The sequence below is a fragment of the Centroberyx affinis genome, unplaced genomic scaffold (genome assembly GCF_046629955.1).
Source record: "Centroberyx affinis isolate AG114_WGS23_722 - 3 ecotype Tasmania unplaced genomic scaffold, CSIRO-AGI_Caff_v1 ptg000972l_1, whole genome shotgun sequence".
NCBI classification, from domain to species: domain Eukaryota; kingdom Metazoa; phylum Chordata; class Actinopteri; order Beryciformes; family Berycidae; genus Centroberyx; species Centroberyx affinis.
The window spans coordinates 20,398-85,000 of NW_027279543.1; the positions used below are offsets into that span (position 1 = coordinate 20,398).

Sequence of the window (64,603 nt, forward strand, 5' to 3'; positions counted from 1 at the left end):
CTGTCTATTTCTCTGTCTTTCACTCTCTCCCACTGTCTTTCATCTTTCACCTCTCTCATCCGCCACCTGCCTCTCGAAACCCTCACAATCAAGCCTCTATCTTTCCCTCCGCTGCCCCGTTTCTCCCCTTGCATGCTCTTTCCTCTTCCTCTTCCTCCTCTCCGCTGCTCCCCCACATTGATACTGGTCGTGCCCGGCCGCGCAACTACTTTGCCAGTGCGTCTGATTAAAATGTAGCCCTGGAAGAAATAAAATATGTGAGGAGAATTCCACAGTCCTAGCTCCCAGCTCTGATAGTTGGTAGCCGGCCCTGCTGGTGGGGACGAGATCTGTGGCTTATTTTTCCTTTCCTCGCCTGGCGGTTTCTGGCTCCGGTCGCCATGTTGTGATCCTCTCTGGGTGTTTCTGGATCAAGACGTGGCAGTTCTCGCTGCTGAATTATATAAAATCTCAGCTTGATTTTTAGTTAATTAGCCTGAGTAACGAAGAAGCGGAAGGGAGGGGGGGGATTGATGGCGGGAGGGAGGGAGGGGAGGGGGTAGACTTTCCCTCCTTTAACTTGGTCCAAGTTCGCCCAAAGGAGGCTGTTGGGGAGGGAGTGGAGGTCAGGGCTAAGGAAGGAGAGAAGTGCAGAGAAAACTGAACTCGAGGCTGTGTGGGCAGAGGAGAGCATCAGAAAATCATCTCACACCTTAACTGCCTTCACGTTGGCAAATTTCATTATACTCCTCACGCAGGGCTTCACTGTCAAAATGTATTAGAGGAACTTGGCATGAATTTTACCATCTTACACTTTTAACATTGTTACATATTCTGAATGAGGCAATTATATTGAAGGGCTGTAGCCATCCACAGGTTGTTTTTTGTGTTTTTGGGGGGCATTTTCTTGCCTTTATTGGACAGCTTTACAGTGAAGAGGTACAGGAAAGATGAGGGAGAGAAGGGGATGACATGCGACGAAGGTCCTGAGCCGGATTCCAACCCAGGACTTTGAGGAAGTTACCAACATGTGACCTGAATCTTGGGAGATATTTGAACATAGCAATGGCAGAACCACAATGGCATCATTTTCATTGCAGCTTGCTTTAACAGCTGAGGGAAAAACTATTTTTATATTTTAATATTTAAGACCAAAATTTGCTTATCTGACTCTCTTCAGCAAAGACGTCACTGTTGAATGTAACGTCAACGCTGTTGGATGTAACTCGAATATATGACGCATATTTGAACTCTGGCCTTATAAATAGCTGAAAATGCAGCCCTTGTCACTCATCCTGAGTCACAGCTGGATCACACAAGCCTGTATCCAAAAATTGCTTTCTCTCTGTGTATCCTGGTTGGAATAGCGCAGATGGAAAGCAGTTCCCCAGTAGTCTCAGTTCACTTAGCTCGCCAGATGTCACCCTCCCATCAGCAAAGACTTGGACCAGGCCCCAACCTGCATGTAGCAACATGACCAGTCAATGACAGTGACATAATGTGGCACCTTGAGAAACAGACAGAGAGAGAAAAAGAGATAGAGAGAAAGAGAGAGACTGACAGACAGAGAAACACACAGACAGAAGATGCCTGGGTGAAGAGAGGGCTGAGCTTCTATATGTTGTTCACCTGAGAGGAGTGTGAACAGTATAATGCAGCATAAACAAGGAGGGCAAGAGCAGAACAGAGCAGAGTAATCCCCAAAGCACCAACAGGGGAGTGCTGATCATACTCTTCTTCCTCTCCTTATGACTTTGGGGAGAGAAGTTGGCAACAATATAACCTTCTGCTCTCACTGCATGTCTACTCTAGTGCAATATGCGGTGTGAGTGAATGAATGAAGTACAAGAGGGTGAAAAGCCAACGATTGCTTGAATGAATAATGAATGATTGCTTGATTGCTTGCTTGTTTATTTCCATGTTGTATGATCCAAGTGACCCATCCTGAACACTACAGGATTATAAAACACTCTTTTCTCTTTTTCCCTTTAACCAAAATTCTTCAGTCATAACTTCAAATTGAATTTTTAGATAGTTGTTGCACTTAAGTTGACAACCACAACAGTATTACTGTACTGCGGGATATAATTTGCACTTAAATTGCCAATCTGCAAGATTCTTGTTTGTGTGTGTGTGTGTGTGTGTTTTAATATTGGTGATGTCCTTGGTGCTAAGCGGTCGTTGCTGTGGTGTTTCTGCACTGCACCCAAAGATCACTTGGCAATCAAACCGTATGGTCAATGCGGTGAAGCTACTTCTTCTTCTGTTGATTCCAACAACTGATGTTGCTGCTGCTGGTAACATAAAACGCATCACTTCCTGTGCGCCAGAGGATTTTTCCCTGGAAAGACCTACCAGACACCGGATGTTTAGAGCAGACAAATGTAAAAGCTTTCATGAACCGGGTGTAGGTTAACTTACTTTTGTGTTAGATCAAGCGGCAACAGAAAATACCAAATCAGACATTTATGTCTATGAAAAAGTTGTAGATTATTACTTTAAATTATCTGTGCAATGACTGGTCAGTGGTATTTTCAGTTATCTAAATGTTTGTGGCTCTCTCCTTTCTCTTACCTGCTCCTCTACTTACATCTTCTCTATTCTGCCCTACTCTACTCTACTCTACTCTACTCTACTCTACTCTACTCTACTCTACTCTACTCTACTCTACTCTACTCTACTTTACTCTACTTTACTTTACTCTACTCTACTCTACTCTAAAAACTCAATGTTTTTTTGTAGTTGAGATAAGGAGGCCAGTGTGATCTCATGTCTTGGTCCATCAGACAGCAGAGTATTGAGAGGCCAGAATCTTGTCCTGATGGCCTGTTGAGCCACATAAATCACACACACACACACACACACACACACACACACACACACACACAAGGGCAGAAAGAAAGAGATTGAAAAGATATTTGTGAGAGATTAACTACCCTGTTGCCGTGTAAAACAGAATTGCCAAAAGGTTAATATATATATATATATATATATATATATATAGAATTTAGGATATATATTTATATCCTTGTGCAATACAGTTGTCTGGTATCAAAATCCCCATGTAGACCTTGAATGAGTAAACCCCAGCTTCAAGAGCAGCACTCACCCAGAATTTATGGTGTAGCTTACTAGCTGAACATCATTCTTGTGATTGACTTGAGGACTTAACCTTAGAGTGATATCAAAAACGATGTGTCCATAAATCTTACTCGTACATAATTTTGTGCCTCAAGGTTTACCATATCTTATAAATTCTCATCGAGGAATGCAATTTGTATTTAACTGGTTGTGCCTTTATTTGGAGCTTGCCACATCCCACTAAAGAGAGATTGAAATGAGATTTTTGAATGAATAATGTCTAATCCACTAGGTCAGTCCTTCCCACAACACCCCACCACAAACTCACCCATATCAAATTAGTAATCCACATTCCTTCCCCACCTTTTTGTACATTTCTCAGTCAAACCTTGCTTGTCATTTATTTAAGATACTATCAGAAATTAATACTATCTGATCTAGTTATTGTCTACAGATGACATGGATAGGCTTTGAATTTTGTCCCATGTTCTTACTCAGTCTCATAAAATAGTTTGGTCTGAAATTCCCGGAGATCTTGGACCCTGCTTGACGTTCTTGTAGCCCTCCACCCTCCACCGGTAAATACTGCTGCACCTAAACACCACTCGTGCCTTAATGCACACTACTTCTGTAATCATTTCTATCTTGCTAAGAATTGATTTTCATCTGCGATAACAAATGTTCTTTGTTGAGATATCAACCCACCCTCCCATTTTCATTTACCATGTCTGATGTAGCAAAGATTAGATTCTGTTGCCAAATGGTTTAGTTAATGATTTCATTCTCGTTCTTTATTGCGATATCAACCTCAGTGTCCCTTTTTCATTCACCACATCCGATGTTGTAGAGATTACATTCTGTTGCCAAATGCTTTAGTTAATAATTTTGAATTATGTTTTATAGATCAGAATGAATGTCATGTCAGATAAAGAGATAGCAGACTTTGAAGTCTCCGATTTTTTTCTGCATGTATTCATGTGCAATATAGTGAATTGGTGCTACACTGCTGCTCTGGCTGCAAGAATTGTTTGGAAATTCAGACATTTTTTTCGTTCTATTTTTAGGCAGCTGGTTGAGAGACATAAGTTTACAATGCAGTACATACAATGCAATTATGCAACAGCATGTTTAAGGCATTGAACTGAATTGGATTTTGGAGTTAAGTAGAGCACATGTGAATACCAACGCCAATATGTGAAAACATTATGGTAGTGTGGGCAGAAAAATATCCCATTGGGGAAGATGCTCACCACTTACAATTTTTGCTTTGAGGACATGATGCTAAAATATTTGACTTTAACACATCTGAGAGGGAATATCCTCATTTATAAACGTTTGTGCTGGAATATGTTGGCACTATTTACATGACCATTTACATTAAATATTGTTAGGCTATGCTTATCTAACCCTATGCAAATAAGGAATAACAGCAAACACCTCAAACGCAAAATTCCATCTATACATTCTTGAATATGAAGATTAAATTAAAAGTTTTACACTTTGCTTCAGCTTGTTTGTACAAGTTGATTTTTCTCTTTTTTTTTCTTTTCATTACAAATTTACCATCAGTTTTGGTTAAAAAAGACTCCCTCTTGTTGAGGGAAGATGCCCAACCCAAGCAGGGTTCAGTTGTTGGTGGAGAGTGGGTGAGATGTGACAAGTGACTTCATAAAGATTGTGCAGACACTGGCTTATTTAGAGGTGACAGTTTCATCTGTGAATTGCCAGATGCCAACTTGTAAACTGGCAATACATTCAGTAAGATAAGAATGTTGTTCTTAGTTTAGATGATTTTGAAAAGAAATAAGGCATATATGCCCTTACAGAAAAACCACATGTTATTGTTAGGCTATGCCATGTTTTCCACATGTGGAAAACATGATAAATTAATGTGGTTTTTCTGTAAGGGTGTGAAATATGAAATTGTTATAAGATTTAAAATGCTTTCAAATGGTCCATATGTTGAGATTAAAATATTTTCTGGTACATCATTTCATCTCTGGCTATGTAGTGCAAGGACTAAGGCATTACTGTAGCAACTATTGATGAAATTTGATTGATGTATGATGATTCTCAGAGCTTGTAGGATTCTTAAAGCTTGTAAAAAACATTTAGACTAAACTGAGAAGACATGAAAATAACAGGACTCATTGATTTGGGTAATATTTCCCTTAGGGGCATTTTAGCTCAGGCCAGGGGCATCTTTCCCATCAGCTGCGGCAAACCCCATTTCAAGTGAAAAGCGCTGTTTTTCACAGAATTTTGTTCAGAGAGACATGCTGTTCGTGCTATTTGTGGTATAATACTAAATAAATAAATACTAATCTCAAATCTAATCTACATTTCAGATACAAGATTAAAGTGTGACACTGTATGAGGGAAAAATCCTGGGGGAGCATGTTTGCCTGCCCCGACCTACTCTTGTGTATCACTTAATAAAATAGGTGTTAAAATGTATAATGTGTGAATTTTTCTTGCTCCCCACTGGCCCCGGTTGTTATGGGGTGAGTGGGAGTAGAAAAAGAGGAAATCATTCTATTGTTTTTCTTATTTTCGTTGTCGACGGTACATTGTTTCTGTGTATTGTTATGATCTAAAATACAAAATAAATTAAAGCAGCAAGCCATGTAAAGCTGTGCTTTACAGTGATTTTGAACAGTGATTTTGAACTTCTTGAACAGAAGTGTTGTTAGATATAACACAAAGTGGAGTAAAACACCATTGGACTATTGAAAAAAGAGCACAGATCAATCAATGATAATTAAATCATAATTAAATGTTATTCTTCTGCCAAGCAATACAGTTTTAGTACTGGTATGCGCTCTGATATTTGGTTAAGGTTGTAGTATCTAAATGAAAATGTTATGTGTTCGCAGGTGCATTTATCTGGTATTTTAAAACAACTGTGAATGTGACTCAATCAATCAGAACTGAGGACCGAACTATCTTTCGTTTTATAAAGATAGAGAACAGCCACTCTGGAAATTGATAACACATAGTTTGGATGAGTCATAGATTTATCTGTCTCTTTAACATCAATGGAAGAGGCAAAAGTGGCGCAATAGCAGTGGGAGTCACTGTAGAAAAAACATCCACACTGCATTTTATTTTGCATTAGTACTGCAGAATTTTCCAAATACCATTTTGGGGTGGAGAATCAGTGCAGCGGTGCAACCAGCATGCACACGGTGTGAATTCTGTTTTGGCTACACTAAATGGATTTGTTGAGGAGTTGTAATAATTCTGGCATTAACACCATTCAATTTCAGCTAATTAGGGTAGTCCAGGGGCCTGTGAACAGCTTTACCAAGACCGCAAACACATGTGTAAATAAAGAGTGAGCCGCCGGCTATATTGGCTAGAGGGTCTATTGGCAAAGCTAAGTGAGTGTGTTTAGATTGTAGTGTTTGTGGGTTAACTGTCCCCCTGAGACCCAGCCAGCTCTAATGAGCTCTGATGATCTTAAAAGCTCCGTCCTCCTTCCTGGTCACTGTGGGATGGCAGGAATAGACTGAAGAATCATGCAAGGAAGGCCCCCGTCAGCACTGTGGAAAAGACAATGATGCCTCTGTGAAGACAATACAAGGTGTTAAATTCATGTGTTTGGAGAGAGAGAGAGAGAGAGAGAGAGAGAGAGAGAGAGAGAGTTAGAGAGAGGTGTGGGCCTCAGAACTGGAGATAGCAAGTCTTCTTCCTGTCTCATTACACATCTGGAATGTAGAAATACTTCAAATTATCACCTTTAATACTGTATATCTAAGCTATCACCTCATTATTTAATACAGTTTAATTTCTGAATAGCATTTACAAGTAGTGCAGTAAAGGCAGAATCCCGATTGGTAGAAGTAGGCGCTTCGCTGAAAAGCCTCAGAGAACGAGACACATAATGTCGTCACTGCTGAGGGAGGATGGAGGGATTGGAGGAGGAGGAGGAGGGTGCAAAATTAATAAAACAATAAAAAACAATCTCAATCTCCCCTAAAATTAAAAACATCACAAAATGAAATAAAGATGAGAAATATATATATATGGCGGGTGGGAGTGTTGAACTGAATGCTACCTGTAACCCACAATGCAGTTCCTGATCCCGAGCTTGTTGATCATCCCAGAAGAAAGTTTAGGGATCAAGCGGCTGCCGTCTGTCCAATGGGACGGCTCCGTGTTCGCCTAGGCAACGGGAGACAGGAAGACGTAGAAGGGAAGAGACCATCTCCCATATTTAATCAAATTTTTTGTTATTTTTCTCTGCCTGTAATGCCTTTATTATTGCAGATTGGCTTAGCGGTGAAAGGTATTGATTGTGAGCCAGAGCCCCAACTGGGACTGAAGCGGGGGAAGCAGAGACGGAGGGTGTTGACTGTTACCAGCAGGTGATTTGTCTGTGTTTAAACACAAAAAAAGAAAAGTTTTTTCCCTATATATGTAGATTGTTGTTTTCCTGTGTACTTTACTCAAGCAAGCAGGACACATACAAATCAAAGTCATCTTACTCTGTTCGCCAGCAAACCAGCCTTTTAGCCATAAGAGAGACATGGCATGTAGACAGGAAGTGTAAATGTAAGAGCATCTGTGTGTGTATGTGGGTGAGTGTACCTGCATGTAGCAACATGACCAGTCGATACTAGCGAATTACATGTAATATCACCCAGAAGAGAGCCAGAGAGACAGAGAAGAGAGGAGAGAGAAAGAGAAAGTGATTATTTTATTCTGTTTGATGAGAGAGACATTAAATACAAACGTTGGCATGTTCCATATTGATTTGGCAAATAAGATAATGTTTCCTACAGTGGTTCAATGTTTAATTCAAAGATTAATTTTAAAGCTGTTCTACTGCTCATTTAAGCCCACTTAAGCCCACATATACTATAATATTAAATTATTTTTGTCTCTCCAGCAAACACTGACTGAAAATAATGAATGGGAGAAAGAAAGGAAGAGGGAGAGCGAGCGAGAGACCTAGAGAGATATATGGAGATGATGGGTGAATGATTGTTTGTGTTGGGGCCTTGTTCCTATTCTTAGCCTTGCGGTAGGGAAGCAGGACTAATGATGCTTCCTGACCTTATGCCTGCTACTCAAGGTCAGCCCTCCACTGATGCATTGTGGGCAAGGTGTCCTGGACCGCTCGGGAGGACTGCCAGATTGAGTTTGTTGTTGTTTTCTGTGACTTTGCCCCAGAATGTATCACTGTTCTTCCTGGAAAAAAAAATAACAGATACAATCGCAGAACAAGCTATTTATTCTGGGAACGACCAGTACTTGTTTTGCAAGTTACACATCCAATCTTTAATGGTTTCTTCAAGTTATGCACCGACAAATCACACAAATGCTAAATATGAAACGAAGAAAGAGAGAAAAAGGATGCTGTGGTTTTCACATACACAAGGAGTTTTAATTGAGCTTTTCTACTAGCTTCACTTTTTGCCTAATAGAGTTACGATGTGTTCCTACAAATGTATAGTCTGTTTGACAGTGCCAACACCTAAATATGCAAAGATCGTCCTGTTTTTTGAACTGATGAACCAATAACGTTAGAGGCTTTGTATGCTTGCCACGCGAGTGTGTTTTTCTCCTCGCTGTGCATCTCCGTGTGCATCTATGTTAGAGAGAGAGTGTGAAGAGCGACAGAAAGTACGGAGAGAGATGACGGGAAAAGGAAGTCACCGGCAAAAGAGAAAGAGGAGAGGGGGAAAAAAAACAGGAGCAAGAGTGAGAACCGGTGCAGAGGAAGATACAACTGGGAGGCAGGCTAAGTGTTGACTAGAGGGAGGGAGAGTCAGAGTCTGTCTCTCTAGCTTGGATCATTAATTTGTGTTCTAATTAGCAGGAATGCCACAGTTGGAATGTGACGGCTGCGTGAGGACAAGGAGTGGGCGCCTGTGTGTGTGTGTGTATGTGTGTGTGTGTGTGTGTGTGTGTGTGTGTGTGTGTGTGGGTGTTTGTCTGTCCTGTGTCTGTGACCTGCCCTGGCTCCCAGTCTCCTGGCTTGTTAGAAATGACAGATTGACGCTCTCCTGCACCCCCCCACCCCACTCCCCTACCCAACCCACCCATCTGCTCTGGAAACACGCCAAATCTTTAGACCCATCTTCTGTTTACGGCGTGTGGGCGTTTGTGTGTGTGTGTGTGCGTGTGTGCGTGTGTATGTGTGTGTACGTCTGCATGTCTGCGTTCAGAGTTGTAATTGTAGAACTGGCCGGATGAGTCAGGAGCTCAAGAAAATTCTGATCATATTTTCGTTGCATCCATCATTTTTGTTGTTGTGTATGCCAAGGCCAAGCTTCTTTTGTTATAGCGGTTTCAGCTTTTAACAGCGATGGTCAACATTGTGGCTGTTCCACACAGGACATAATGACATTACTGTTTTGCAATAATCGAGGTTTTGTTTGCTCAAGAATCAAATACTTCAGTTGTGAAAGCACTTTTGTTACATATATACATTAGCAGTCCTTGAATTTGTACTTACAAAAGACTGGTTGCCAGCTGAATGAAACTCTATCAATTCAGTCGAGGATTCTCACTCCTAACTGTCAAAACTGTTTTGTGGAAGAGTTGGAATTTACTTTGTAGGTCACTGTTCATTTCCTGTGTTTTTTTTTTTTTTTACACTCATTGTGGATAAACTGCTGCAGCCAACCTTTTCATCAGCTGTCCCCTGACTTTTAAAGACCCAGACGGTGCAGTGAGCCCAGCCTCCCCAGGGCCTGAAAACATTCATTTAGATAGCGCCAATATCCAATCTTCTAATACATTTCTTCTAGACATATCTTTAAGGAAAAAACTAGGGAGAGAAATGTATGTGTTGATATCCTTTGGTCAGTGGCATCAGATTTATAACGGCTGTGTGTGTGGATGGATATGTGAGTTGTGCGTGTGTGTGTGTGTGTGTGTGTGTTTGATTGTTTGTGCAGGGGTGCTTGCGTGTGTATATGCACTTGAGTGTGTGTGTGTTTGTGTGTTTACTGAAGCTATTCCAGCTAAGCGTATAGCCCTGGGCCAGAGGAGAGCTTCCCTACACAGTAATTGAACCACAGATTCTGCTGGACTATTAGTCACAAGTCTTGGTCTGTCCAGACCCTTTTATGGCTGTTGAATCAAAACAACCCGTATGTATGAGAGTATAGGTTTGTAACACACATGTAGCTATCATAGCTGTCCCACATTTTACTACATTCATCACTGAACTTCACTGAGCTTCCACATGCCTACACTGTGCTGATTTTTGGTTCTACTTTATGAAATTGTCCTGCATTGAAAATAATGCAGGACAGATGCATGATAGAAGGAACTACAATCAATACTGCTGAATGCCCCGCATGCTCTACAGGGTGCACAGATGTGTGCCTTTGGATGCATAATGCGTGGGTGTCTGCAGTCATGTATGTGTGAGTGAATACAGATGTCCGTGTGTGTGTGTGTGTGTGTGTGTGTGTATAAGGTGCACATCTGGGTGTTGACAAAGTGACCAGCTGCCACAGCCACAGGGCATCGCCCTGCAGGTGAGATGACCTGAGCTGAAACGGAGCAACTGTCCTATCTGGCAGACAGAGAGAGAGAGAGGGAGTGAGAGAGAGAGAGAGAGAGACAGGAATACCGCTGGCCTCAGTGTTGTCGGCCTGATGGAAGAGCGGCTGGCAGGCAGGCGGGCGGGCCAGAGAGATAGGCCTACTTACACCAGTGGATAGCAGGACACAAATAACCGCGGTGGACACAATTGTCTGTGGAGAGACAATTCTGTGTTTCTCATTTCTGTTCATATATAGTTTGATATTGGGTCTGCGGGTGTGAAACCAAGTAGAATGATGGAAGACCACAGTCTCCGGAGGAGAGAGAGGAAAGAGAGAGAGAGTGTGTGAGTGAGCGCTCCGGACAGTTCTGGTTGAGTAGAGACACTGACAGCTTCTCTCTCTCTCTCTCTCTCTTTCTCTCTCTCAAAATATCATTACTGTTCTATTCTACTCCTCTTCATCTCCAGAGAGGATCTCTGTGAAGTCCAGTACACTATGCAGTCGTTGGATTGATTAGGTTTCTATCTATACACCCACCCCCATCTTGCGGCTTGTCCTGAGGAACAGAATGAGAGCAGAGCCGCTGGTCAGCACTCTGGTTTTCCGTGTCCAGATGGTAGATGTGAAAGATCCCAGTTAGGGGTCCCAATGCTGCGTCCTTGAAGCCGGGTGATTTATACATTGGCAAAGGCATCCAAAAGGCAGGAGGGGAGAAAACTTATACTGTATATTATGTGTATGTGAGTGTGTGGGTGTGTGTGTGTGTGTGTGTGTGTGTGTGTGTGTTTGAGTGCGTGTGTCTATGTGTTTGTCTTTTTGCAATTGCAATCATGTGTCTTTTCCATTTCCTTTTAATCTAATTACATAGGAGCCTTGGTGCTTCAGCCTCAGAGGTGTGTGTGTGTGTGTGTGTGTGTGTGTGTGTGTGTGCATAACCTTGCACCGAACAGGGGAATGTCCCTGTGCCCTGCTGTCTGCATCTCAGAGGGGTTATATTCACTGGCACCACCCATTGCTTTCTCTCCAATTAACTCTGCCATCAGCCCCGGCTAAAACAGTCTGCCCCGAGCCAAAGAGCCATGTAAGCTCTCCCAGGTTTGAGCCTCGCCCCTCTCAGCCCCGTTCACCCCCGCTCAGCCCCGCTCAGTCCCGCTCACCCCGCTCAGCCTGGGCTCCAAACACATGGAGAGCTTCCTTCACAGTAGGGGAGGAGGAGACATGAAAACGCTTAGTCTTTTCATCTTTTTCTAATCATCCAATTACATCCCACCAGTGCTCGCCGGCTGACTCACTAACCACTCCAATCCTCTGTGGAACCACACTTCACAGGATGAGAAAGTGGAAGACCCTCACAGCAGCTGGAAGGAAGGAAAGAAGGAAGGAAGGAAGGAAGGAAGGAAACAAGGGAGGGAGAGAACAACGGAGGCAGGAGGGAAGGAAGCAAAGGAGGGAGGGAAGAAGGAAAGGTGGCATGTAGAAGGAAACAAGGGAGGGGGGGAAGAAGGGAGGGAAGGAAGGAAAAGGGAAAGGAAGGAAGGAAGGAGGGAAGGAAGGAAAGGGGAAAGGAAAGAAGCAAGGAAGGAGTGAAGGCAGAAGGAAAGGAAAGAAGGAAGCAAGGAAGAAAGGAAGGAAGAGGGGAAGGGAATGACAAAGAAAGAAAGAATGAAACAAAGAAAGAAAAAACAAACTAGAGGGTGAGCAACTGAAAGGCCCTGACTCTGGCAGCAGGCTGGGAGAAAGAAAGGAACAAAGGAAGGGAGGCAGGAGAGATGGAAGCAAGGGGAGGAAGGAAGAATGGAGGCAGGAAGGAAGGAAGCAAAGGATGGAGGGAAGGAAGGAAGAAGGAAAGAAAGGGTGAGCAACTGAAAGTCTGTGACTCTGGCAGCAGGCTGGGAGGAAGAAAGGAAGGAAGGAAAGAAGGCAGGGTGGAAGGAAGCAAGGGAGGAAGGGAAGAAGGGAGGAAGGGAAAGAAATAAAGAAAGAAAATAGGGGGTAGGCATGGGTAGACTGCAGGTGGCTGGAAGAAAGGAGAAATGGAAGGGAATGGAAGCAAAAGAGCAGGTCTTTATTATGGTGAGTAAGTCTGACACTTTAGCGTTGCGCCCAGTGCCAGTCCATCCGTCATCCAGCTCTCCTACTGATGAGCATTGGAAACAAATCTGAGGAAGCCGGGCTTTATTTTGCCGCCTGGGTGACTTGTCGCAGTCGTCACAGGCCCATGTGTGCCTGCATCCCTCCCCACTGACGTCTCCCCACCTTCCCCTCGCCCGCTGGGAATCTCTCTCTCTTCTTCTTCTTCTCCTCTATTCATTATGCAGATAGGTTGGAGTTTTTTTTGTTTTTTTTGTTGCTGCCCAATTCCTTGCATTTATTTGATGCTTTATTTATCTCCAATGTTTCTGCTGTTTATCTGTTGTGGAGTGTGTGTATATGCACTTGATAAGTTGTGAAACACAGAGGGCATCAATCACTGTCACTTAGCTGCTCAATGCGTCGCTCACGCTGCCAGACCCCGAGAGCCACGGCACCCCCCACCTCCTCCTACCCCTCCTTGCCAACTCTAACCGCCATGAATTTAAAACTCTTTCAATACATAAATCTACGAGCGAAAGAGAGAGAGAGAGAGAGAGAGAGAGAGAGAGAGAGAGAGAGAGAGAGAGAGAGAGAGAGAGAGAGAGAGAGAGAAGAGCAGGGGGTGGGGTGGGGTTGCGGGGAGCGAGGGAAAGGGGACAAGCGCTTTTGTGCGTTTGCAATCTGAGCCAAATATATGTTTACACGTTTACAAATGAGAAATCCAGGAGCGCAACGTCAGTTCTCATATTCCACACACCCATGGCAGCCTGCCTGGCGCTCCAGCCCCCTCCTGCAGCTGAGTTCTGCAACAGTTATTTAGATGAATGATTAAAGTTAAGGCGCAGCCAGCAGGAGTCTCACCACTCTTATTTAAGGAAGAATGGGAGAGCTGTCATCTTTTGATGCATTGCCTGCCATCCCGCATGCAAAAGAGACGCCCTCACACCGCCATTGCCGCCTGCCTCCCTTTCTCACCCTCTCCTCCTTCCTCCTTTCTCCTTTCCTCTCTTTCTCCATCCCTCCCTTCCTCTTAGGTGGCTCCCCGAAGAGGTGCTGTGGGTGATTGATCAGGTGCAGTGGCATCAGTGGAGACATGTAGGTAGTCCGCCCACCCAGCCGGGCGAAAACGCTCCGGCATGCTGATCTGATGTGATCAGAGAGATAGGAGGAACAAGGGAGGATTACTGCACACTGTTGATCTATGGGCACTGAAGTCAGGCTCCTGAGAGCAAAATGTTCTAATGGCTTTATAGATAAAGCATAGTGCTGGTAGTATTAACTTCCTCCCTTTTCTTCCTCTGGGCAGATGGCGTAGGGAGATGTTAGGGAACTTGAATGCTGAACTGTGGACATTGGCTGTTTTCTCAGTCCTGTTTGCAGGACTTCATGTTCTAGTTGTCTGACTGTCGAGTGCTCTGCTTTTGTTAAGGAGAATCAGGTAGTTTACCATGCTACATATTGTATTGTCAGTTATATTATGTTAAATAGATAAAAATTACAAATTGTTTAGCAATTTGTGGTAAAGAGGAGATCATTCTTTAGTGATTGTTTGTCATTAATCATATAAATGTATATAGATAAAATGTTGATGCTGTAATCATTAAAACTTTACACATTTATATTTCCCTGCAGTGAGTCAACAAAAGGAGCTAGTAAAACCACCATATTGCTGTACTTCATCTCTTTCAAGCACATTCTGTGCAGTGTAGGACTTACCGTTATTGACTTTCTTAAGGTCATGTTTCTCATTTCCAATTTTATTGGTTGTCCTTTTGAGTATTCTGTCCTACTTCTAAAGGCCAAGATAGACAGTCAACATTTTCAGGTATCAGTGCCCAGAGTGGTTAAGACCCCTGCATCATATACATACCTCTGGTATGTACATACCCCTTGAGTATCCAGTCAGCCCCAGATTAAGGCACTTCTTCCTGTCGGCAATTTCACTTCTCCTATTAAAGCCCTAGCGTTCACATAAACATCCTCTTGGGAGCTTTGCTCCTTGTGTGCAAGGCAGGAAGATGGCTTCAACAACAGGTCTTTCTTAATCTCTCAGGTGGTTGCACTACTATAGTTTGCAGGTGGATTAGCAACCAACACAGATTGTTTTTTGGAAAGGTTTGTGCTGCTACTGTCAGCTTTAACCAATTTTCGCATTTTGACTGATTTTTCTCCAGTTAGGCGGCTCTAGTCCCGGGTTTAGGGTTAGGCCATTTCACTGCATGATGCGGTGTGATAAGCATTACTTTGTGATCATGATTTTATTCATGTGTTTTTTTCATGTGCTTTCACTGATTTGGCTACGACAGCATTGTTGCTTCCATTGTTGTAGTTGTGTTATGTCTTTCTGCATTGCATGCTTATGTGCCAGTGTTTCATAGTACCTTGGTGATCCTAAAGAATCCCCTTGGTCAATACCCCTCCTGTGGTCAGGTGACCTTGCTGTCACCTTTACCTGTGGCAAGTTTCCATCACCTCAATTCACCATTAATTCGGCCTATTGTATTTTAACTTCTTCTACTATTTCTACTATGTTTTATGTTAAACTCCGGAAATTCTGTTTCTATTCAGTCTCTTTATCCCCACACTTAAACTTTCAGTAAAGCTTATTCTTAAATGCTGTCTTGTCCAATTGTTGAACTGGTTGTTAGTCCCAAGGACCCACCTCATGAATACATGTGGTTTGCAGCTGAGTGTGATGCACTTGGGACGGATGTTAGCACCTCCAAAGCTGGCCCATAATGGTGGAGAGTGAGCAACTGTGGTAAATTTCAGTATCTTGGTCTTCACCAGTGAGGGTAAAAGGGATCATGAGCTTCACCGCTGGTTAGGTGCAGCGGCTGCAGTGATGCGGTGGTGGTAAAGGGAGCTGATCCACATTGATTCAGTGGTCAATTTTTGTTCCGACCTACGGTCACAAGCTTTGGGCAGTGACTGAAGGAATAAAATCACTGATACAAGCGGCTGACATGAGGTTTCTCTGCAGAGTGGGGGGGGCTCGGTCATCTGGCAGGACATCAGACGTGTACCGGGCATGACTGACTGAGAGGAGACACTGGGGCAGACCCAGGAAACACTGGAGGGACTACATGTCCCAGCTGGCCTGGATGCTCTGCTTTTCCTGTTGCTATCACGACCCTGACCTGGATAAGCAGCAGGAAACTGCTGGATGGATGGAATATGTTCACATTACACTAATGTTAAGTGATCTTGAGAATTTATGTTGGTCCTTTATACAGTATATATTAAATACCAAGAAAAAGGGGGTATGCTCCACTAGACCACTGCCTTTTATATAGGATGGGTTGACGTGTTGAATATCTTGATTCCCTATTCCATTCTTAACAAAATGCCAGAGTGGCTTCTCAATAGTAAAGGGCAGGGAAGGCAGATAAATCCTGTGCAGCAGTAGGATATTGTCTCCCAACCTGTTCTCCTGCTACTGACCTCTCTGTCTCCTCTGTATCTCTATCAGACACTCTGCCAAAACACAGCATCTAGGAAAGAGATACTGTTCTGGCTGTATCACATGGGTTTAGCTAAGGGTGCCTGACTCTACAATTCTTGGTAATATAGACATTACTCTATCTTGGACCCATGCCACAACAATGCAAACATTTTCCAAACAGTTCCTCTTGAACCCCCAAGTGCGTTAGCTTAGTTCATTTATCTGCACAGTGATAAAAAGATGTGAAGTGATCAAACATGAAACACAGAACAGACAAATACATCAAAATATACAACCCTAGGGAGCTTACAGAAACATCAACTAACAATGCCACAGCAAGGCAATAAAAATGCAAAATGTGGAACATCTACGATGGCTACATCTGTTTGTACTACATGTTGGTCTTCTTCCTGCACAAACTTTTAAGCGATATTGTTTGTGGAGAAAATACCAGCTACAGTTTCATCTGTGTATACTTTTTTTTGTCAAAATAAGAGCCATAAAAAGGGTTTGGACATTGCAGATTTTAATGACAGCCACAGGCAGCCACAGTCACGCAGGCTGGCAGTTGATATTTTTTTAGATTATTTGGAGTCTTAGAATGGCACTATTACATATTAGGCATTGCAATATATTTGAAATCAGCACTTCTTAGCTGTACTACAGCATACTTTTCAATCCATGCGTTTTATAAAAACTTTTACACATTTGCAAAATGATAGGCAACAACTGCAGCCTCAACTATCCAACAGAAGCAATCTGACACAGTAAATCAATATTCTTTACCTCACATCCACAACCAGGATTTCTGCATTTCCCTTTCAGTCCAATCTTAGTGGCATCTGCAATATTCTGCAATATTGTCAGCATATTACACTTAAGCCCATACACAATACCTTCATAAATCGTCTTATGTAGACATCAGAGGGCAAACATTACTGTCTCACACTTCTTTCTGTCTTTCTTTCTTTCTTCTTTTTCTTCAGTCAATATACTGGATCCAAAAGAATGACACTTTAATATTACAGTATATGCTGTGTGATACGGGCCTATGCAGAAAGTACTGATTCTTTTAAATAAAACATTGGCTCATGATCAACCAGAATACTTTTTAAATTTGTCTGATTCGTGGGAAAGGGACTTTATACTTTCTTTAACCAAAAATTGTTTCAGAGCTGAGCTGGTCTTCTTGAAACAATATTACAGATATTACTTCTCAAGAAACCCCTGATTATTCTCTATGGGGTGAAGTGATTCTCATTTTTGTCTTATTGCACTCATAATCTCAGTGTGTGTCGTATATATATTGTCTTTTTACCTTTTCTCTCTTTCTTTGCACTTTCCCTTCATATTGTCTTACAGACCTCTCTGCTTTCTCTACACTCGTTCTCTTATTCGTTCTCTTCTTCTCCCTTACTGTGTTATCTGTCTCGGCTCCATTTCCTTGCTCCCTGATACTCCCTGACTCAGTAGCTTTCATTTTCATGATAATCCAGCGACACCACTGGACTGCGAAATCGCTTTTACTGCCTTTTCTTTTTCTCCTTTTCCCTCTCTCTCTCTCTCTCTCTCTCTCCGTTTTTTTTCCCCCTACTGGTTTATCTTTTTTCCTTCGGGCTTTATTTTGCTCTCTGTAATTAAATGTCATTTTCAGCTCTCCCGTTTTTGGGAAGAAGGAAGAAAAGTTTCTTTTTTTTTATTATGTGATCATTGTCAAACTAGAATGGGGTCACTTGCCCTGTATCTGTCTTGGCCACAGCCAAGCAACCAGCAGCTAAATATGTTCAGTTCAGCTTCCTTTGTCTTATTTACAAATGAATTCTATAATTAAGCCAGCAATAAGATGATAGCACTTCATTAAATTACCCAATATCTAAGGTGGTGGAGTGGTTAGGTTCAATCTTTGCTGCATCCATTGTGTGTCTGCTGACAGCTCGGTGTCATGTTGAGGTTTCCTTGAGTAGACACTGAACCTTTCACCTGCTCAGTCATTGTAAGTCGCTCTGCATAAGAGCATCAGCTAAATACCCAAAATGGAAATGAAACAGAATGATTGAAATGAAAGGCATCTATTTTTTGTGGCATTCCTACGTGACTCATACCTCAATATCAATGGAGTACCTGAAATTTCATACAGATTTCATCTTTGAAGTTCAGTGCCATGATGAAATAAAACATTTTTTTTCATCACATTCGGCTTTCCACTGGCACCTTGAACAGATTCATGCCATTTACCACTTAGAGAAATAGTGAGGGAGCATTTTAGGTAAACAGTATGCAAACTTCAAAGTAAACACTGATGTGTATTCAGCTTTGCAGCATATTATCCTGATTTTGTGTCCTCTGACTGCATGCAAATAGTTTGCCAGAAATATCTGTTTCTCCCGACCCTTCTGAGAAGAAACCGAATGTATGTGAGTTAAGACAGAAAAGTGAGGAAAAATAGAAGTCCTTTCTGCTAGTACTGACACAAAGCACTGAGGTAGCATAAACGGAAAGTTAAATTAAAAAAGCTTCAGCAGTAGCTATAGTATCAGATCCTGTGGTTTGTAGTGCAGAGCAGTGGGAGGGGAACTGTACATTTGACTCTCTGTGACAGCAGATCAATGCAGCCTAGAGCACAGATAGAAATGAATTGATTGTCACCAATAAAACTCCAATTAAACAAACGAACAAGCCTGGGAGAGAGCTCCGAGACAAGCAGCTCTCATCTTCTCATCAGTCCTCAGGGAAGGATGGAAGGGAGGGAGGGAGGGAGGGAGGAGAGGGAGTCAGATGGGGGCTGGAGAGCCGGCGAGCGAGGTCCATTTCCCTGAACACTCGCGCTATCTAGAAGGAGTGGAAGTTATGGATGAATGTGAGAGTGAGCAAACTGCAGATGGAGGATCAGATACCCATTAGAGAGAGAGAGAGAGAGAGAGAGTAAGAGAGAGACAGAGAGAATAGAGATAAAGGTAGTGGCATTGATCCAAAGCTTCCTTAATGATGAAAAGAGATCTTAATTATGTGACATATTAGGATTCAGCAGTCAATTGGAGCGCACATCTGACCTTCCCTCATTTGATAAGTTAGCGTGATGCTCCTCACCACAGAATGTTTTTCTCTGTCTGTCTCTCTGTCTAGATCCTTGTCTACCTGTCTGCGTGCGTCTCTCTCTCTCTCTCTCTCCCTCTCTCTCTCTCCCCCCCCCCCCCCCCTCTCTCTCTGTCTCTCCTGCTCTCTCTCTGTCGGAGCTACTCTCATAATCATTGAGCATTCCCTACATTTCATTCTTGCATGCACTCAGGTAGGTTATAGGCCTCCCACCTAAGCAGCAGCTAAGGATGCTTTTTGCTCATATAGACCTCCAAATGAAGTTAAAGATGATTAATGTTCCCCATTCCTAGAAAATGTTCATGCTCTCACTACTCTCTCCTCTTCTCATCTCAGTTCTCCACTAATAACATTTTCCTCAGTATCTCCCTCTATCTCCTAAGCCTTGTAATTTGATTGTTCTTTTTCCTGCTATTGAGTTCCCTACATCATACATATGTATAAGAGGTTCACCAGAATACCCATTCCATCTTCAGATGCGATTTCCCCTGCATCCTACAGAACAGGAAACTCATTCTTAAATGGCGAAGACACTAATGTCATGGTGATTATCTTAAAGCTGCAATAGGCAACTTTGCACCTTGGCGGCCCCAAATGGCCACAAGAGGTAACTGTTTGAAATTTTGGACCTCAAAAGCCAGAAATCATGTAAGGTGATGTCAGTAAACTTTGTAGTCCCTGTACCTAAATTTCTTCTCTTTATGATGGGAGGCTACATGCAGACCAAGTGCTACCACTTCGCTTTGCGTCACTTCACTCTATCAAAGGTCATCTCTTTCACTGGGTGTGTTCCTGCATGGTCAAGCATCGGGTTTGTTTAACATTATTTATGTGTACATATTTTGGATTTTATTATTTTATTAATTTAATTATGTCCAAGTAAAATCCACAATCATATGTCTAGAAAACATAATCTTGCAATTAGGCCTATTCTTTACTTTAATGAGCTAAGTTGCTACCGTTATTTGGATGTAAAGGGACAGGTAGGTTTGCAAGCTAACAAGCTAACATTACTTGTTTAGCCAACCAGATCTACTTAGCAGCTAAAATATTTGAGACTACTTCAGGTAACGTTACACACCAGGAAGACCAACAATCTCTGTCACGTTTCCTCCATAAATTATTTTGTTAGTCAAGATCTCGATAAGCTGAGAGAGATGGGCCATATCTGATCGCCTTGTGAAATCGCCTCTGCTACTCTACTGCTAGTAGCTGATGGGTGTGGAAGTGGTAAAGAGGTTCAGTCATCATTGGTTTCAGTTGTTTGTAGTTGACCACACCAGACACCAGCATTTTATTTGGGCAGAAATGGCAAATATACAGTTTGTGTACCTACCCTCATCACCCTCTCAATTAGACAGGATGTGATGCTCTAACCCCAAATGTGTGATTAAGGCTGATAAGACTAAATCACAGTTATCTAGTGCAGCTTCAACTGTGAACCAGTTTTCAGTTTTATTGTACTGAGTGCCAAAACATAGATCACTTCAATTGGCATTTCACTGACCTTTAGTATTTAGCCTTTTCTAGTGGGTTGAATGAAGTTAAACATTTCTGCTCTGGTTTGTCTTTATTTAGGGAGTTTCAAAAGCTTTATTTATTCCTTTACCTTTATCATTTGCCTGATTTTTAGCATGGCACTAATGATGCCTATGATTCCTGCAAAGCACAGCCTCGAAGCTGGTTTTCATCGCTTTCATATTCTCATATTCTCACAGCCATTCTACTTTATCATATTCTGGTCACATCAGTGGCATTGTGGGTATGTGAGTCAAGAGCTTGTGGTCAGCGCTGTCAATCAGAAGTAACGCAACATTAGCATCAAGCCTATGGGCTGTTACCTAGTTTGGAACCATTAAATTATTTACTACGACCATGAAATTTAATAACACAATTATTCATTATAGACAAATTTTTAAATTTTATTTTAAAATTGAAGTGATTTACCCACTAATTTGCACATTTACCAGGATTAGACTGGCATTAGTGTGTATTGGATCTGGTTGCAAAAATGTAGAATTCCTCTAGCCAAAGACATGCCGTCTTCCTGGCCTCTTAACCTGCAAACTGTCTACTAAATTGTAGGCACACATGGTACTAAAAGGCATTCTGGATAAAAACCCTCTACCAAATGACATATATAATACTGTATATTATTGTTTGGTCTCAAGCTTGTGATCAGGCTTGTCAAAATTTTATTTGGTGACTGATGAACTACTAATGTTGCGTCCTCATCATAAGGACTTTGAACAAGGCATTTAGCCCACAAGCATCTCCAGTTGATTTGCACAGTGCATAACAGTATGAGACAATGGTGGTACTGACTAGTGTGTACGTGTGTGTGTAATGTGTTTGTGTACACCTACTCTCACCACCCCAACAACATCCCTCTGGCCATTGTTGCAAAAGTTACTTCTCAGTCATTGTAACCTAATTGAATAAAGGTTAAGGAGGAAGAAAAGACTGAAGCTGTATTTTTCAAACCGTCAATCTTTCATAGGTTGCAGCAGCCTGATATGACCTTATAGCAAACACCCGCTCTTTTGCAAAAAGTCTATAGCTTATGGATTTCATGTCAAGAGAAAATATCTGATATTTCTTCTAACAAATCCACACCCTTTAAATGGATTTACTGTCAAGCACAAAATATTTGATATTTATGCTAATAGAAAGTCCATCTATTTATTGGTTTCTGTTGGCATTTTATTACTTTCATGCCACAGAAAAAGTAGCCCTCTCTCCATTCTCATCTTTTTCCATTTTGTCGATGTTTGCTAAACTTGCTGACTCTGTACAGTAGCATTTCCCCCCTCAGGAAGACTCACACTGACCGCAGAACCCAACATGAAATCATGTCCGGGTGTGATGCTCCAGATACAATTGACCCTGAAGGTTAGGCTGAGGTTCATGGCGTGATGATGATGATGATGATGATGAAGATGATAATGATTATGATGACGATGGTGCTGGTTCAAGCTCTGCCCCATCAGCTAGAGAAATGATTAGGATTGCACCAGCAGAGTGTTAGCCTGACAGATGGCAACACATGGAGCTAGCTGACAGCACTGCTGACAGCGCATTCACAGCGAAGTCCCTATCTTGCATGTACACTACACTGTATCTTGCTGCATGTCTTCTGATGTTTTTCTGCCATCAAGTGTAGCTTATTCCTACCTGTCTGCAGCTAACTCACACTTCCAATATGCAAACATAATCCTACAAGACCACTGCGGAGATCTCTTGTCACAGCACCAAGGGGAATCAGGGCCTGCTAAAAATCTTCATTGGGTCATTATCCCAGTCATTGGTCGTTTATCCACATCTTTCTTTTTTTGGTTAATCCATTCCTCCAGCGATCAATAGACCTTCTGTCATTTTCCCCTAGATCAATTCACCTAGAAATCAGCTCTGCATGCACATTAATGAATGGCCAACAAAAATAGATACATTAATTGAATGACTGAATACATTAGGAGATGTATTGAACGCAATGTTGCCTTGACAAATAGCAATATGGAGTTGTTATTGGGTTCAGTGATTGATGAAAGATGAGGAGGGCTTTGGCACAAAACTGTCGGTTCCACTGCACTGGATAGGAATTAAGGGAGACAGAAACTGTTCTTGCATGACTAGACATAAAGAGTGGGGCCTGATCTTGTTCTTTTTTTTGTTTTGTTTTTTTGTATTGAGGTTTTGTTTTCATATGTTTGTTGGTTTGTTTATCCATTTGGAGAATAGTTTTAAACTCCATCCAAATGCATCCTCAGGGGAAGCACATGCAACCCCTCAGAATAGCTGTAATACTTGCCATCACTTCTTCATGACAGCTTCGAGCTTGAAGTCTGAGTGTCTGTGTGTGTGTGTGTGTGTGTGTGTGTGTGTGTGTGTGTGTGTGTGTGTGTGTGTGTGTGTGTGTGTGTGTGTGTGCGTGTGTGCGTGCGTGTGTGTGTGCGTGTTTTAGTGCGTGTGTATGTGCATGCATATAGATGGGAGGGTGGCAGTGATGTGATTGATGAGACATGAAAGTGAACAGAAGAAGATTTCCAGTCAATCAGCCCTGTGAATAACCACCTAGGCTGTGGATTAAAGGGAGAGAGCTGTCTCAACAAACAAAAGCTCACATCCATTACCTCACATGCAGAGTTGCTTTGCTCTGCGGAATAACACTGACAACAAAATTAAAGTACATTAACAAAAATAGAGGGTTTTGTTTTCTGCAGTCTGGGAGATGAAACGCAGCACATCTAATAACTTGCATACTGACTGAAATAAAAATCCTCTATTTACATGTGAGGTAAAAAGAGGTCAGACACTGACATCTCTATGAAGGAGTGATTTTTAAAGAATAAGATTATAGTTATGCACATACAATGAAACAGAACATAATGGAAATATGGGGCAAACTGTACATTAGGTTTTATTCAGAATCTTGCAAGACTGGACTGGACATCTCTGGACAATTTAGTCACTCTTAGTGATTTATCTCTCTCTCTCTCTCTCTCTCTCTCTCTCCCTGTCTCTCTCTCTCTCTCTCTCTCCTCCAGGTCCAAGGGTTGGAGAAGCAGATGGACTTCTCAGACCTGCGCCCAGTTGGTTCGGTGATGAAGACCCTCCCATATGGCATGGGCGGAGGTACAGTGGGGGGAACGACGGGGGGAGTGGTGAAGCCTCCGTACCAAACCCGTATCTTCTCCACGTCCATTGACCAGACGCCCATGAAGTCCAAGCCGCCCACCTACAGTTTCTTCAACCCGTACGACTCGGCCCGGAACCAGTCCCTCCCCCTGGACCAGACAGGCTACCGCTCCAAGCGCAAGCCCTTGCTAAAGACTGCCCAGAAGACCAAGAAGATATTCGGCTGGGGAGACTTCTACTTCAACGTCAAGACCATGAAGTTCAGCTTGCTGGTGACAGGGAAGATTGTGGACCACATCAATGGGACGTTCACCGTTTACTTCCGCCACAACTCGTCCAGCTTGGGGAACGTGTCGGTCAGCATCGTGCCACCGACCAAAGTGGTGGAGTTCGAGGTCCTCCAGCAGCAGCAGCTACACCCCCACACCCAGCAGGACGTCCAGGTCCAGCAGACCCAGCAGTCCACCATCGACCCCAAAGAGGTAAAGACCTTCAATTGCCGGGTGGAGTACGAGAAAACCAACAGATCCAAGAAGCCCAAGCCCTGCCTGTACGACCCGTCTCAGACCTGCTTCACAGAGCACACCCAGTCCCACGCTGCCTGGCTCTGCGCCAAACCCTTCAAGGTCATCTGCATCTTCATCTCTTTCTTTAGCATTGATTACAAGTTGGTCCAAAAAGTGTGTCCGGACTACAACTTCCAAAGTGACAACCCTTACTTTGGATAAGTAAGTGAGACTGAACTGAAGAGAGAAAAAAGAGACAATGACAGTGATGATGATGACGATGACGATTATGATGATGATAATGATGATAATGATATTGATTATAATGCAGGGGACAGTCTTTTTGCCACTCTCAACTGCTGTTGAATTGTGGATTTAAAATGAAGTATAATCAGCATTATGGATGGTTAGGATGTGGCTGATTTCTCTGACTTATTTTCCAACTGTATTTGTTAACTTCAGTTTTTTTTCTGTAAATAATGTACTCAAACTCGGCACAATTATTGCTTTTAGACATTGGTTTCTCAGTGTTATTACTTTTTGTCAGTTGGAGAATTCTGTTGAAAAAAGCTGGAATCAGTATGCCCTCCGAGTACAAAGCGAGCCGCTGAAATGGCTGTGCTATGCCATCACTGTATGGCAGCCGTTATGTTATGGTAGACTGACTGTTAATCATCCTCTCAGCTCTACGTTTCAAACCCCGGGTATAAGAGAGTTATATGTATGAGAAATGCTATGCTGGATATGCATACAATATACTGTATGAAAAAGCACATTAAAATCTCTTAAACTGTTTGTCTGCCTTTTACTGGGTAAACGTGTTTTGCTTTTGTTTTTGTGTTGGGTTTTTTCAGAGCTGCAGAATAATTCCAGGGCACATTGCACTTACAGTATATTCATGTTATCTAATTCAGCAAAGACTATTATGAATTAAGTTACATTCCTTTCCGCTTAGGAAGTCATACCCAAGGTGAGCTTTCTGTGAAGGTATCTAATTCTAATTTTCTAAAAATATATTGAATGAATTTTTGTCATGGATAGAATTTTAAGAACTACATGAAACCTGTGAAACATCCTTAAGATGATGATAATGTTTGTCTCCTTTTGAGGAAATAGGAGTGTAATTAAGTATCTGACATCATTATTTTTAATTACATATCCCCTGAAATGGAAAAGAAACTTGATTATTGTATTGGAAGTAATGTGACTGGCAGAATATTCTATTTGTTTGATCATGCAAACAAAATAAGTATTGCACACCTGAGCACACATTTTTGAGTTACACCTAAATCTCCAGATGGCTTCCACATATTTCAATCACTGCTGAAACACTGGCACTCCAGCAACTTGCCACTTATAATCTCAGCATTATATTTACTCCACCACAGCTTTGTTTCACACTCACAATATGATTTTATGGGGAATGAAGGGAGAAGGCATCACCCTTGTTAAAACAAATTATTAAAGCTCCAGCGCAAGGGTTTCAACGCAGTCAGGAAAAGTTTGATGTTGATTTCTAACACAATGAGCATCTTCTTCTTTTTTTTTTTTAGATGGTAGGTTAGATGATACAAAGCTTGTAGAACAGAGTGAGAGTTTAACCTTCCCCATGATTGTACCTCCACTGCAGCCAATATTTCTATCTTTGGAGAACAAATATCCAGTGCTGGAACTTCAACACCCAGCGGCAACAGAGGCACAGAGATTTTGGCTAGTTTGGCAAGTAGCTGGCTGGCTATTGTCTGACAGACTGTGAGACACCTGATTAGCTATACATACCGATCAGAGCATTCATTAAAACGTGGTTGCAGGTGACATCATAAATACCAGGAAGTAGGTTTGTAATTGTAAATCTGTTGGATTCTGTTGACAACCAGAGGGAGAGTTTTTCAAAGGGCAAATTTTAGTCAAATTTCCACAACGTTGACAGTTATAATAATTTAGGTAACTTTACTTTAACAGGTCCTTTGTTAAATTAAGCTATACCATGAAATTGAGAAATGCAATTCTCATTGCAACAGACCTTTAAATGCATCCAGATTTGGGGTTAAATATGAAGGAAAACAATAATCTAACCATACCCGCACACCATCTCCTTGGTTGAGTTAAACAAACTGAGCACTGCACATACACATTTTCACCTGCCCTCCCCTCTCCACCTCTGTCTCTTTCCCTGTCTCAGTCTGTCTCTCTCTCTCTTGATCGGTCTCAGACTCTCGCTCTCTCTTTTCTCCCTCTGTCTCAGTGCGGAGTCGTTTACTCTTTGCTCTCCATCCTGTTGATCTGAAGATAATGGTGCTCAGAATTTCATTAGAAAACACACAGTCAATGCTAATTGAATCTTCATCTCAGCCTGGCTCGATACCCTATTATGTTGTTGATCAATGACATTCAGATGGAGGTCCAGGGATGTCCATGTATCTTCTGGAAGTTGCTGTGGACACTCAGGACACAGAGATTGATGGACTCCCTGCAACCCAGATTCACTGGAGTTCCCCTCTTTATTACACACACTCTACAGTTTGGTGAAGAATCACCAAACCAGTTATTGTGGAAAGATCCTTATTTATCTCTCTGTGTGTGAAAGTGTGTGTGTGTGTGTATGTGTGTGTGTGTGTGCGCGCGCATGTATGTGTCTGTGCATGTGTGTGTGGGTGGGTGTGTTTACGTATGCCTGTGTGTGTTTGTCCTGGTGCATGTGTTTGTGTGTTTACCTGAATTTCACTAAAAATATGTACGCAATAAACTATTAAATAAAGGACACAATGGTGAGTGTGTGCTTTCATTCTGTATCATCATATTTCACAGCGAGAAACACAGCATCACTTGACTCGATGATCGTATGGTGGAACAAAAACAAAAAATCAAATTGTGAAGTATAATAACCTAAATGTAAGAGTCTAAAAAGAGCATTAAGCACTCTAGGAGAGTACTGGAGAAACAAACAATTTCAAATTGCTTTTAAAGAACCACTAGACTTTTACTTTCATATAACGGTGCTGGTGAAGCTATGCACCATAGGATTCTTCAATCCCTGCCATGTAAATTCATCTGGATTACAGATTAGGCTTTTATCTGACACTCTTATACAGAGCGATTAACAATGAGTGAGCAGGTGCAGGCTTGATATCTTGACACCTGACACATTGACAGATACATCGGCTGTTATGGGGATCAAACCTGCACCCTCTCGGTTATGGGACAGTTTCTCACTAACTGCTATAGGTCACTATACCGCCAAGGGATAGAAAACTAGATCCAGATTAATTATTAAATGTGTTCATTTTCTGAAAATATTCTAGGGCTCAAGTTTTTTATGCTTGCCTAAAACTTGTTACAACCTCATTCAATCAAACCTGCTCAACCAGTTATTAAAATATGTCATTTATTATGAAGAATGACCCACACAGCTATTAGAGATGTTATCACAAATCCACACAAATTTTCATAAATCTATTTACAATAATCATTACATTTCAATTGCTTTAAAGGACATGATCATTACATGTTGTTGTTCTCTATGTCTAACCTATTTATCTCATCACTCGGTAGTCATGATGTTATCTAAGACTGTAAAAAAATGACTTGTAACACCTTTCTACTGCGAAGCCTTTGTCTGCTCAATAAGTGGTGTTGTGAAAAGATGAGAGGTGTTGTTTGTATACATGACTGCCATAGAAAAACGCTTAGACATGTTACAGTACAGACATTTACATGCCACTGACTGTTGGCAATCATGTAATTAATGCTAAACTCAAACTTATTGGCTGATTGTAAATATCAGCTGATTCTATAAGGAAATTAATAGGCAATGTCACAACAAGTTGTTCTAGTTTCAGGCTGTAATTTGTTATCACACTACATTATGTGACACTTAGCAGGGATTTTTTTTTCCATTTTGTGTTTTAAACTGCATTGTTTTATGATTGTCACTTGTGTGTTTATGTTTAAATGTTTTAGTGTTGGCTCTGTGTCAGCTCTCCCTTGTAAAATATAGACACTTTTTCACAGTTGGACTTTCTTGGTAAAATAAAGGTTATTATTATTATTTTTTTATTTATATATATATATATATAATAACTTGTGTTAGATAAGATTCCACAGCAGTTCACACAAAATAACTTTGTGTTCCAAGAGAGATTCTTTTGAAAACGTGTATCCATAGAAGAAAAGTTATAAAACCGGAATATGTATTATTGATTACATTTTTATTTTTATTTTTTACATTTTCGCTACATTCAGCGGACTCACAAAATTCTAACATTTTGTTATTAATAGTCACACCACCGGCTTGAGTAATTTTTTCACACACCAGCCTACAACTCCCACAAACCCCTTCGGCAGGGTCAGCGTAACCACCAGCCGATGCCAGCAACTTCAAAACAGCCTTTTCCGAGCCTGACCCTTCCACACAGTCCATACAGACAGCGGTGGGTTGCCTGACCGTCCTGCTCCAACTAGTTACTCTTCCCCTGATATCTGGAAACATGCTGTCCTTCACAATGAGGCAACTCGCACGGGTAAGTATGGCACACAGTGCAGTTTGTGTGTTAATTTTTTAGTTAGCTGGCTGTTCAGTTAACGGTTGAGCTAGCTAGCTTAGTTACAACCCAGTGATTGAAGTAGACCACCTACGTTTGAGCAAAGTGGATGATTATCACTAACTGGAAGAGTTTTTTCCACCAAGTTATGTATATTCCGTAACTATCTTGTTTTCATAGCAACGTTGGCAGCTTTTGTTAGCTAGCTGCTGTGCTAGCATGCTAGTTGGCAGCCCATGTTTCAGCCCATGTTGCCAGCTGCAGCTAGTCCACGTAATGATGCAACAACGTTAGGTCTGTTTCATCATGTGTGAGCTACAGGACACACACTGAAGTACGACTGATTTAAGTTGGTGACGATCACGAAGCGGTTATACCTGTGAATTTAGCAACGATGACTTCTTGAAATATTGTTAACGTTAACATTAACGCAAAATTGTAATTGATTTCGTTAATTGACCATTTATCGGCATTACCATTCATGGTTGGACACAGAGGGATTTGGTGAAGTCGAGTTAACTAATAGGCTGAGTATTGTACATTGCATAAGGTTAGAGAAGGTTAACAGACAATAATCATACTGACTAGAAATGAGGTGAACCTGGTCCCAAAGTTCAAAGTGCAAAATGGGGCTGAAATATCATGCTACTCTAATAGTGCAAGAACACCAAGCAAATATTAACCTCTTTCCTTGAGGTAGTTATATAAGAGTTGTGGCTGCTTTTTCATCCAACTTGGCCTTGTTTCAGCAGCATCGACAGAACTAATTTTTTAAGGTCTATACTACAGCATCATAACTGTTAGGTATTTATTAGCTGCAAGGAAAATATATTCAGATCCCTTTATCTGTTTATTGTTTTTCATAGACTACAACAGGGAGAGCCACATAATCTTGACCTGAATCCCTTTGACTTTTGTTTCAAGATATGCTGACGTGATAAACTCCATTTTAACAGAAAAATCTAAAATGTTTTGTGAAGATTCAAGACACTGACTTTCCACAACAGACACAGTGGACATATCAAGATACTAAACTGAACTAAGCTTTCTTTTAGGTAAAAAATCCCCCCAAAAAAGAGATAATTTTGAAATGTTAACTTCTATCATTACCACAGAAAGTATACTGTTTTCAACTTTTTTTTTTCCTATTAAATAATTGTAGCCTACCGGATGCATACATTTTATATTGCAGAGAAGTTGCTCTAACACTTTAAGTTTACTTTTAAAAGTAGGCTAATCTTCATAATTTCTAACCCTCTCATTAAACAAGGGGCTTGATTAGTTGAGACATAAGGGTGATGGAGGTGTTGAGAGAAGTTGGACGAGGGTTAGTGTAGCCTAATTCTGGAGTTTAAATAGTGACCCATTTTAGAGATGGTAAGAATTTCATGTAGGCTGGTTTCTCTGAAACAACTAGGCTATGCCAAGTTTGTGCCAAAACCATGTGGCATGTATTCAGACCTACTTTTATAAGTCAGTGTCGTCTTTGAGGTTTCCCATTAGGTTGAGTGACTCACATGCTTGCATGCTTCTCCTATTGGTGCTAAGTGATAAAGTGTGCATCTTCATTAAATTTCAAATAGGCTCATGAGAGGGTCTTCCTTTAGGCTAAAGGCCTGTGGTGTCCTCACAGGATCCAGAGATTTCCTCTCCATTTGGGGGGGTTGTGTGTATGTGAGAGAAACATTTCAATGACTGTGCAGTTATTTTCTCCTGCTGTTGCCCTCAATATCTCAAGAGCACATTTTTCGGATAGTGATGTAAAGTCTGCCAGCTGTTGGGAAAATGCAACTTTTGAGACCTTGGCTTTTAAACAATAGTTAATTTGTTCCCCAGCTCATATCTGAAGCAAACAGAGGGAGCAACGGCCATACTGGGGTAGTTTTCTCTAAAATAGGCCAGCTGCAGCAGGTATTAGGATACATTTCAGAGTAGTCTGTGCACTAGAGTCTGTAACACAGCAATTTTAAACTTTATTCTTGGGTTCCACTTCAATAAGTGACTGACTTTGTGAACTTGTACTGTACATAAACACCATTTTATGCTATTGAGTCAGTTAATTAAGCTTAATTTGTGTGGATTTTAGGTAAAAAAAAATTCTACTAATCTAGAAGTCTACAGCTTTGAAAGGTTTTATCAGTATAACATACATTCAGATACCAATTTTGTTAGAATAATTTGCCAAACTATTTTAATATTCCCCTAACTGACCCAAAACAGTTGGGTCAATTAGGGGAACATTAAAAACCAAAGAAAGTTTACCTATAACCTATTGCTTATCACTCTGTTTCTATAATAATTCTCCCTTGGTGATTGCTCAACATTTAACTGAGTTGATATTTTGCATGTTATGGCTTTGAGAGAAGCCAAAGCTCAGTCGAAGTCTTAAACCAATGAGGACAGTAGGGAGTGACCCCTCCCACAGCCTCGACCCACAGTGAAGTGAGGTGAACTTGGCAAGACTGGACAGCTCAGCACAGCACCTTCCCAGACACTTTTGGTATTTGTGGTATTTTGCCAGTGTGTATCAGGCTTAAAGCTTAGACACTTTAAAGGGGACACTAGTCAGTTTAACAGTTCACACTGAATACCTGTCTCCCAGTGCATGAAAACAAAGACCCAAGATTCTAAGATGTTATTTCTAAGCTATTTATTTATTTTAATAACTTATGAAAATGTCTTGCATGTGCTTTTTTATATATGTTTTTTTTGTAAAGCACTTTGTAGGCTGTGCTTTATGGAAAGAGCTTAGTGCCAGCAGAGATGGGGCTGAATGATACGGACAAAATATATTGCGACTATTTTAGCAAATATTGCGATATAACTTGCCTAATCAGTTTTATTTTTTTATGGTTTAATGTTAGAATCTACATTCCTTTTACATGTAGTTCAAAACTGTTTACAGTAGTAGGGTATATTGTGGGATTTTTTTTAATCCTTGTTATTGTCTCAATAATTTTTCAAAGTTGAAATTTGGGGACATTCCCCCTCAGCCAAATTTAGGTTAATCCAGGCTTTCAATTATTGGCCAAGATTAGCCTGTATGATCTCTCTAGTCAGTTCAATAGGATTCCAAATCCAAACCTGTACTTGACTGTTGTAATACTTTGACACCTTGAACACTTTTTTTTTAAATCACTGTTGTTTTGTAGGAACCACGGGTCATGGCTTACTGTTGCCATACAATTGTTGAAAAACCCATTTGAAAATTTTTTGCTCAAAGTTGCAAAGAGGCTAGCTTTAACTTCTAGAGCTTGGTGCTCTGATCAAAAAATGCTTAGCTCTGTCAGTAACCTTCAAATGTGTGTTCTGTTCATTGTAAATTGCTAGAAAAATTAGCAGTGTCGCAAAATGAAGTTCCCAGTGAATGAGACATTTGCCTAGTGCTATTGCTTAAGCTTCTTCTGTCTCGGCTTGTTTTTAAATGAGCCTTGGCTTGCCACAACTAGACAAGCAGGCAGGTCAGTGTGCCAGTGTTGCAACCAGGAAACCGACATTAAGTTACAGTTGATCCGTCATTCCTCTGTTTTATGCCCCTGAATGCACCTCTGATGAGGCAAACAAAGCACCTGGGCGCTTAACTCTTGTATGTTGTAGACAGTGGGTTGGAAGAAATAACTGCCTCTGTAGGACAAATTGTTTGGGTTTTGATGAGTATGTGGGGAGTCTGATTATGTATGATTGTGTTAGTATGATTAGTGCGAATTAAGTGATATCACAATATTTAGGGTCCAAACCATGATGTTTGGTATAGGCTAGCTCAACAGTGTAACATTTGTTCTAAACTTTCTTAAGTACGCAGTTCAACAATGTCCCTCCACTCATGAAATCACACTTCAGAATAACTTGTTCAAAATACAAATGCTAATGTCAGATTAAATAAATACTTATTACTCGTCCTTTCATATGGTATGCAATGAAAGACCAGAGCTGCCAATGTGATTTAGTTTGCAGCACATTGCTTCTGATGATGTAAGCTGTGGATGCCTACATAGTTTGATGACTAACAGAGACAGTGCACAATGTCTTACTGTGGTTAAAACCTTTCTCCCAACTATGTAGTGGTAGCTTGCTACAACATGCACAGCAGGATCTATCGGCTAGAAAGTGCTTCCTGTAACGTTACAAATGTTAACTGGACACTTCAAATATTACCTTGGCTTTTTGCCGTTATTCACAACTACTTGTTTCTTCAAAGGTTGAAAAAAATTGGAGGCTTTTTGTTATCCGTAATGCAACCTTTTCTATACGCAGTTCACTTTGGCTTGCCCCACCTACCAGACATCCACTCCCGTCTTCAGATCTCTGGATTTAGGGCAGATTGCAAACGTACACCAGCTTCCTTTCCTGTCACTACTGATGGAATGACATGCTCTCTGACTCTCTGACTTCATCACATCACTATCCATTCTAGCACCCTCTTAAATAGGCTTTTATTTAAAGGCAGTTTTTGAGCCGATTTTTAAATAAAATTTTCCAAAATTTTCCTTGGGCAGCTCAAAATTGTGTTTAGGCACCCGACCCAAAATTTTGCAATGCAGGAAAAACCCAGTTAAGTATTTTTAATTCTGATTTAACAGAGTGTGTAGCCTATTTGGCAGGAACGATGAGAGGGAGAGGAGGAGGGCGGGATGGTATGGCATGCGAGAAAGGCCATGAGCCGAGGCTGACCCCCGCAATGTCACAAGTACAGTACGCAGCATGCATCTCAACTCACTGAGGCACCGAGATTCCTGGTGTAGAGGTCTTTTACAAACCCCTTCACCGCAGGATGTGTTGTGGAAAGATTACAGCATTAATGTTCCGTTCCCCGGCCGACTCCTTGCGGAGATTGGCTTCGGTGCCGGCAGCGCTTCGGTTCCTGATTGTCACCCTGACAACCCTTTGACCTGAATGGAGTAGAGTCGCTCTGGACGGGGCTTCGGCCCCTCCACCCCTCTTCACCCCGGCCAGATTTCTCAGTCTGGTGTCATCCAAGCTGAATCACAGGGCAATTTGTAACGGGCAGCTCTCCTATTAGTCAGTGACAGGGAAAGAGGCAACTGAGTGTCAGACTGACGGATGTCGCTGCCCTGTTGACACTTCTTTTCTGCTACCTTACTTCTCTTTTTTTCCCCCCCACTCTTTCTGCTCTCTAGTCTAGAGTTTTTCTTGTCATCCGTGTTACAAGGCTGATTGTTGTTTGGAACAGCGACTGATGGACAGCAGTCATCTGTAAAATTGACTCCCCTTGGCAGCTGGTGCAGGAAATGGCCAAAAATAATACAGAGTTGGGGTTAATGAAATGATTTTCTTTTTCTTCTTTCTCTTTTTCTTCTTCTGTCATTGTTCTTTGGTCACAGATGTTTGACAAGGAAAGACAAACTGCCAACGATTACCTTATCAACGTCACCCAGATGCGGTGCATCTGTGACGAGGCCATTCTTTTGTGCTCAGCACCCAGGTTGATGTGGCCTAGCCCACCCTTTTTCTCACGGCAGAGTTTTCATCAAGTTCACCTTCAAACGACAGCATAATCCGTCGTCTAAAAATAGTCCCAATGTGACAGATTTGGTGCTTGCATCTTGGCTCTCACTTTTCTCGGATCAGTTAATCTTGTGTTTATTAATTAATCTCCCGTAATGATCAGGGCTGGAATGCGAGGCAGAGTGGCAGACCACAGGGACTGCCCTGTGTGTTGTTTGTTTAAATCCAGAGCTGTCCCGTTCGCAGCCGTGGAACTGATCTTGATGGAGAGAGGAACTAATAAAAACGCCACACAAGTGCCACTCGGCTCAGCCTGTTTAGCAGCTTAGGGTGACATGAGGGAGACAGAAGAAGGGTGGGGAAGGGGAGATGCAGGTGGAGGCAAGGAGGGAAGAGGACGTCCTGAATCCCCAGTCAGACAGGCACCCTTGTCTATTCTGCAGTCATCAGTAGCGCTAGAACCGTGGCAGCATTGGCTTGTGTTGGGCTTTTCTGCCACTGCTTTTGCTGGCCTTGGTGTGTCCCAGCAGAAACGCAGACAGCGAAGGACAGTTCCCGTCAAGGTTTAATGACCCGTGTGATTTCTCAGTGAGAAACGTGTCCTCAGAGGCAGGCCGACCTGTCTCCCCAGGCCCTCATCTCTTCCAGAGCCCTTGGGGGCGCCCCCCCCCCTCCCTCCTCACCATCACCACTGCCACTGGTGACAGAAGGCCGGGGAAGAGACTCCTCAAAATCGGCCATTAATGTGCCAGTCTCCTCCCCTGGCGTGTCACCCCTGTCCCCTCCACCACCCTGGGGAGGAGAGGAGGGAGCGGAATAGAGAGGATGGGCTGAGCCGCGATGGAGCAGATAGCCTTTCTGCAGGCTGTTAGACGGTTTTTTAACAGTTTTTTTTTTTTTTTTACAAATTCAGGAAGTCAAACTTTAAGAAAGACTATGGTTGGCAAGTAGAGCCAAAATTGACAGTTATTTTTGCCCAAATCTTGATGTTCTGTTTTGCAGTCCCAGTTGGCCATCACTGCATTGCAGATTTAAATTTGGGCTGTGTAACGTTTATTATTTCAGCCCAAAATTAGGTTCTTCATTTTTTAAACTGGTTGAAGACTACAATGTCATTTTATTTGCTATATTTACAGTGCAATAAAGCACCTTCGAAAGATTAACTACGAAACCTTTTTTTTTTTTTTACACCACATGGAATAAGCTTTATTGCATTTACTCATCCGGGTGCCCTCAACCAGTAATGAGCATTGTGTTAATTGCTTTTTAATGGTGCTATTAAAGGGAGGTTGTCCCTCACACCCCAGCACACCTGTACAGATGATAACTGTAGGTTAGCAGTGGTGGGATTGATCTCAATGTAGGGTCATCATCATCATATTGTTGATTAAATGATAGGAGGCCACCTATTTGGGTTGAGTGGAATCCACCTGTCACAAGGATTCTTTTTTTTTTAAACCCCTTGGTACTCTCCCAGAGTGACAATAAAAGGAGCATTTTTGAGTGATTTTTAAACGAGATCAAATGGATTTATTTTCACATTAATAACTAAGCTGTAGTCTGCAATATAATATTAATGTTCTCTTTCAGCAGACAAGTTGACACTTTTAGGTTCAGTATTGATGAGATAACTTGAATGCGGCTGCTAGTGGCCAGAACCAGATTGGGCAAGCCGCTGCCTCTGACTTCGCCTGTCTGGGATGACCTGTTGCCTGTCTCCATTTTGTTTGCTATCTGCCTCTATTATTCTTTGTCCACATGGATGCACACTCTGATTGTCAAGCGATCTCTACGCCAGTGGTGTCCATTCATGCGCCATTGCCAAGATATTGTAGGTTTTCATTCCAGCCAAACACGAGACCAGCTGATTTTACTGATTAGTTTGGTTACAATGAAAACCTGCATTGCCCTGCACGATTGGACAGTAGGACAACAATTTATTTAGCCTGTCTTACATTGGGTTTGGGAAGGAGTTGTGGCACTTTGGATACCCCTTTCTCCAGAGTAGTTATGTTACTCTCATCCTCTTTTGGATCCCGACCTGGAGTCTTTCAAACATTGTACTACATGACAACAAAATAAGCTAGATGTACATAAATACACAAATAACACAAGTGCATCATTTGCATTTTAAAATAAATTGATTTAATTAAGTATTCTAACACATACTCTGAATGGTTTTTCAAGCAGTGCTATATCTCCATCCTCTTGCTTCTTCCTGACTGCACACAATTTACACTGCTAATCAAAAAACGAACTGTACCTATCATCTGTTACGATCATGCATATAGGAGGAACCCAGGATAGGATTCATGCTTAGCTGAGAAGAGGAGAAAAGAGACAGAGCCAGTGAAAACTGTATGGACTCTGCACACTCACATGATCAGGCACTGCAGCAGCAGCAGCAGAAGAACTCGCCAGCCCCAGTCCAGATTAGATAAGCAGGAAGTGCTGAATCTGTTCTCTCTATGCCTCCTTCGGTACACTGAGGCTGTAAAAGTCAGTCCCTCAGTTTGTAGAACTGCTGATAGAGGCATAATTGAACAACCATGCTGATTATTGATATCACACAAACACGCCAGCTTCTAATTATACCAGGCTACATATTAGAGTGCATGAGAGGAGGAGGAGGAGAAGGGACTTGAAATGGTGCCTTATTTATGTAGGACAAATCAGGGTGTCGGTTCAAATGTGTAAAATGATCAAACAGACATGCTGCAGTAACCATTCTGTGGAACATGTCTCTTCCATATCTTCTAGTCCCCCTTTGAGACAAGAGCCTCAGCTAATTTCATCTGCATAGATGATAACCTTAAACCTCCATACACAAGTTTTTTTCAATTTTTTTTAATTTCCTCTAGGGACCCACGTTTTCAGAAATAATTTCTAATCTTGCAAAATGTTACTGATGTTGCCTCAAAACCTCACCGCTATACTGGGTACTATTTTTACAGTATTTTATTAAGGCTACCTTGCATTGCAGTGACAAGATAAGACTTTGGCAAAATAGCACATTTCATAGGTTTGGATGCATATATATCCACAAAATTTTGGTAACCCATTTTAATCCTCCTGAGACCCAGCTTTAGGCACTGATCCAGTGTTTTAAAATCACTGTCTCAGGCTGTTTTTTTTATCTCCAATAGACTATATGATAATTGTGATATCTATAGCCAACTAACGTACTCTCAATTCTCCCTTTCACTGTATCCCCCTCTCTCTCTCTCTCTCTCTCCCTCTCTCCACCACCTACCCCTCTCTCCCCAGCCGCTGTGCCGGCGAGCCCCAGTGGCCCTGAGTGTACGTGGGCAGCAGTCACATGCAGCCACCCGTACAGTGGATGAGGAACGTCCGTGGACAGGGCAGGAGAGCCTGGCTCAGGATGACCCCGAGATGTGGGTGCTGCTGCAGAAGGAGAAGGACAGGCAGTGCCGCGGCTTGGAACTCATTGCATCCGAGGTAAAAGAGCTGTCAAAGATATGAGTTATGAAATCAAATGGAGGAATGCAATTTTTCAGGGTTTTTTTTTTTTTGTGACTTCATTTTTTATGGACATACAGACCCTTCACTTTCTATACACAACACTAAATACACTAAATACACACTAAAGTCTCCTTAATTCTCAACTGCGGTCTCTGAGTCACCTACTTCTCCTATGGATTGCCCTGGTATTGCCTGATATTCCTATATCCACTCACACGCGTGTGGGCATGCACAGGCTCTCACCTGCACATGCACAGTCAAGTTTTTTAGGTTTTGTCTTGTAGGGATGTGCGCGATTAGTCGACTAGTCGTTTAAACGTTTCTACCCTCACTAATCGGCACCAGAAATACTAGTCGGTTAAACTAATTATTAATAATGTACACCGCTTAACTGATGCGTCTAAGATGTTACGCAGCCACCTGCCACTAGCCGGGACTGCAGCCCCAGCAGGCGGTTATGCCCGGATGTAAAGGTGGAAAGTGGGGCCGGACAGAGATGACATCTCCAGCGCGGTTTGGCAGTATTTTGATCTAGAAAAAGAAAATAAGGTTGTAAACCTGTATCTCACCTAACGAAGATCCACTTGTGTGGTGGTGCGGGAAGACGTGACGCTTTCCAAAACTATGCCGGCTTCAAGTCACTATCTCTGTGTGCCTGCAACATCTGTGCCAGCTGAGAGTTTTTTCAGCTGCTGGACTTATTGTTAATAGACTGAGGTCTCGCCTTTCACCCGAACATGTTGACATGTTGATTTCGCTGAACAAAAATGTTTCGTCAGTCGAGTAAGTAGGCCTACCACGTTGTGTGTGTGTGTCTGTGTGTGTGTGTGTCTGTGTGTGTGTCTGTGTGTGTGTGTGTGTGTGTACCTGCTGTTTGAAGCTGATTGCCAACAGCACGCCGTTGTTGAATAGCCTAATAATCTAATGTCACGTCGATCAGTAGGCCTAATTGTTATTTTTTTGTAGGCCTATTATTGGTAGTTTTTCTGATGACAGATTATTATTTTTTAATAATTCTTATTATTATTTTAAATGTTATTTGTTAACTTTTATTTAGTGAGTTGTCATGTTTTGTAATGTACAACGTTCATAATAAACGGCACAAAGTGCCACAGTTATTGAAGAATATTAACCGTTTCAAATGGCTCTTAAATACATGCAATATTTTTTCGGACAACGTTTTAACCTTATAGATTAAATTGTGCTCATTTTTGACTGTTTTCTGAGTGTTTTCTTACTTTAAGACTAGTCGACTAGTCTACATTTAAATTTTCATTTAATCGACAGGGAAATTAGTCGTTAGGAACATCCCTATTGTCTTGTACTTGTTGTCTCTTTTAACTTGTTTTGTGTCCTTTGTGATGAGCCTGTTTAAAGCGCTTTATTTTGGTGAAGATTATTTTTTCCACATTTTTACTTTATTGGTCAGTTTACAGTGGAGAGAGAGACAAGACTGTGGCCAAGGTCCCAGGCTGGATTTGAACCTAGGATGTAGAGTCCTGGATATGCACCCTAGACAACTGAATAAATTATTTAAAGTTCCCAAAAAGCTTGACTTCTACAAGGCCTTTGGGGTGTGCGGTAGATGGTATTTTCATTTTCCCCTAAAATGACCAAAGCAGGGTTGTACACTGATTAGAAAAAAGGATTGCCCGATAGCCTGAGTGCACTAAGACATTGACTTGGACCACTTGATTGGTCTATCATCTGGTGATAAGCCTGTTATCTCTAACTCTCTGCTCTGCCATTGGCCCAGTCTGTGTTTTTTCTGACCAATTGGATGCCACCTCAGAGTTGGTCATGGATCCGGCAACTCAGAGTTTTGTGGAGTGGACATGGTGGCAGCTACTTTGAATTACAGAGCAAAAGTAAAAGGCTGTTACTTTGGTCGTGGAAGCATTCGTTTCCTTGAGCTGAAAATGAAGAATCAATCCCATACCATATTTCGTTTCATTTTTAAAGGCAGACAATTACTGCAAACACGCACTCAATGCCCACGACAAGAGCTGGCAGCACCTTCCCTGTATGTTGGCAGTGCAGGTAGCCGACAACGCCTCATCAGGTCTGATTAATTTTTTGGCAAGATGGCTGAATGGAGAGACTTGCCAGCCTCATGAATATCCACTCTGGTTTTTGTTTTGTTTTTTGTCCATGTTACGGCTGGCTACATTTAGAGATAAGTGTCATTTGATTATGAGGGCTCATCGATGAATATAGTAAATACAAAGAGAGAATTTATACTATGGAATTGTCCAAAGTTGTTAAAATATCATAGATTTCAAATTTATTCACAATCAATTATTTACTTGTTCATTTTTCAGTCATTTTGTTGTTGTATTTATGAACTTTTTTATAGTAATAAATTACTTTAAATTGGTTATTTTCATTTTGCCTGCTGGGCCAGTGAATACATACTGATGGCAAGTAGAACTCTGACCTTCTGCTGTTCCGGGAAAGTGGAAAAAAGTTGCCGTTTAGGTGTGCCAAGTGTTTTTATTTTAAAAATATCAATTTTAAATTGACCTTTACTCTGTCATTATTCACCCATTGACCAGCTGTGCTCAGTATTCATTAAGCCATTCAAACCTAGCTTCTTTTATAGTGAAAACAGTCATTGGGTACAGTACTTGCTGTAAGCAAGAATAGCTCAGTTGTTACAGAGGCGTTCGGACGGCTCTTTGTTTTTATTCCAAGGCTGTATGGTGTGAAATGGGAAATTTTACTATTCAAAAGAGCAGGCGAGGTTTTATCTAGCATTGTTCTTTTCCCTCTCCTCCTGCTTCTTCTTTGCCACAGTAGTTGTTCAGTGGAGTATATCGGCTCCCTCTCAACACAAAGCCTGACCGTTCTAGTGTGAGATAAAGCTGATATCTTCATACTGCCTCTTTGCCCCCCTGCCTCACTCTGCAAGGCACATCACAGTACAGCACAGGCAGGCATTCCTTGAAGGAAAAGACATACATTTTCTCGCACGTGTCCACCCACACTTGCTTTCTTATACACACAAGGCAGACACGCACACACACACACACACACACATTCTCCAAGACGCTCAGGAAGCAATTGCATTTCCATTTCTAATACATGCACAGTCGTCAACATGACAGACGGACACAGTGGAAAGCTGTTACTGGAGCTGTTATCTCCCTTGATCTCCTCTTGGCTCCCAGGTGAAGTATTAGCATACCCCCCCCAACTAGGGAGAGAGTGGTGTGTGTGTGTGTGTGTGTGTGTGGGGTGTTGGAGACTGGCACTGGCCAGGGTGATAATAAATTGTTAGGTGGCCATGCCAAGGGAGGTATCCACCTTCACTCACTGTTTACACATAGTCAGTGTCACATACATTTGTATATTGAACTGTTGGGTTGACAGACACTGTTATAAAATGGTAAAATGGACCATACATGGATATTATGTAAGATGAGAATTTTTATGTCCATGGCTTTTGAGATATCAGGCCATGGACTAGATGTAAAGCCTAACCGTTTTTTTTTTTTCTAATTATAGCACATTTGCAGAAATTCATCCCACATTCAGCTCTTGGAAAATTATTTGTTTTTCTTGGCTAATTCATAAAAAAAATCCTCTCCAATGCATCTCAGCATTTGAAGAAATGTTTATTATTAGAGTATCTTGTATCCTCTAGCAGCATGAGGCAATGAGCATTGTGGAGTGCAGAGTGTTAGTCCATGGAAGTCCAGGGATTCAATACTGTAATGATTGCCTTTAGCTGGAGGGGGATTTCTCACTATCACTTAACAGACTTTAATTTGCGGTCCTTGTCCCTTCTGTCCACTCCCGCCATTGATCTGTGTGTGTGTGTGTGTGTGTGTGTGTGTGTGTGTGTGTGTGTGTGTGTGTGTGTGTGCGCTCCACAGAATTTCTGCAGTCGAGCAGCTCTGGAAGCCCAGGGCTCGTGTCTAAACAACAAATACTCTGAAGGCTACCCAGGGAAGAGGTGAGTGTGTTTACACAGGCACACCCCCCTGCTTATTAACATTGTTGATATTCTCTGCTCTACCATATCTCTCACAGACATACACACATACATGCACACACGAGTTTAAGCCTACACATAGATTTACACTGCGTTCCCTAGCCTGCCCTGTATAATATTATACACCAACAACACAGCAGCTAATCTATAGCCTCCAAAGAAGTTACTTTAGGTGAGGTAGTGGAAGGATTTGGTGCCCAGGCCGATAGTCCTTTATCTTCCATTTGCTATGTTTTATTATGTATTATTTTCCCTTGGATAATTCACATTTCTCAGCAATAATCAGAGAGCTGACATGTTTTAAAATGTTTCTCATTTGGTGCCTTTGATTCCGGGAATTTAAGCCTACAGTAAATCTCTCTTGCACTGTTTTTTTTTTTTTTGTCCCCAGCCGACTCCCCTACGGGTTTACGCTTTAATGTAATGACAATAAAGGATGATCAGATTGAATGAATGGTTTGTAGCCATCTGTTGCTCCTTCATCTGTAATTCCACTGGAAAGGTCTGACGAGCATTTTCACCTGAAATGTCCCAAATCTGCTGTGGTAAATTGTAGCTCTAGATTGGTTGGATTGATTGATTCGATTTTGCCAAAACTTGGGGGAATGATGCATCTCACGCGTTGTTACATGTTCAAAATTACACTGATCAGCCCAAGGGGGGCACTACATAATTTGATCATCCATGTGTCATGCACAATATCTCAGACATCACTAATCTGATTTTGACAAAACTCTTGGAAATGATGCATCTCACCGCTGCATTCATAATTACACTGATTAGCCAAAGAGGGAACTACAATCACAGCTCAAAACAAGGTGACATATTTGTTACTGATTGGCTCAGACAGGGACTTTTCCCATGTGTGGGGGACAACATGTTTACTGTTGCCTTATTGTTGTCTTTCTTTTCTTTTTTTTGTCCTCCCCCACAGGTACTATGGCGGAGCAGAAGTGGTGGACCAAATCGAGCTGCTGTGCCAGAAGAGAGCCCTGGAGGCCTTCGACCTGGACCCAGCCCTGTGGGGGGTTAATGTCCAGCCTTATTCTGGCTCCCCGGCTAACTTTGCCGTCTACACTGCCGTGCTCAACCCCCATGACCGCATCATGGGCCTGGACTTGCCCGATGGAGGACAGTCAGTAGATGCTGATTTTTGTTTTTTATGTTTTTCGTATTCTCCACCCTTTTCATTCATTCTCTCACCCACTCATTCTTATGTTTTCTAATTCACTCACGCCTCAATACCACACATCTCCAAGCTTTCAATTTCAGAGTTGACGGATTTATTGTTATTCTACATAACAGTGTGACATGGGTCCGGACTGAGGAGAGTTGATTACACATTTTCTTTATCCTCCACTTATACATTCACTCACCCACTAAATTCTACAACCAACCCTCACTTACTTACTCATTCCCCTCTACCTCTACCACAACGCACACAGACATGAGTAGCAGATGTTTTGTGATTCCCTACATAGGGACAGTAATTTGATGTTGATTTCACACATTGAAAAATAAAAGATGGTTTGCTGAAAAGCACCTTTTTTTACATCGTGGAACATTGATCCAAATTCAGCATCACTCCCAACAGTATTTTCACTCTAAATATATAATTTGTTACCAATGTCGTCTTGCTTCAATGTCGTCAAGTTTATTGCATTCCTGCATACATGTTGGCAGACTGAGATTGTTCTCTGAGAGAATGTGAAGAGTTTTGTCACAAAATGAGCTCTTACTTAGATAAAGAGCTGAGAACTCACAAGATAGCATTTAATGAGACATTTATCCATAAAATATTGGTGTTTTTTAAAGATCTATTTATTCTGTCATGAATTTAACAAATTTGTCTCAAGTCGACATAGCTGTGTTCGCCTGTTTTTCATCTGTTTATATGTTACTGTCTTGTGTCCCCAGTCTGACCCATGGCTATATGTCTGATGTGAAGAGGATCTCGGCCACCTCTATCTATTTTGAGTCCATGCCCTACAAGCTCAATGTAAGTAGAGACGTCTACTCTCTGGTGTCCCTCAGCTACTGATATCAGATATTAGTCACTGCTTTACTGTCTTAAGGCAGTGATGAACAGGCAATTTTTTGAGGTTATGCTGATGAGCAATATCACCTGTATAAGGGATGGGGATGAAAAACTGGGATAAAACCCAGATGTTATGGTGGACTATGAGGCAAACCTGGGTTAAAAAAATATTTGAAAATGCTTTGTATGTATTTCAATCCTCTTTACATGCCTGATGACTGGGGTTTGCCACATAGAATAATACAATGCCAGAAAGTCAAGACAGTCACAGGGAAGTATTTCAAAGTCAACACTAGACCGCTTGATTGGCTGCATACCTTACATGATCTAAGTTGCCCTGGTGCCCTGGAAACCCCACCCATCTGGTACTTCATGCAAGTTGAATAACAAAATATATAAATATATTGAACAAATATTGTTTGTCTAGTTGTTGACAGAATTTCCCATCTACATTGCCTCAGATCATTGGGTGTGTGTCAGAGCCTCTACAGTCTTCTCAGATGTCTGATACTGACTAGTGAGGAGCATTCCTTCCTTCTGCTGGAGCCCCTTCTACAGATTCTATTACCAAGTAGTCACTATTAATCATCTCATCTGCTTGTGTTTACAATTTTATATTAGTCAGTTTGTGTCCTTAATTGTAGAGTAGTGGGTTGAAGCAGGGACTGGGGTTAAAAAAAAAAAAGAATTGTACACATAATTTCTTTAGTCATATTGTACACAATGTGCAAGTTTGTGTTTATTTGTATTTGTGAACATTTTAAAATATTTGAACTATTTAAGTTGCACTCAGTAATTGTAATAATGAGACATTACAAAGCCCCGCGACAGCAGAGGTTCTATGGATTGCATGTTCAGTTGTTCAGTTGCACTTTCTGTTATGTGGGTGAAAGTGTGCCGCAGGGAGTTAGGTTACACACTCTGTCGGGAGACCTGTGTTCGATTCCCAGCAGGGATGCTTCCACAAAATTCAATGTTGCGGGGCTGATAGATTTAGTCTTGTTTGATCCTTGTTGGGGAAATTCTCTTTTCTTCCACCCCCCTCCAGAGGGAGGTCACAGTGCAGGGTCAGCTACAGAGCAGCACCCCTGAGGCTGGTAGGGATTCATTGTGTGGCTCACAGACACTTCAGAAGGTTGGATGGTTGCTGACACAGAGGCTTGAACCCCGGCCTTCTGGTCACTCTACTCACTATGCAACCCTATAGTCCCATATTTTGCATACATTACACACAACATTCAAGTGCTGTTTTGCACCGGCATGGAAATTTGCGTAATCGGGACTCCTCAGTCATGGTAGTAAGACCATGAATGGCATAGTAAGACCAGGTTAACGTATAGATATGATCAGTGCTCCGTAGTGGTGTGGATATTCCTGGGGTAGTAGTTGTGTGGTAGTGGTGGTAGCGGCTGATCGATGCCTCAGAGAATCTGCGTGTCCAGGCCTGTTGATGTATGGGCAGGCAGGACCCCTCTGCGAGAGAGATAATGGGAAATCGACAGGCTGGCCAGCACCACTGGCTCCGTCCTCACAATGAGCACCTTGATGGAGTGAGGGAGCATCCATAGATGCACTCTGGAGATGGGAGATTATCAGGTTGTCTAAATAAAGCCCCCCTCCCTTGCTCTCTTCTTTTTCTCACTCTTTTTTTGTCTGTCTCTCCCTTCTTCATCCCTTCTGTCTCTCTCGCTCTCTTATTGCTCCATCTCGCTCTCTTTCTGTCTCCCGCATTTTCTCTCTACTCCGTTGCTTGGAGGAGGGGGAGAGGGGTAAGACTGGGTATTTAGGCACGAGACAGGCTGGTCATCTGACTAGTGCGGCCTGATTCAATTTCACGTGACTCGGATCACATCCACTGAACAGTGGATTGTTCAACATGTCTCTCTAAAAATTGCTTATTTATAGGAAAGCAGTCTCCAACCGTCCTCTGATCTGTTCGACCTCATCAGATCAGTTGAGTAGCTCCGTGAAAGATTAAATTGGGATAAGTAGGGGTGCATTATTGCAATTGCTCCATCATCTTCTTTCATAGGCTGGGTAGAAATGTGTCCCTTAGACCAATGCCTTTCCCTTTTAAGGTAGCTGAAGTACTTCATCTAAGCTTCAAATGTAAACATTTGATCTCTCCTCTGTGTTGATGTTTGCTCTTGATCCTCAGCTATGTTGCAGTTTTTTTTCCACCCACTCCCTCTTTTCTCCTCTCTTGACCCTTTCTTCTACTCTCTCACTCATATTCTCATATCCTTCTTTGTCTCCATTTTTCTCCTGTCCTCCTCTCCCTCTCTCCTCCTTTTTTCTCTCTCTCTCTATCCGTCTCCCTCCAGTCTGCAACAGGACTCATCGACTATGACCAGATGGAGATGACGGCCAGGCTGTTCCGGCCCAAGCTCATCATCGCTGGCACTAGCGCCTATGCCCGCCTCATTGACTACGCCCGCATCAAGAAGGTGCATGGAGCCCTTACTCCTTATTCAAAACTCACCCAGCCTTTACCTTATCTCTGTCTATTTCACCCGCTCTCTCTCTCTCTCTCACCTGCTACCTGCTCTCTCAATTCTTCTTCTGGCATTAGGAAGGTTAGGGACCAGGTTTCTCTCCTTATTTAAAACTCAATCAACCGTTACTGTTGAGCTGTTACATACCCCTGCTCCCTTGCTGTTAGGCCTGACATAGCCAGAACCACTTTCTAGAATTAATTTCCTAATTTCTGTCCTGTAATCTGTATATCCTATAGGGACCACTGTTGGCTCGGACTCTCTGTTGATCATTCACATTCAAACATTAATATTCTCGCACACTCTGTTTTTGTAGCCCTTTACACTCTCACAAATTCACACACACACTTGCACACAACACACACGCTGTCTTCCTCTCTCACCTACTCAACCAAACTCTCTCGTACCCATGCACAAACACACACTCATACCCACACACACACATACACAGTAGCTACTTTTAACCTCACACCTCACTGCTCTCTTTGACAGTGCACAAGAGGCCCCTTTATTTGTTTGGTGTTACACCCACCCACTGGATGTCCATCCACGCCGTGACTGGCCCTCTTTGTTGCGGAGTTCCACTTTAGCCAGTACCATCAGATGGAGTGTCCTGCCATTACAGAGCTGTGTGTTTATTAAGCACCATAACTACTTTGCCACTAGGCCTGAAGTGCGGCCATATTTTTTTTTTTCCCCTGGCATTTCTCTGTGGAACTATTCACTGTTTTATGGCAGAGGCTGCCAGGCTGGGCTCCCCTCCAGGTTTTCAGGGTTATGCTACGTAGATTAGAGCAGGCTTCCTCATGTTTTTTCCCCCTACTTTTTTCCTCTCACATTTGTTTCCCTATCGGCATTCATCAAATACTGTACGTCACCCTCTTGTGTTCTTTACTCCCTCCAGTAACCCTACTATCTCCCTTGCCTTTTAATCTAATAAACATGTGCTGATCCAGTTTAGATATGAGAGGTGCTGATCCAGTTTAGATATGAAAGGGAGATTGTCATGATAATTCATATTAATTGGAGCTCTAAAAAGATTGTTTACTGCTCTGATCATTCGCCAGTGAGTCATTTGCATGTTAGCGAGCTATTTATTGTTTGTGCCTTTTTCAATAAATGCTGGCAGGAAACGGCAAGGATTTATTGAATTATGCTGTAATACTTCGGGCCTCTGAAGACTGCTGAAGAGTATAATTACAGCAGCTTCATTTTGAAATATCTGCCCTTTGAAAGGATAGGTACTGCTAACTGTGATGTAGAATAAGTTATCAAATCTTAACTGTAGGGAAGAATGTAATAGAATGTGTAGAGATTGTATCGCACATTTTATATCTCATATTTTAACATATACGGATGCAGTCTAATAAAATGCACAGTACATTGACTGAGGCACAGATTGAGGCAGATTGAAACATGTTCCTGCACAAAGCACAAGTAAAAGAGTGATTAAATGTCCGAAACGGACAAGTGTTGAATTTATTAGAACATTCATCTTAGTTCGGTTTTATAGTTATTATAGTAGTTGCCCCTACATGCCACGAATAACAATGTATTTTAATGCAAAAGACTCCCAGGGAGCAAATTCATGATTTGGGTCCTGTGCTGAAAAGAATTCATGCCTCAGTGTATTTAAAAGATATTAATCTTAATTCTGTGTTTGACCTCTCACCCTCCCTCTTCTCCCTCAGCTGTGTACCGAGTTGAAGTCGTACTTGCTAGCTGACATGGCCCATATCAGTGGCCTGGTGGCAGGCAAGGGCCTCCCCTCTCCTTTCGAGTATGCTGACCTGGTCACCTCTACCACACACAAGTCCCTCCGAGGATCCAGGTAAGAACTAGAGAGACCTGGTAAAATCCCGTTGATCCCATGTAGGAAGAAAATGTACTGTATGAAAATCATGTTGACACTTGGAGATGCCATTTTTCAGGGGTTATTGTTAGGGTTCAAACCCCGAAAGGGTAGAACCTTTCTAAGTTTGTGCCGGTTTATTATTATTTGTCTTCTGCCGTGGCTCAAATTACCGTGAGCTGGAATGAGCGAAAACCATGAAACTTGGCCCAATAACAAAATGATGTGCAAATGCTTCCCAAAAAATATGAGCCCAATCGGCCAGATGGTGGCGCTGTAATGGCCCAAAAATGCATTTTTGGAAAGGCCACGCCCCTCACACCGTAAGTCCGATTGACTTGAAATTTGACACACAAGTCCAGTTCAATGTGCTCTACAAAAAAGCGTCTCGGACCATAAAAGTCCACCATGATGGATTTTTTGCTAATTTGCATAATGTGAAAAACAGTAATGTGACATCTCCTTTTTGGATTTTGACGTTGTCAACACCAAATTTGGTATACAGCCTTGGGGGACTGCGATACACATTTCTATTATAAATGAGCAAGATTGGTCGATAAACATGGCCGCAATCAACCAAAATATCTTCGCAAAGGGCGGGGCTTAGCAATTATTGGCCATAACTCATTAACCATTTGTCCGATCATCATAAATCTTGGTAGGTAACTTCAGTCCATGTTTGGAAATAGGTCTACCAAAGCATTTTGAGCCTGACCCATAGGGGGCGCCACAAATGCCACAAATGTGTATCTGAAAACCCTGTGGGCAGAATTTCACCAAAATTGGTGTGCATGCCCTGGGGGCAAGTATAACCAAAATCTGAAGGGCCATATTGATCGGTTCAAGTGGGCGTGGCCTATCACATATTTGCTCATAACTCAAGATGTCTTTGAGCAATCCTGATTAAACTCTGGAGACATGCTGCGCTATCTCCTGAACATACACACCGAGTTTCAAATCAGAGTTTCAAATCCGATGGATTTTGGCCGATTGAGCTGCTTCCTTCCGTGAAGCGAAAGAATGTTTGAAAAAGTTTGATATTTTTGTGTTGATCTGAATCTGTCAAACAGCTGTGCGCCATAGAAGAGACTTTAGTGGTAGTAACTAGAATTAGAATAGCTAAATTTGTCTCTGCAATGAACAGATATGGGCAGATAGTTTCTAATGCTTGTTAACTCCAGGTTATGTTGATATTATCAAACACATAAACCCAAAATGCACAGTCAAAATTACATTATCTCAGGCACAGGGTAAGAAAGAAGTAGATACTAGGGCTGACAGCAACAAACAGATTTTTGGTCATGCTGATTTAAAGGCATCAGAAAGTATTGAATGCTTTTAAAATGTGGAATTCTTAGAATGGGGCCTCAGGTGTATGGTTTTTTTTTTGGTTTTTTTTACTAGTCTAAGAGCATTTATTGAGAAAACCAATTTGGTATGGTCTGATTCTATTTTGAAAAGCAAATGGAGTAGAGAAAAGAAGAAAGAGAAGAAGGGGGGGGAAAGGGCAGCAGGGTGGCTCTAGTGAGTAGGGAGACTGTCCTTCAACAAGCACCCATGAGAGCAAGAGGCCACCCTACTGAAGTCCCTACCATCCCTACTAATCCGCTGCCATCTCCAAGGGTGCTGGTGTGTAGCTGACCCTGCCCCCCTGACCTCCCTGTGGAAGGGAAGAGAGCATCACATAAAAATGGCATGTACAAGGACAGAACAGAAAATAATTTACTGCATAGTGAAATGCTCTTTCAAAGAAGAGTTTTGAAAAATCGAAACTATCATTCTGAATTGATTTGAATTTGAAGTATTGCAACTGGCATTGAAACCGGCACTTGCCTGACAAAGGCTGCACAAGAAAGCTTAGGAGCAACATTCATTGTGAGGATATTACCTCCTTTTATTTCACCATATTTGCGTAATTGACCTTATTTGGATAAATAAGACATTTATTCCCAATGTCTGTGTAGAACTGAAGATGTTAATATGGTGTTGTCGTCTCTGCAGCATTTCTTTTATTATTACCGTTACTTAATGTATGTATGTTTGTATGTACTTAATGTATGTATTTTATTTTTATTTGTACACAGGTCTCTTGTGAAAATGAGATGTCGATCTCAATGGGACTTACCTGTTTAAATAAAGGAAAGAATGAATGTCAGTGTAGCTTTATATTGGCCAATTGCCTTGTACTTGGTATGTTATTGTGTTGTGTGTATACATTTCTATGCATATATGATGCATCAGAATTATGTATGGACTGGTCGGTCTATGGAGTGATCTGGTTTGTTATACTGATCCAGGATCACTAGTCAGGCCCCATCACTCTTGTTCTCATTTACCAAAAAACGGATCTGATGGTGACCATCTAGGAAGAAACCTGCCTTGAGTTTTAGAGAAAAAGCGGGTGGTTAACATACTTGAGGCTTGGTCAGTAGAATCCTTTGTTCTGTCCCGTCCAGGGCCGGCCTCATCTTCTATCGTAAGGGCGTTCGCTCCGTGGACAAGAAGGGCAAGGAGATCATGTACGACCTCGAGGACAAGATCAACTTCGCCGTCTTCCCCTCCCTCCAGGGTGGACCTCACAACCATGCTATCGCTGGTGTGGCTGTAGCACTCCGACAGGTCAGCGAAACGAGGCCTGATTTCATTGTAAACATAATCCATACTTAATTTGTCTAGGCTACGCTTTATTTTCCTGGTCCACTAGGTATTTCCTTATTAGGTATTTCCTAATAAGAAGTTGACAATAAACTTGTATTTACAGTTAAATAAAGATTATCTCACCACCAAGATGCTTTTGCGTAACCCAGGACCTTGTTCATTGACCTAGGCATTTTCTCTGTAATTGTCTAGCAAGTGTTTACTGTCTGTACCTTAAGGCTGAGCTAGACGGCGAGCTGATAACCCATTACTGCTACAATTCTATTTCTGGAGTGCTGTCTACTCAAAGTACTATAGTGAGATTGAATTTTAACCAGATAAATGAGATGGATATATTTCTCACTTTGCTTTTCACTTGTACTATAGAAGGAAGTGTTAACTTGCCATCCACTGCACAAGAAAATGTTTATTTCTCTAGACCACTGACTCCAACAAACTCCAACTTGTGTAGTAGTGACCACTGTTCTGGTTAACTCAACCGTTTCTCTTTGTTTTTCCCCATGTGTGTCCAGGCACAGTCTCCCATGTTCAGGGAGTATACCACCCAGGTACTAAAGAACGCCAAATCTATGGCCACAGCTCTTCTCAGCAAAGGCTACACCCTGGTCTCAGGTAATGTAACTTGGACTTAAATATGCTGTTTTAATTCCCAAGTAGATATTAGGTCAGCAAACAGCAACAAGAAACACATCGAAAACACAAGTCAATAATGAGAAATATGTCCTGTCACAAAATGCAAATTGCATGGTAAAAACAGAAATGCATTCAAATTCATGATTTGCAAATAGGCTAATTTCAGTGTATTTGCACTGTCAGTCAAGAAAAGAAAATCAACTGAAAGTGGTCACTTTATGGTTTTGAGCAGGTGCTTGAATTTCCTGAGTCTTGTACCGCATTTAATATGCTGGCCTCAGCTGTTTTTGGATGTATAGCCTTCAGAAAACCCTAAAAAAAACACTACAGATTTGTCCTGTGCTTACACTGCATTGTCAGTGCATACAGCCTGGTTTTCAGTCCCTTTGTAGATGTAGATCTTATAACAATTGTAAAAAAGATGTTGTGCACTTTTATGATGAATAATAAACTTGTAAATAGGAATGTGTTCTTATTCAAGTTAGCTGGTTACATTAATTGTTAAAGGTAATGTTGGGGATTTTAGGCCCAAGCTTCTTTTCTGGGACAGAGGAATTCAGCAGTGTGAATTTTTAGAATGTTGAGAATATTTTATAATTGGTGTTTTCCTAACATATTCAAACTGGAGAAAATGAACATAGCTTACACTGTAAAAAGCAGCTGAATAATTGAGTCTGTATGGGCAAATGTGTAATTTCCTGCCTGGTTATTTACAGTGCATCTATTTTCATACACACAATTTCCTTTTTAATGTGATTCTGATGGTTAATTTATGACATTGAATTTAACTAATAATAATTTAACTTTATCTGGATCAGTGATTATATTGTTTCCTATGGAGTTTTTGTGACTTTTGAAAAATTCATAGAATGAAGTAAAACACACTATGCTCGTTTCTTCCCAGAATAAATTTGAACTTGTAAATACAGGGCCCACACCAACATAAAGTTAGTGTGTGGACAAACGAGGGAAGATGTATGACAAGGGTGAAGATGCGAGAAACAACACACTACGCAACCTAAGTCATTTTGGTTCATTGTTTGACTGCATTTTAGAGCAAAGTTGGTATTCCCCATCTCCTCAGTTCAATATCCTTAAGGCGAACGAGTGAAATAACACGACTTCATTCATGTCGCACCAAGGATGAGCAAGTCCGATGTGACGGCTGAGAAGTGAAGCTCTGGTCAAAAAAGCCACAAACTCCCCTTCTCTTCAAAAGTTTTTCCTAAGAATGCTGAATATTTCAGGCGGGACGGACAACCACCTGGTCTTGGTGGACCTGCGGCCTAAGGGCATTGACGGGGCACGGGCTGAGAGGGTGCTGGAGCTGGTGTCAATCACTGCCAATAAGAACACCTGCCCCGGGGACAAGAGCGCCCTCACTCCTGGTGGCCTCAGGCTAGGTATGGCACAGCTTCACTTTACACTGCATTTAGCTTGACAAAGTAGACCAGGTCTTGACACACTTTACCTGCTCTTTTATTCAGGGATATGAACACAGGAACAGGAACACAAAAAGGCAAGAAAACAGTGCTCTCCCTTTAGAAATGAATGGGATTTGTGTGCCTAAAACCCCAAATCATCCCACCCCGGAAGCCCTGAAATCGTTCACTTTCTCAAGATATTGATCTTGATATGTTCTCGCTAAACTTTACCTTGCATTTAACTAGTAGGTGAGGTATTATATCACATTTATCTTGCACTTGATACCTTCTGTTTTTACTTACTTTCTCAAAATGTAGATCTGCATATATGTAAATTGGCCAGCCACCAATGAAGCCACAAGCACTGAGCAGATTATGATTAATTAAGTCTGTTTGGTTTACTCACTCGTCTTCCAGGAAGTTCAAGAGCCACGCATTTAGCTTTTCCTTCAGGCGAGATATATTTCACCTACAATACTCTGCACTTATTACCTTTTACTTATTTTCTTAAAATGTGGACTCAAATATTTTATTGCACTATCTACCATCAGTCCAGCCGCTAGGATTTGGCATATGTAGAGTCTGTGTGAATTAGTTACTCAAATTTCAGGAAGCATTAGGACACTCTTCAACACATTTTTTTTTCTTCCAAATACCACGCATGTTCCTAATTTTTTTTTAAATGTAGAAGCACAAGAAAGAAAGAGTTGGACTTGTAAAAGAAAAAGTTACCATCCATTACTTTGAATCTCAAGTTGCAGTTTTCAAGATAATTTATTTCAGTACCACATGCCGGTCAAAAGGTTGCACCGTAGAACCTTGCAGTGTCTTGGGGAATGGAATCTGCTTTCTTAGGACAAATGCATCCCCCCTTTCAACTACAAATTTTAGACAAATTGTGAATGAAAACTGCAATTGGCCACCCGGCATCCCCTGTGAACAAATTACCCTCTGATTCGAGGATAAAGCTTTTCCATTAACCTGTGACACACCGGCACACCTGTGCTCTTCTCTGTCCCAGGTGCCCCGGCCCTGACCTCCAGACAGTTCAAAGAAGCCGACTTTGTGCAGGTAGTCGAGTTCATGGATGAGGGCTTCAAGATCGCCCTGGATGTCAAGAAAAAGACAGGTAAGCCTAGTGTGGGCAGGGAAACTGATTAGGATGTAACCCGGTGGTTGGCAACATTTATGTGCCTCATACTGTTTTTCCCCCTGGTTCAATACATTTGTTTGTTTGGGCTCAAAGCACCAATTTGAAACTGTACATATTAACACACTCAACAGAAGAAGTACAACATCTTTGCCAGATACTACGCATAAGTACCTTGCTGTACCTGGCCTCAAGAGATGATTAAATTATGTGGACACTAACATGAGAGGAAATAAAAAGCCCGTTGGTGATAAAACAAAGGAAGTTAAAAACGGAAAGCTGAGCCTATCCCCCATCTCACTCTTTCTGTCTCTCTCTTCCTCTCCTCTTCCTGTGTCTTCCTTAGGAAAGCTCCAGGACTTTAAGAACTTCCTGCTTCAGGACCCAGAGACTGTGGCTCGCATTGCCGACCTGCGACACCGCGTCGAAGCCTTCGCCAGGCCCTTCCCCATGCCAGGCTTCCACGACCACTAGGCCAGCCAATGGGGAGCCGGGGCGCCAGGGCAGCAGGATGGATGATGTGTGGATGGAGAGGGAGAGATGTCTGTGGTTGGTGCCTGTGAATATGGATAACTCTGGAGAACTGGGAGAACGTAGTTTTGTAATACTTTTTTGCAGTCATCCGTTCTTCAAGCCATTCAATCAATTAGCTCAGCTCAATCCATTCTTGTACAAGCACAGTCCCTCAGTGTTGAGGTTGAGAAAACAATGAAATTTGAGTCTTTGTTGTAGAGCCACAGAACCCATTTTCTGTTGTTTATGTGTAAAAATCTCTTTCCCAGCTGTTTTTCTTTGCACCACAACTTCATCATGGTGTTGGGAGGGAACCAAAAAAGTCAGAAGATTAATCAAACGACAACTATAATACTCACAGATTTCTATGTGAAGTCCTTGCTGTCACAGACTGCACTACTTGATTCATTTATAATTGGGTATAATTAGATGCACCGAAGAGTCTTAATGCTGTAAAATGTCTTAACTAATGTGACTAATGTAGATGATTATATTCACATGGAGATATGTACATGTGTCAGCCATGTGCTGTCGTTATGTTCTAGAGGAGTGTTCCGCCGAGCAGTGTTGTTAGCCTGTTAACTTCTTTTTGGGAAAAAAAAAAATTGAGGTATCCTAAATCAGAAATTATAGCGACCATCTATACTAATTTTGTTTCAGAATAATTATTGAAAGTTAGCCCTCTAACTTAGTGCTTTCTGGAATAAGCGTTCAAACTGGTAGGGTCCAAGTCAGTGAAAATCAGCAACAGGATTTTTTCCCCCTGTTGTGATCATCTCTTTTTCTTCTGGCATATCATAATTACAGATTTGAATTAATTGACCTGTATATCCTTTATTTTGTTATGAATGCTTTTGACAGATCAATAACCAAATGTAACGATGAATAGAAATGTCACTGGATTATTTCATGCTGTCATTTACATGTGTTTACAAAGAGTATATACTTTTCTATGTATTATTTAAACAGTTAACTATCTGGAACTTCTGCCACCTCACATGGTATATCTTAAGGTTTCTAACGCCAGCTCATTTGTTGTATTTTGAGAGATTAACACATTGTAATGCAATATCACTCCATGTTCATTTTAACTGTCAAATATTATGCCATAGTGAGTGTTCATTGATGGATTGTGGAGCAGCTAGATTTGATATAGTGTCTTCAGAGGTTTTTTGTTGGTTGTCTGGTTCATCTGGTTGTGTTTTGACTGTTATCACTGCATCAGTGAGCAAGCAAGATTTCTACCTACAGCACAATGGAAAAGGAGGTAGGAAATATCATTGGGATACTTGTTGACTTCGCACAATAGTAAGCTTCTAGACTGAGCCAAAAGTATTCTCCACATCACAACCTTTGGGAGCCAATAGACTAGACGTTGCCAAAATATAAATATTTTACAATATTGTTTGCAAATCATCTGTTTGTGTTTTATCATCTGATATTGCCTGCCTAGTTCATTTCACATCAGCGCAACTTTGAAATAACTTTGTTTTACAGAACATTTTTATTATAGATAAAAGCTTAATCCTAATAAAAAAAAAAATCCAATAATTCAAATACAATTTGGTTTGTGTCATTTATATACATATTCATAGGTGTATCACATTTTTCATATTTTGAACAACCCTAACCCTTGATTAATAATTAGTGTGTGGGAAGATGTCACTGTGTCGAAATGTAATGGTGATTATGCAGAAGTTAGCGTGGGAGCATAGATGTATTTGTGCATCCATTTGTGTGTGTGTGTGTGTGTGAGAGAGAGAGTGGAGCAACAAATGTTTAAGTTGATGCAGTAGTGTGTGAGTAGGAGAAATGCTAGTAGTACCAGAGGGTTGATGGTGGTCTGGGTGCGGTTATAGTTTATCTGTAAGGGTGTGGATGGGAGGGAGAAACTGTCCTTGTTAGATACTGCAGTGATGAAAAGTAATTTACAGATGTTGCCATTGTTGAAGACCCACTTTTTACTGTCCACTGGCTGAACTACTGCTGCACTTGTCCTCCAACCCAAAGAGGACCTGTTTGGAAATGTTTGCTCCCTTATCAGTCAAAAGTTGGGAGCAATGGTCTGGCAACTGGTTGGTTGAGAGACAGAAGTTTGCGCAACAATAAGCCAGTTTGTCCATGTAATATTTGAGCAAGAAATTAATTGCTAATGTGGCGTAAGAGCAGGAAATGCATGAAGAGGGACTGTGTAGCCCACTGTGTCTTACATATTTGAATATGTTATTATATTTTTTCCAGATTTGTTAATTATCCCCTCTGAAGCCAGTATTGTCCATCTCTATTGCCACTTAATTAATGTGAGTGTAAGTAACGTTCACAGGCAACAGGAGTTAGCTCAAAATTGACCCGAAGTGGAAGAGTTGCCACTTTGGGTGGCAACCCCCCCCCCCCCCCCACGCCTCCTAGAAATGAATGCTGATAAGTTTTAGTAGTGGTTCAGGTCCATAGGGCTGAAACCTTAATTGTTTTTGTTTGGATCCTCCTTCTGCCCTAAAGCGATCTGTACCTCAGAGTCTATAAGTCCTACAGCAACCAAATTTGGTGGCTAGGCTTCAAATCTCTCCCACCACTCGGACAACAAAACTTATACCGCTTGGCCAGACAGTTGTGCTCTAACAAGCAACTAGCTGTACTGTATGTTTTGACCAATATAGTGGTTTTTCAAAATAGTGAAAAACCTATTTTTCACTATTTCTCCTGCAAGTTGATACAATATCAATGAAATTTTGCACACAGTATATGGACTTTGTAGATTACAGCTATTGCTCAGAGTTTTGAAAATCCAAACTGTTTTTAAAACACAGCGTACACTTACAAAAAAACATATTTCTGCCTGCATCATCTTTGTATGACAGAATGCTAGACCATCCAAACTTCACACAGGCCCACCTGTTTGCGACTGGCCCCATAATGCATCAGACCACCTTTGGTCATGCTGAATAGCACCGCCATCAGGACAAATTGGCAATGTTTCAAATGGCAATATGTCAGGCAATATTTCACCTGTAGCTTAGTTGCAGGATTGTCACCAAAATGTTCTATTGTTGAGATGTAGAACTTTTCCATAATGATGAATCAAGCTTATATTTTTTTGGTCATTTTATGTAAAAGAGCCTTAATATTTATCCTTAGGGGGATATGGTGGGGGGGCACTGACTCAACCCTATTTTTTCCACCAAGTAATATAGATGAGCAATATCCTTTAGCAGCAAAATGGATTGCAAAATCAATCTGTAAAATGAAGAGGTCTGTAAGGAAGAAAAAGTGCAATGAAAAAGTACTCTTCACTTGTAATTGTCATAATTGTAAGCAATATCACCCATCTGGTACATTTCCTCATAATGTTGCTCATATATCAAAGCCTTAAAACTCCCCTCTGCTCTGCCCTCTACTGTTATAGACACTTGCACACACACACATTCACACACATACAGACACACACGTTACAAATGAAAAGATAATAAAATTCAGTTCCCTTGGTAGCTGATTTGACAATAAATCATGTCTGTTTAATGAGGAGAGGGATAAATGACAATGTCAGCAATTAATTGGAATCATGTATTCAGTCTGTCAAATCTGTGTGTGTGTGTATGTCGGTATGCATGGGTGTACTTCTGTCACTTGAATACCTGTCATAATTAGACATGGCGGAACATGATATGATAGTAGAGAGATCCAAACATAGACAGGAGCTGCCAGCCTGGGTTTAATGACATTCCAAGTCCTGTTTAGATACCAAACCCCACTAATGCGCCGTAATTATCCCATAATGAAACATGAGTGTTCCTCATGGTGTAATCGCTGTCTGCCCCTTGTTCGTGAGTGTGTGTTTGTGCCTTTGCGTGCGTGTGTGTCTGTGTGTGTGTGTGTGTGTGTGTGTGTGTGTGTGTGTGTGTGTGTGTGTTGTCTGTATAATAATCCTAATCCTAATCCTACTACTACTGCGCCTGCTGCTACTACTGCTATTGCAACTGCTACTTCTGCTACTCCTACTACTACTACTCCTCCTACTACTACTACTACTACTACTACTACTAACAATAATAATAATGATACTGATAATAATAAACTATTTCTATAGCACTTATCATCTAAATGTAGAGTTTGCAAAGTGCTTTACAGGGATGCATAAGAAAGATAAAATAAAGGATAAAATAAATAAGGAAAATAGGTAACACACTCGAGAAAAAAATAAATACATAAAATGAAAACATAAGAAACAACTCAAGATTATATTCCAATTGTTGTTATTCATGGCATAGTCTACAATAATGACTTGGATTTTGTCAGAGTGGCCTGCAATCAAGATATCAATATAGGCAAATTAATACATCTATCATTATTTTGGATTCGTTCATCCTTTGCCAAAACTATAAGCCTCACCATGGTACCTTCTGGCTCCACACCTCCCCAGTCTTCTGGTTTAAAGTCAGACGGGGGAGAATCTCGAGGAGAGAAGGCCTGCACCTCACATGACCCGTCAGTGGAGAAAGAGCCCAGTGACTCTGTCCATAGAGATTGCTAAAAAAAAAAAAAAACTGGGTGGGAATCTATTGAGAATCTAAATGTGTAGCAGGCAGAGACAAACAGTGTTTGAATACTGGGTCACACTTTATTTGGATAGTCCAATGCTGACCCTCAACTATCAAGTGACTGTAATGTGTCACTGAAAAGTCTACTGAGTTGCAATAGTGTTAAAAGTAGTCTATAAATATTCAATGTCTCGATGACAGTTAATTTTAGGTTTATTAAGCTAAAGTCAGGATTACATAGTCTGTAGAGATGCAGCAAATAGGCAAATGGCACTTTGTTGAATATCTACTTTTTGTCAAGTGATAATTGAGTATCAACATCTGACTATCCAAATAAAGTGTTACCAAGTGCTCTTTTAAAGATTGAATATTGAGATAATTAATTAGCTAGCATATATACCTGCATGTATCTATAGACTGGATTGATGACACTCAGGGGAGGACAAGGAAATCTTTCCCTCATCAATTAACTGTCTAACAGAGTCCCAGATGTGAGGTGGGGAGAGGAAGCCAGCAGTTCAAACAAAGCTGGCACTCGCTGCACTGTGTGTGTGTGTGTGTGTGTGTGTGTGTGTGTGTGTGTGTCTGTGTGTGTGTCTGTCTGTCTGTCTGTGTCTGTGTCTGCCTGTCTGTGCCTTCCTATGCAGGCAGCGTGCTTGTGCATGTGTGTCTGAAATAGCCAGAGTTATATCTATTTTACACACAAATTTTCCTCTCCTACAGACACTTTCGGTAAACACATTTTCACGCCCTACCTGCTGCAGTGAACTAACAACTCTTGAAAACTGTTTTCACCTCCTCTTCCCTGATGGAAAACTCTCCCCACTCCAGGAGCGATGAGGGGATACTATGGAACAAGACTGCCAATGCAGCATAAATCTTTGTCCTGCTTTTCACACAGTGCGAGCTATTCTCATGCCGTGTATTGTAAACACGCCCCTGGCATATTTAGGAATTCATACAGTCAGGATGTTACCTTGTACATTGTCATATTTTTAGTGGGATATGCTGTTGTCTATTTTCTCTCTGCGGCCGTGTTGGCAAGCGGCTCGTTTGTATTAAGGTTTAACAATCTGTATTGGTCAGCATACTTATATATAAGACTACTGAATAAATCTCTTCTTTTATATGGATAGACAACAACCATGTCACAGAGAATGTGGTAGGATAGAAAAGCCTGTCAGCATTGGTTTCTTAAGAAATACCTATTGATAGACAGGTGATTTATCAGGCGAATGGCCACTGCAATTTAAGTTTCTAATTAAATCTCTTCTTTTAAAAATTAAAAGTTAATCCATATTTTCTCAATTATTATTTCATATTACATTATTCTTTTACTGTGGCATAAAATCTATTTCATCACTATGGAACAGTTTGTGTTGTTAACCTATTTTCACACCAAAAGTAGCATATTAAACCAGCAGCTTCTCCACATCAAAGACACAACACACTGAATTTCTTGGATACAACTTCAATATATATGAAGTATTCTCTTTAGACTAACCCCAAAAGTCTTTTTCAAAACATCTGCAATGGGACAGAGTAAACAGAATCACTGCTGGATCTTCTGCCCCTGGCTGTGAAACATCAAAAATCATTTATTTGCCTTGTGCACATAAAACTTTTGCAACAACCTGCCTGAGGAAATATGATTAGCAATCTGTGGATCTTCTTTTAAGACACAGCTGAAAGCTCATTTTTATGAACTTGCATTTAACAATTACGTTGCTCACATTTTGTTGTAGAACTGTTACTCTGTTTTTTGTGAGTCAGTATGGTTTCTGAAATTTGCTGAGCTGGCCTTGATGAGCTATGGGTGTTAATTGCAGAGAACAGTGAGTCAGCAGCGCAAATTTTCCCTTCTACTGTAGGTGATTTTTATGTTGATTATTCTACTTTAATTTTTAAAGTGCTATCCAAATATTGTAAGTAAGTATTAATATTAGTAGTTTTACAGAAGTAGTAGTAGCCTAGTATACATAGGAATATTTTCTCACTTGTGTAAAACAAAATACACGGTGCAGTACTGCCTTTAACTTTAACAATTCCCAACATTTTCTTAAGATTAGTCTCATCTCTTAAAAACTTCTCTTGGTTTCTTACTTACAAACTTCTCAATAGGGTAACTGTAGACAAACATCAAAACATTCTTCCCTAACTGCAACTGCCCAACTGCAAAATAGTTTCAAACAATTATTTAGGATGGCTATATTCCCTTAAATAAGTTACTTAAGTAACTTTAAGTACAGGAAAAGGCTCAGATATTGGTTACTGCCTTTTTGCTAAAGGCTTATTAAATGTCTAATTTGCTCACTGAGACATACATTAGACATACTCCAAATACAAGTAGTGATAAGCTAAGATTAACAATAAAATGTTAAGCTTAAAATATAAGATGCAGTAAAGCTATTCATACTTAATTAATACCTACTCAATTGTCTGAAATCTAGTTTTAAATGAATGAATTTCAAGGCTTACCTTTTCACTGCAACAATTTTAAGTCAAGTGGGAGGTTATCTTAAAGTTAAGATAATAAAAATAAGAATACATTTGAGAACTTTGCTTTCAGGAATCCATTTTTTTCCCCATAGGAAGCCAAATAAAAAATTTAAGAAAATACTTCATCAACTTTTCTTAACTTTTTTTCTAAAGTTATGAAAAAAAGCAGCTAAGAAGATTTGTTTTTCCTTAGAAGTTTTTGTGAATCTGGCCCCTGTTATGATGAAAGGATTGTTATGGGCCATGCCGTCATGCAAACTAAGCAATGTTTGGTTGGAAATGATGAAATAGCCCAAATGGAACAAGAACCCCCCCCAACCACCCCGCCCACCCTAACCCCACCCACTCAAACAGTCTCTTCTTCTTGATCCATGGACAGATGTTGGTTTGGGGTTGGCCTGCGATGTTGAAACACACCAAGCTCATTCCAGCTGTAGGAGAAAGGATGGAAACATGAAAAGTCCCACTATCTCCACTGGATCAGTGGATCTGCCCAAGGCCTCTCAGCCACGCTACCCAACGCTGCCACCGTTGCCTCCTGTTTTGCGGCATGTCCTATTTACTTATTTATTCGTCCCTCCTCCACCCACGACTTACTTCTTATCTCACCCATTAAAATTAATCCTCATCTAAAAATATCTACTCTTGCTCGTCAGAGAGGATGTAGTCGAGGAGGAGATAGTCTCTCTCTCAATCTGCCTCTCTCTGCCTCTCTCTCACTGCCAAGGGCTTAAGTATGCTATGTGTGAAAAAAAGGACTCTCTTCTCAACTCCTTCTGAGGTAGAAAATGACAAACACAACTGTGTTTGTGAAACTGAGATCTTAATCACATGCTGCCATACCTCCTCATCTAGTGACGCATGGCTGCCTTAATGTTTGCTGTTTTGGAAAAGTATGGGTTTCTTGGCACGGACACTATTGAATTTATTCATTTTTTTCCATAGTCATATTTTGTAGGTAGCATGAGTTAGAAAAATGGCTATACGCGGGCAAGGAAAAATATGTTATTGGATAAAGAAAACTGAAAAAGAGGAATTTAGTAGCAAATGGACATTTGAGAAAAAAGTATGTGTTCAGATGACATTTTAAAAGTTTGAATGTTTGAATTGTTCCAAAGTCAGAATGAGGTACTGTATGTATAAACAAGTACAAAAAGAGATAGAAAATAAAATCCCACCATCTCCCAATATTCTACAAGCCTTTATCATAATTGGTGATGGCGGGTCGCTGTGGCCTCGCAGATTCATACGAAGACAAAGACAAAGACAAAGACAAAGACTAACAAACAGACGCAACACAATCACAACGACCTGTGAAGCTGTTCAGGTTGGATAATAACTGTCTGTGTGTGTGTGTGTGTGTGTGTGTGTGTGTGCCCTTGTGATTATGCCCCAGTGTGATGCTTTAGCCTGGCTGATTACCTGTCAGCAGGTTCTGAGCACCTGACAGTACACACACACACACACACACACACACACACACACAAAAAAAACAACACCCAGCAACAGACAATACCCACTGGGCAGGTCAGCACATAGATGAGGGAGGCATATTGCTGTTTAAAGGGAGCAGTATTTCCAGACACACACACACACACACACACACACACACACACACACACACACACACACACACACATACGCACACACACACACCTCTACCAGCTCCCCTGAGCCTGGTGGTTGTTCAGTTTTTTCGGGGGAGGCGATAAATAAATGGGCTCATGGAGGGACTGGAACATAGATTGTCTATTAAGGAGTACATTAGGAGAACCCAGCGGTGCGACATTGAGGCAGTTTGTGTGCCATTACTGTAGGATTATAGGTTGTGGTTTGATGTCCACTGATACTGAGTGAGAGCAAATACACCGGTGCAGGCATACGCACACACACATACACACCCACACACACACACACACACACACACATACACATCTGAAAGCATAGACAGACACACACATAGAAACACACATTCATCATTCAATGAACTCTCCAAAATAGGAGAATTATGCCAGCATGAGGTATATTTGGAGAAACTATTGATTCTGGGTCTGTCATTTTCCTGGCATCGCTCTACCTAAGTGAAAATAATGTTTTGGTCCTTCCAGACAAACAGTGATCAAACAGTTCAGTGGTTTGTCTCTTTGGACTGCATCTTCCCAGCTCTCTATGGGGCTGAAAACTGGTTTAAAAAGAAGCTCTATGACCCACATGCATATTCATCTGTGGTGACTGATTTCTATTTTGGTCCTCTTCATCTTCAACTTCATATCTCAGCATGTGTGCATAATATGTGACTTATTTGTCCCAACATTGGATTTGTGATGTGATGAGATCAGTAAATATAATTTTTTTCCCTAGAAATTAAAGCAAGATTTTGATTTTGTAGAACGTTTGTGAGTTCATGAACAGTCAGCTATGAATATTGGTTCTCCAGGGGACTCATAGCAATGTCACCCACTTTTATTAGTTGGCAGCAGGGTGGCATAGTGAGTAAGGAGAACCATGTTGAAGACACCAGCTGCAGGGTCACTGCGCTCTATCTGAGCCTGACCTCTGACCTCCCTGTGGAGGGGGGCATGCAAAAACAGAATTCATTATTCATTTTTCATTATTATTATTAAATTAGCCTGAAAACTCTAACATTAATTCTTATTGAAGGTAAGAGCTGAAATACTGCCAATATTCTACCAAAGTGTAATATTTTAATGTATATACGCAGCATCTATATGTTATACAAGCAGTATATAGAAAGTATATGTTGTATCTATGTGTGTAGCAGATGACCATGCACAAAAGAAGCAGCCGTCTGACTCTTGTGATCTTTAATAGCTTTTCTTTTCAAGGTTACAGTGTAAACTTAGAGGTTGTGTCGAGGAGCGTGAGGTGAGACTCAGGAAATGAAGAGGAAGCAGTTTCGCATCAGTGTAGCGACAACAGGCGGTCCTGCCAAACTTGGTGCCCCTGGAGTTGCCTGGAGGACCTTTAGAAGTCAGGAC

At 41.3% G+C, this 64,603-nt stretch overlaps 2 protein-coding genes across 3 annotated transcripts; both read left to right on the forward strand.

The window, feature by feature from the left end:
- Positions 1–23,744: 23,744 nt before the first annotated feature.
- Positions 23,745–24,542, forward strand: LOC139646303 (neurexophilin-4-like). Its single transcript, XM_071522297.1, has one exon. The coding sequence runs from the start codon at positions 23,745–23,747 to the stop codon at positions 24,540–24,542; it is 798 nt and encodes a 265-aa protein (XP_071378398.1).
- Positions 24,543–28,711: 4,169 nt separating this feature from the next.
- Positions 28,712–56,113, forward strand: LOC139646302 (serine hydroxymethyltransferase, mitochondrial-like). Of its 2 annotated transcripts, XM_071522295.1 has the most exons (13): positions 28,808–28,844; positions 32,319–32,334; positions 37,627–37,786; positions 41,689–41,768; positions 42,742–42,942; positions 43,725–43,806; positions 46,170–46,292; positions 48,032–48,171; positions 50,649–50,811; positions 51,363–51,462; positions 52,731–52,886; positions 53,929–54,036; positions 54,404–56,113. In XM_071522295.1, exons 1-13 carry the CDS (start codon positions 28,808–28,810, stop codon positions 54,529–54,531), a joined length of 1,494 nt encoding a protein of 497 aa, XP_071378396.1. In that variant the 3' UTR covers positions 54,532–56,113. The 2 variants fall into 2 exon arrangements, with proteins under 2 accessions (XP_071378395.1, XP_071378396.1); XM_071522294.1 differs by lacking the exon at positions 32,319–32,334 and having other exon boundaries at positions 28,712–28,840; positions 37,595–37,786.
- The last annotated feature ends 8,490 nt before the right edge of the window (positions 56,114–64,603 follow it).

Bases quoted from the DNA above. Each gene is read 5' to 3' on its own strand.
- LOC139646303 (XM_071522297.1), top strand. From the start codon at position 23,745: ATGGACTTCTCAGACCTGCGCCCAGTTGGTTCGGTGATGAAGACCCTC.
- LOC139646302 (XM_071522294.1), top strand. From the start codon at position 28,808: ATGCTGTCCTTCACAATGAGGCAACTCGCACGG. The intron at 41,769-42,741 runs GTGAGTGTGTTT...CCTCCCCCACAG, and splicing joins GAAGGCTACCCAGGGAAGAG to GTACTATGGCGGAGCAGAAG. The intron at 42,943-43,724 runs GTCAGTAGATGC...TTGTGTCCCCAG, and splicing joins GACTTGCCCGATGGAGGACA to TCTGACCCATGGCTATATGT.